This window comes from Triticum urartu, chromosome 1A (assembly GCF_056163025.1).
Source record: "Triticum urartu cultivar PI428250 chromosome 1A, HENAU_Tu73, whole genome shotgun sequence".
In the NCBI taxonomy this organism is placed as follows: Eukaryota; Viridiplantae; Streptophyta; class Magnoliopsida; order Poales; family Poaceae; genus Triticum; species Triticum urartu.
The window spans coordinates 543775585-543846098 of NC_141873.1; the positions used below are offsets into that span (position 1 = coordinate 543775585).

General features: G+C 48.1%; 4 protein-coding genes and 1 pseudogene across 8 annotated transcripts; 2 read left to right on the forward strand and 3 right to left on the reverse strand.

Annotated features, from left to right (window-relative positions):
- Positions 1-12543: 12543 nt before the first annotated feature.
- On the forward strand, positions 12544-14488 carry LOC125538115 (BTB/POZ and MATH domain-containing protein 1-like; annotated as a pseudogene).
- Positions 14489-18615: 4127 nt separating this feature from the next.
- LOC125527713 (uncharacterized) lies at positions 18616-26125 on the reverse strand. The gene is made up of 13 exons (XM_087539024.1): positions 25878-26125; positions 25803-25826; positions 25638-25710; positions 25294-25367; positions 24814-25191; positions 24061-24417; positions 23842-23979; positions 21401-21766; positions 21068-21172; positions 19833-20051; positions 19571-19769; positions 18804-18820; positions 18616-18738 (listed from the first exon to the last, which is right to left on the reverse strand). The coding sequence occupies exons 1-13, from the start codon at positions 25980-25982 to the stop codon at positions 18616-18618; spliced, it is 2178 nt and encodes a 725-aa protein (XP_087395150.1). The 5' UTR covers positions 25983-26125.
- A 10419-nt stretch (positions 26126-36544) lies between these two features.
- Positions 36545-37006, reverse strand: LOC147992438 (uncharacterized). The gene has a single exon (XM_087540502.1). It carries the CDS (start codon positions 37004-37006, stop codon positions 36545-36547), a length of 462 nt encoding a protein of 153 aa, XP_087396628.1.
- A 5329-nt stretch (positions 37007-42335) lies between these two features.
- Positions 42336-46485, forward strand: LOC125527691 (uncharacterized). Its single transcript, XM_048692213.2, has 6 exons — positions 42336-42633; positions 42732-42804; positions 42923-42996; positions 43099-43476; positions 44073-44910; positions 45611-46485. The coding sequence occupies exons 1-6, from the start codon at positions 42475-42477 to the stop codon at positions 46267-46269; spliced, it is 2181 nt and encodes a 726-aa protein (XP_048548170.1). The 5' UTR covers positions 42336-42474; the 3' UTR covers positions 46270-46485.
- A 5097-nt stretch (positions 46486-51582) lies between these two features.
- LOC125527663 (uncharacterized) lies at positions 51583-60559 on the reverse strand. 5 transcript variants are annotated; one of them, XM_087530304.1, is made up of 7 exons: positions 60231-60284; positions 60060-60132; positions 59915-59973; positions 59730-59802; positions 59250-59627; positions 57722-58582; positions 51583-52773 (listed from the first exon to the last, which is right to left on the reverse strand). In XM_087530304.1, exons 4-7 carry the CDS (start codon positions 59799-59801, stop codon positions 52036-52038), a joined length of 2049 nt encoding a protein of 682 aa, XP_087386430.1. In that variant the 5' UTR covers position 59802; positions 59915-59973; positions 60060-60132; positions 60231-60284; the 3' UTR covers positions 51583-52035. The 5 variants fall into 5 exon arrangements, with proteins under 5 accessions (XP_087386430.1, XP_048548138.2, XP_087386439.1 ...); XM_048692203.2 differs by lacking the exon at positions 59915-59973 and having other exon boundaries at positions 52078-52244; positions 52336-52773; positions 59730-59803; positions 60231-60559; XM_048692181.2 differs by lacking the exon at positions 59915-59973 and having other exon boundaries at positions 59730-59803; positions 60231-60559.
- Positions 60560-70514: the final 9955 nt, after the last annotated feature.

Below are 70514 nucleotides of genomic sequence, written 5' to 3' on the forward strand. Positions count from 1 at the left end.
AAACAATAAAGGGGAGAAAACATAGTTGGCTTACACTCGCCACGTCAATCAAGTAAATAAATAACATTACATCATCCAAACACTCATGGCCCGACTATGGCACCAAAATAAAAGATAACCCAACATGAGACAATGGTCCCGTTCACCCCCAACTGGGCACCACTACTGATCATCGGGAAAGGAAACATAGTAACATTGAGAGTCTTCGTCAAACTCCCACTTGAGCTCATACGCGTCTCCTGGAGCGGAATCATCAGGACCTGCATCTGGTGTAATAGTAATCTGTGAGCCACAGGGACTCAGCAATCTCGCACCCTCACGATCAAGACTATTTAAGCTTATAGGTAAGGCAAGGTAAATATATGTGGAGCTGCAGCAAGCGACTAGCATATATGGTGGCTAACTTATTCGCAAAAGAGAGCGAGAAGAGGAGGCAAAGCGCGAACGAGAAACTAGAGAGCAACCTGCGCAAACATTACTCCAACACCGTGTCCACTTACCGGACTCCGCCGAGAAGAGGCCATCACGGTAACACACTCAGTTGATTCATTTTAATTAAATTAAGGTTCAACTTATCTACAACCGGACATTAACAAATTCCCATCTGCCCATAACCGCGGGCACGGCTTTCGAAAGTTCAAAACCCTGCAGGGAAGTCCCAACTTAGCCCGTGACAAGCTCTCACGGTCAACGAAGGAGTAGACCTCCTCTCAAGACGTTCCGATCAGACTCGGTATCTCGGTTCTTCAAGACACTTCGACAGGTTAAAACAAGACCAGCAACACCGCCCGAATGTGCCGACAAATCCCGATAGGAGCTGCACATATCTCGTTCTCAGGGCACACTCAGATGAGACTAGCTACGAGTAAAACCAACCCTCAAGTTTCCCCGAGGTGGCCCCGCAGGCAGCTCAGTTCGAACCAACACTCAGAGGAGCACTGGCCCGGGGGGTTAAAATAAGATGACCCTTGGGCTCCGGTAACCCAAGGGAAAAGAGGATAGGTGGCGAATGGTAAAACCAAGGTTGGGCATTGCTGGAAAAGCTTTAATCAAGGTGAACTATCAAGGGGTTCCCATTATAACCCAACCGTGTAAGGAACGCAAAAATTCGGGAACATAACACCGATATGACGGAAACTAGGGCGGCAAGAGTGGAACAAAACACTAGGCGAGAGGCCGAGCCTTCCACCCTTTATCAAGTATATAGATGCATTAAGATAACATAGCAATATAATGATATCACAGCAAGTAAATAAATGTTCCAACAAGGAACGGCCTCCAATCTTCACCTGCAACTAGCAACGCTATAAGAGGGGCTGAGCAAAGCGGTAACATAGCCAATCAACGGTTTCCTAGGACATGGTGGGTTAGAGGTTTGACATGGCAATTTGGGAGGCTTGAAAACAAGTGGTAGGCATCGTAGCAATGGCATAGCAAAAGAGCGAGCAAACTAGCATAGCAAAGATAGTAGTGATTTCGAGGGTATGATCATCTTGCCTGCACAGTTGGCAGAGTTGACTGGATCCTCGAAAGCAAACTCAACGGGCTCCTCGTTAGCGAACTCGTCTCCCGGCTGTACCCAAACAAGACAAACAAGCAACAAGGATACAGTCAACCACGTGCAAGACCAAGCAATATGATGAAATGATGATATGCTATGCGGAATGCGATGCGGGATGCAAAATGCAAGATATGACAGGAAATGCATGAACCTGGACTCAACTTGGAAATCCAAGTGTGCCACTGGAAAGATGAGATGAAATCGCTTGAAAACGATATAAAGAACGCCGAAATCGGAGTTACGGTTTGGAAATGGCAAGCGATTCAAATATGGCACCATTCTGCGATTTATAGCAAGTAGGCATCTAAATGCAATGAGATGAACACGCTACTGCACCCAAACATGACAACAATATACATGGAAGGGATGCATACAAGATGCTTAACAAAAGTCTAGCACTGAGCTACGGCCAATTCATCCATTAACAGGTTCAAACAAGCATGGCAAAAATGCATATGGCAAACAGATCTCAGACTTAGTGAAATTAACACTTGCGTGGAATTTCAGATCAGGTAGCACTCTTTGGAGCCACAAAACTACATGTTACAGGACCTGAACATGGCAAAGTAAAGCATGGCATGGAGCTACTCAAAGAGCTTAACAAAAGTACCTTAGTGACCTTGAGCCAAAAGGGATCAGAAAATACAATTGCCAGTATGTGAACATAGCAAAAACATAATCGGTTTTCAGACTTAGTGAAAAACTGACACATGCTGAAATATAACTCAAGTAGGCATGTTTACGAGCTCGATGCACTAACTACAGAGCAAGTCATGGCAATACAAGCATACACGCATAAAGAAGGCACAAAATGCAAGCTAGGCATGGCAAGAACAATAGCATAGCATGCACGGATCAACTACAACATCACCGGCAAAATTGCAAACAAGTTGACAATCTGCCCAGATTCACAAAGTAGCAAAAGTAGAGCTCGATTGACTCAAGCTAGGGTTCTCCATAATTGCAAACAAAGACATGGATGGGTAGAGCACTACAATAATAACAAAACATCCTTACTGATCATCCTCAAAAGAGGCACGGATCACTAGAAAACAACAAGAACATATGGCATCATGAGCTAAACAGATCAAGGACTTAGTGGAATTGCTAAGTCCCTGAAAACAGAATTAGCAAGTGCACCACTTTGCAAGCTTGCACTAGTCACCACACACATCACAAAAATACATGGGTTGCACCTCTGGAAAGATGACAAAACCCTTAACAAAACACATGTAGAGCATCAGGGCATATCAAGCACATATTAATCATGGCAAAAATGACAAAAACCTAAACGGATTAGCAGATCTGACAATCAACTCAAGTAGCCCTCTTCTAACAGCATTTCGGGCATCAATATGAGCTCAAATGAAAATGATGCAATGGAATGAAATGATGTACTCTCTGAGATGAACATTTTGATATGCTATATGCATGAATCGGAGCTACGGATGCAAAGTTACGGAGCCACGAATATGAGCACTTGGACTGAAAATCTCCGGGACTTAGAGAAAAAAAACGACCTAGGGTTTCCAGATCTGGATCGGGCGAAACACTGTAGCGGCGGCGCGGGCACTGTTCACCGGAGACGGGCAGGGCGGCGGCCGGAGGGGAGTTGGCCGGGGCCGGCGATGGCGATGGCGGTGGCGGCGCCGGATCGGGCCGGCCGCGGTGGTGGCGGCGACGATCTCGCGGCGGGGCGGCGACGACCGTGGTGGCCGGGCGGCGAAGGCGCGGCAGGGCGGCGTTTCGGGGCACCGGCCGGCGTCGGGGAAGAAGGGCGAAGGCGGCGCGGGGTCGGCTGGGAGGCGCGGCGGCGGCGGATGGGCTCGCGGGGGCCCCGAGCGGGCCTCGCGGGCCTCGGGCGGCGGCAGGCCGTGGGCGCCACGTGGCGGCTTCAGAGTGGGGCGGCGGCTATGTCCGGCCGGGTCGGACAATGTCCGGCGCGCGGAGATGATTTTTAGGGTTTCGGAGGTAGGAGGAGATCCGAAAATCGGGGGGGGGGGGTTTAAATAGGCATAGAGGGAGCTAGGAGAGTCCAAATGAGGTGCGGTTTTCGACCACGCGATCGTGATCAAACGCTCTAGATGATGGAGCAGGTTTAGGTGGGTTTTGGCCAAATTGGAGGGGTGTTGGGCTGCAACACACACGAGGCCTTTTCGGTCCCTCGGTTAACCGTTGGAGTATCAAACGAAGTCCAAATGATACGAAACTTGACAGGCGGTCTACCGGTAGTAAACCAAGGCCGCTTGACAAGTCTCGGTCCAATTCAGAAATGTTTAATCCCCACACACGAAAGAAAGGTAGAAATGACCACCTGAGGAGAACGAAGCGCCGGAATGCAAAACGGACAACGGGGAAAAAGCTCGAATGCATGAGATGAACACGTATGCAAATGCAATGCACATGATGACATGATATGAGATGCATGACAACGACAACAACACCCGGAGACAAAAACCCGAACCCGAGAAAATAAAATAACTTAACGCCGGAAACGGCAAGAGTTGGAGTACAAATTGGGAAATTTACATCCGGGGTGTTACACTTGGCGGCACTCGTTTAGCTGCCGCATGGCCAGATGTGTTTGGGCTCTTGGGGATGAAGAGCTACTGGAGCATGTGATATCGAACCAAAGCGAGGATGCTAGACTCTGGTTATTTTGGCTTTTTGAATCTACAAGTCAGCAGGATATTGCCCGTGTGCTGGTCACCATGTGGGCGATCTGGTGGGCATGGAGGAAGGCAATTCACGAGGATGAGTTCCAGAGTCCACTGTCCACAATGTGTTTCATTAAACGATTCCTAGAAGACCTGGACATTGCTGTTGTTCGTACCACGCGAGTTAACAATGCTATGTGTCCGGTTGCCAGGGCGAAGGAGTGGCTCCCACCGGGAGATAATGCGGACAAACTGAACTGTGATGGTGGAGTTTCATCTCTGGGGGAGAGAGGAGTAGCAGCCGCGGTCTGTCGGGATAGCACGGGCAAGTATCTAGGAGCTTCAGCTGTGGTTTTTGATGGCCTAATTGGTCCTGCGAGTTTGGAGGCGCATGCATGTAGTGAAGCTCTTGCACTAGATCGGGATTTAAATCTTCAAAATCTGGTGATAGCCTCGGACTGCCTTGAGGTGATCTCGAACATCAACAATAATGCATCACCGGTTTATGCTCCGATCATAAAGGAAATTCTTGTAAGTAGGAATAGCTTTCTTACAGTTTCTTTCCGTTTTGAGCGTAGGGATAATAATTTTGAGGCCCACTCGATAGCAAAAGGAGCTGCATCTCTTTCGGTGGGTCACCATGTGTGGCTAGTGAATCTCCCAGACATTGCTTGTATCCCGGAGGTTTTGAACTTTGAATAAAATTCCCTAGTTACTCTAAAAAAACAAGAGAAATAGGTCTGGCCCATTACGAAGGAAAAAAATTCACGCACGAACTGATTCCTTCGCTGGCTCCTTGAATCACGCCCTCATTCGTTTCCGTTCTCCGTCTTCTTTCCCAATTAATTGCCCCCAAATTCCTAAGAGGCGCCCCAATTCCCAAAGTTAATCAATGAATTTCTTTGGTTCCTCGCATCCTGTAAACTGCCCCAAAATTAGAATTTCTTTGGTTCCTCGCTGCCCCAAAGGACCCTGACGGACGTTGGCCAGCCGGTGACACATCCTTGTCCTGGGCCCCTGGGAAGAACGCGAGAGCAGCAACCTACACCATGGCCGTCCATCGACAGAGCCGTGGTCAGTGTCTGAGGGCAAGCGATGCAGACGTGAAGTGTCCAGGCACTATTCAAGCGAAGCAATCAAGCCATTGCTCCTCTGGGTAATTTTTAGATCTCAATTCTTTGATCTTTGCCTGTTTATTTCTGTTATGATGAGTTGACGTAATAATCAAAATTCATGATAAGCCATTGCTGATGTTTAACCTACTTGATTGCTCTATTTTTGTTCAAATTGCAGTCATGTAAATTATGCAGGTTGTGTCCTTGCATGAATTTTTATTATTGGATGGATGGAGCATAGAATTTCTTCTAATTTACTCCAAAACCAAGATTTTGGAATTCAGGTGCTCTCTCCTTTTTTTTTGTCATAATGTTCCAAAAAAGCAATTATCATCGGTTGTGAGAAAAATAAAGGATCTAAGTTGTAAATCAATTAGTTGAATTTGGAAACGGTGCTAAGTCCTTCACTGGAAAAAAATGAGTATATTATAAGGGCCCATTATATGAAACTCGCACAAGGGCCTCTAAGATGCTAGGGCCGGCCCTGACTACGATCCTCTCCTCGATCGCCAAGAATGGTTTCAAAGTCTTCGCCATCTTCTTCCTCTTCGGATGACGACGAGTGCTCGAAGATCATCTCTCTCAACCTCTTCATCTTCAAATCAAATGGCTCGGTTCAATTTGACTATACAAAACAAAATGAAAGGAAGTAAAAAAATTCAAAAAACTCACCTAGGCAAACTGTCGAGCACTTGCAAGGCGGTCATGGTGCATCGGCCGGACGGCAATGTTTCAGCCAAACCAGCGGGCGGCGATGCGTGGGTACAACAAAGCATGAGCCGCCAATATTGGGTCAAATTCCTCTGATGATACTCTCTCCGATCCATATGATTGTCGCTGATGTAGTGTAATTTAATGTCTCTGTTAGTTTCATTAATTTTACGGAGAAATAGTAGTTACATATTGATAGATAAGATTTTCAACAACAAAAATATCTCACGCTCTAGTTGCTTTGGTAGGAGCGAGCAAACACAAGTATCAATAGTTTTTTCAGTTATTTGACATGTCTCCGGCATACAGATGTTCTACGCTTTAATTTTTGGGTCTATCTAAGACACATCTAGATGTGACATAATTATGTCACATTAAAACTGATGTCCACTTTGTTTGTGATCTATTTTTTTGTCCTATTTTTTTGTTTCTTGTTGCTGCATTATATATTTATGGGAGTTTAGATGTGACATCTTTAAAAAACATCTAGATGTGAATTAGATAAATAGTTGAATTTTTCATTGTGAACTTTATATTTTTGTATTAAGCAATATTTTCACAACTAACTTCGAACACATTCCTAAGCTAGCTAGACTCACCGATGACAAACATGCATAATTACGTATAAATAGTATATTATCACAATTATGAACAAAGTTTTTTTTTCCCAACTAGGGTTTCTCTACCTCCCGTTGGTGCCGCCGCCGGTCCGCCGTGTCTCCGGTGGCCTTAGGGCCATGGAGACACGGTGGATCCTAGACCTTGCCGGTGGGAGAGCTCCATTTTTACATGTGCCTTTGAGATTTGTTAGGGTTTGTGTCCTACTGAGAAAGGTGAGATGATGATGGCTCCCTAAAGATGGAATAAGGTCCTCCCACTAACCACCGTTCCGGTGATGCGTCTAACATCGTTGGTAGGAGTGTGGAGGTGTGTCTTCGAGGGATCTGTCATAGGTGGATTTGCTCGGATCTGTTCGTCGTTCATCTACGTTCACGTGTATTCAAGCTGGATCCTTCCGATCCATGCTACTCTTCATCGGCGACGGTTGTGCGCTGGTCCTATGAGGCCTTAGCACGACGACTTTCCGACGTCTACTACAACAAGGTTTGTCAGCTCCGGTAAGAGAGAGGCGATGACGGCGGCACGTCTTCGGCTCGCTTCATTGTTTGTAGTCGTCGCTAGGTGTTCTAAGGATCCGGATGTAATTTTTATTATTTTTGGTGTTCGTTATACTCCCACCATTAAAGATGAATAGATTGGATGTTTTTTGAAGAAAAAAAATGAGCGATGAATTTTCCTAGCCATAGTTAGCACATCATTGATACTTTCACCCGCAGAAAAAAAGCACGCTGATACCTTCCTGAGATATACTATTTCTTTGTTATTTTCCAAAAATATGTGTGTCTTTCTGAGGAAGAAAAGAAAAATTGTAGACACAAAAACAAATAAACTACGTTGCCTGCAAACCCGAAAAAAAGGGGTAAATTCTGTTGGAGCCTTGAGACAAAAGTTGCTCTGGTAGATATTTTTTCAGATTTGCTAAAGCTCATCTAGATGTGCTTTAGATATCGCACATCTAAGTCTATAACCGTACGATGTAAACGCGCTAAGATTCGTGTTTTCGCTCGGTCGGGCCGCTCCGCCGCGCGCGAACCAGTTTTTCCTGCGGGTGTGGGCTGCCATCCCGCGTGTGGGCTTTTCTCGTGGTTGTCTGGGGTCACGGACTACTCTATGGGCCTCCGTTTTCTTTTTCCGATGGGAAGGAGAGGGGGCGAGCTGCTCGCGTTATAATTTCGTCCGGAGAGTTCCTTTCGTCAGTCCACTCGCTCCCTATTCAAGAAGGGCCCTATTGGATTTTGAAAAAAAAAGGGCGCTGTTGCAAGCGACGACAAATCCAGTCCATTTTTTTATTCTTTTTCCTTTTTCGTTTGTTTATCCATGGGTTCAATGCATGCACGCACCTAAATGCGTAGATTGATGTTACTACTGTTAGGGCGTTTGTGTATTTTTTTGGTAGAGGGGGGATGGGGACTTCTTTTCTTTTTGTTTTCCCCATCAGTATGTGTGGCAGATTTTGACCAGTTTGTTCAGCGAGGATTTAATGGCGGTACACAACTGGGATTTTTTTTTTGTTTTCATAGTTGTCTGAGTTGCAAGTTAGCCCCTCGACTCGTCAATTTTTGTTTTTGTAGTTTTGCTCGAGTTGCATGTCAACTATCAGCACGCAACTGGAATTTTATTTTTGTAGGTTTTCATAGTTGTCCGAGTTGCAAGTTAGCCCCTTGACTCGTCGGGATTTTGTTTTTGTAGTTTTGCTCGAGTTGCATGTCAACACTTGATCTGCGACTGGCTTTTCCTTGGGCTGTTTTTTTGTAGTCGTTCTAGTTACAAGTTAATCCTCTAACTCGCAACTGTGTTTTCTCAACTAGATTTTTCGTAGGGTTGTCGAGTTTGCATGTCAACACTTGACCCGCAACCGTGTTTTTCCTTGGACGGTTTTTTTGTAGTTGCCCTAGTTGCAAATTAATCATCTAACTCGCAACTGTGGTTTCCCATAGACCTTGTAGTTGCACCCCCGACGGGGGGCCCGATCCAGTTGCATGTCAAATATCCAGCACGCAAATGGGATGTTTTCTGTAGGTTTTCGTAGTTGTCTGAGTTGCAAGTCAGGCCCTCGACTCGTTAGGATTTTGTTGTTATGTAGTTTTTCTCGAGTTACATGTCAACACTTGGCCCGCAACTGGGCTTTTCCTTGGGCGGTTTTTTGTAGTCGTCCTAGTTGCAAGTTCATCCTCTAACTCGCAACTGTGTTTCCTCAACTAGGTTTTTCATAGGCTTTTCGAGTTTGCATGTCAACACTTGACCCGCAACTGGGCTTTTTCCTTGGGCGTTTTTTTGTAGTTGTCCTAGTTGCAAGTTAATCCTCTAACTCGCAACTCTTGTTTCCCATAGACCTTGTAGTTGCACCCCCGACGGGGCCCCGACCCAGTTGCATGTCAACTATCGGCACACAACTGGGATTTTTTGTAGGTTTTTCGTAGTTGTCCGAGTTGTAAGTCAGCCCCTCGACTCGCCGGGATTTTGTTTTTGTAGTTTTGCTCGAGTTGCATGTCAACACTCGACCCGCAACTAGCTTTTCCTTGGGCGGTTTTTGGTAGTCGTCCTAATTGCAAGTTAATCCTCTAACTCGCAACTGTGTTTCCTCAACTAGGTTTTTCGTAGGCTTGTCGAGTTTGCATGCCAACACTTGACCCGCAACCGAGCTTTTCCTTGGGCGGTTTTTTTTGTAGTCGTCCTAGTTGCAAGTTAATCCTCTAACTTGCAACCATGTTTCCTCAACTAGGTTTTCCATAGGGTTGTCGAGTTTGCATGCCAACACTTGACCCGCAACCGGGCTTTTCCTTGAGCAGTTTTTTTGTAGTCCTCCTAGTTGCAAGTTAATCCTCTAACTCACAACCGTGTTTCCTCAACTAGGTTTTTCGTAGGCTTATCGAGTTGCATGCCAACACTTGACCCGCAACTGGGCTTTTCCTTGGACGGTTTTTTTGTAGTTGTCCTAGTTGCAAGTTAATCCTCTAACTCGCAACTCTTGTTTCCCATAGACCTTATAGTTACACCCCGACGGGGCCCCGACCCAGTTGCATGTCAACTATCGACACGCAACTGGGATTTTTTTGTAGGTTTTCGTAGTTATCCGAGTTGCAAGCCAGCCCCTCGACTCATCGGGATTTTGTTTTTATAGTTTTGCTCGAGTTGCATGTCAACACTTGACCCGCAACTGGCTTTTCCTTGGGCGGTTTTTTGTAGTCGTCCTAGTTGCAAGTTAATCGTCTAACTCGCAACTGTGTTTTCTCAACTAGGTTTTTCGTAGGCTTGTCGAGTTTGCATATCAACACTTGACCCGCAACTGGGCTTTTCCTTGGGCGCGTTTTTCGTAGTCGTCCTAGTTGCAGGTTAATCCTCTAACTTGCAACCGTGTTTCCTCAACTAGGTTTTTCGTAGGCTTGTCGAGTTTGCATGCCAACACTTGACCCGCAACCGGGCTTTTCCTTGGGCAGTTTTTTTTAAAGTCCTCCTAATTGCAAGTTAATCCTCTAACTCGCAACCGTGTTTCCTCTACTAGGTTTTTCGTAGGCTTGTCGAGTTGCATGCCAACACTTGACCCGCAACTGGGCTTTTCCTTGGGCGTTTTTTTGTAGTCCTCGTAGTTGCAAGTTAATCCTCTAACTCGCAACTGTGGTTTCCCATAGACCTTCTAGATGCCCCCTCCCCCCCAACCCCGACGGGGGGCCCGACCCAGCTGCATGACAACTATCGACACACAACTGGTTTTTTGTAGGTTTTGGTAGTTGTCCGAGTTGCAAGTCAGCCCCTCAACTCGTCGGGATTTTGTTTTTGTAGTTTTGCTCGAGTTGCATGTCAACACTTGACCCGCAACTGGCTTTTCCTTGGGCGGTTTTTTGTAGTCGTCCTAGTTGCAAGTTAATCCTCTAACTCGCAATTGTGTTTCCTCAACTAGGTTTTTCGTAGGCTTGTCGAGTTTGCATGTCAACACTTGACCCGCAACTGGGCTTTTCCTTGGGTGGTTTTTTTTTGTAGTCGTCCTAGTTGCAAGTTAATCCTCTAACTCGCAACCATGTTTCCTCAACTAAGTTTTTCGTAGGCTTGTCGAGTTGCATGCCAACACTTGACCCGCAACCGGGCTTTTCCTTGGGCGGTTTTTTTGTAGTCCTCCTAGTTGCAAGTTAATCTTCTAACTCGCAACTATAGTTTTCCATAGACCTTCTAGTTGCACCCCCGATGGGGGGCCCGAACCAGCTGCATGCCAACTATCGACACGCAACTGGGATTTTTTTTGTAGGTTTTCGTAGTTGTCTGAGTTGCAAGTTAGCCCCTCGACTCATCAAGATTTTGTTTTTTGTAGTTTTGCTCGAGTTGCATGTCAACACTTGACCCGCAACTGGCTTTTCCTTAGGCGGTTTTTGTAGTCGCCCGAGTTGCAAGTCAATCCTCTACTCGCAACCGTGGTTTCCCATAGACCTTGTAGTTGCGCTATAGACGGAAGCCCCGACCCAGTTGCATGCCAACTATATATCGGCACGCAACTGCAGTTTCACATAGACGTTGTAGTTTTGCTCGAGTTTACATGTCAACACTTCACCCACAACTGGCTTTTCGTTAGGTGGTTTTTGTAGTCGCCCGAGTTGCAAGTCAATCCTCTACTCGCAACCGTGGTTTTCCATAGACCTTGTAGTTGTGCCCCAGACGGGGGCTCCGACCCAGTTGCATGCCAACTATCGGCACGCAACTGTGGTTTCCCATAGACCGACCTTGTAGTTGCACCGCCGACGGGGTCCCCGACCCAGTGCATGTCAACTATCGGCACGCAACTGGGATTTTTTTTAGGTGTTCGTAATTGTCCGAGTTGCAAGTCAGCCCCTTGACTCGTCGGGATTGTTTGTAGTTTTCCTTGAGTTGCATATCAACACTTGACCTGTAACTGGACTTTTCCTTAGGCGCTTTTTAGTAGCCGCCCTAGTTGCACTTCAAATGCTCTACTTGCAACTGTGGTTTTTCATAAGTTTGTAGTTGCCCCTGGAGGGGAGGCCCGGTAGAGTTCTTTCATTTCTTTGTTCGATTGGATCCATGACGACAGAGAGACAGCTCGTTTCCTTCATTTGCCAGCAAAATCTCATCTTCTTTTCAATTCTCGTCCATTACATGCAGTTCCCTGCTTGGTTCGAATTAATTAAGGAGCTCGATCGCTGCCCAGCATGTGCCGCCGCCGTTCCGATGTGCTGCTCCTGCTTAATTGGGTCGCCACCCACCGTTAAGATCAATGTGCTGCTCCTGGTTGGTTGGGTCGCCAGCCACCGTTAAGATCGATGAGCAGTAACTTGTGTTCGACCTCTAATTCGAGTACGGTCGTCGTCGTCGTCCTTCTTTCCAGGGCGGACGGCGGCTGCTCGTCAAAAACCTGGTACAAACTGGTGTCCAAGTCCGAGACGAGACGATTCATGCATATGGCCTATGGCCCCTCCATCCGTCGTGTACGCATATGCCGATCAAGCTCCCCGCCCGATCGGCCGCTCAGTAGCTGCACATGCCCAGATCTAAAGCCCAGTTGTGTCCACCTTTTTGTTTTCCGGGCCTGCCCAATTGTTTGGACAACAGAAAACGAAGCCCAGTTGTCAACCTGAAACAAGCAACGAGCCCAAAAGAACGACAAACGATAACGACAACCGCGGGGAGGAGTACGCCCGCTATATCATGACGATGACGTCAGTTTTTAGATGTGTAATACTTAAGGCACATCTAGATGTGCCCTAGATAGACCCATATTTTTTTTAAGAAAGCTCTACCGATCTTATTTATCGGATCTTCGTCACCGCAGTCGTAACAACAGCGTATTATATCGAAATGTCATCTCTCACCCACCTGCTAGCTTAGGTTAGGTTTTTGAGCCCGCCAGGTCGATCGAACGCAACCAAATCAAAGCATGTCCGCCGCCGGCGTTTCCCGTTTGTCGCGGTCGGCCACCAGCGTCGTCGCCAAAGCGGTGAGCGGCTTCCACCTGCTGCGCATCGACGGCTACTCGCAGGCCAAGACGGTCCTCCCCGGCGAGAAGATCTCCTCCATGGGCTTCACCGTCGGCAGCGAGTCCTGGCGCATGGACTACTACCCCAACGGCCGAGACGCCTCCGCGAGATCCAACCACGCCTCTGTCTACATCCAGCTCACCGACGACCGCACCCGGCGCCCCGTCCAGGCGTGGTACAAGTTCAGCCTGCTGGACCACGCCGGCAACACCGCGTACGAGCTCCCGGCCGAGACCGGCTCCTTCACCGGCATCCCCGAACCCGAAGTCGACGACCATTACTACCACCCCTTTTACTCCACCCGCCCGCGCATGCGCGCCTTCAGGAGCCCTGCCGCTGCCGGCGACGAAGAAGGCCCGGGATGCGGCCACGAGGAGTTCATTGGGAGGGAAGAGCTGGAGCATCTGATCCGCGACGACTTCCTCGTGGTCCGGTGCGACGTCGGCCTTAGGGAGATGACGTGCTCGCGTCTGGCAGCGGACGAGATCGACAACTGGGAAGATGATGAAGGTGATGAGGCGGAGGAGGGGTACTTCGGGGCTCCAACTTATTATCGTCCCCATCCCGGACGGGGTCGACGCCGTCGTCAGCCGGACGACGCCGAGTACGTCAAGTGGTGTTTGGCCCAGCGGCCAATATGCATGAGCGGTGACAAGCATGAATTACAACAATAACGTTTTAGGCCGTGATTCCTTCCTTTCCTTACTCCCGTAGTTGATCTTAATAATTCTGTGGGCTATGGCCATCTGATCGCGGCAGCTAGCGCCTAGCGCAATAGTTATCCTACTATACTTTGTATATCGCGCGTGAGAATGCTCCTGATATATTCATGGATGGAAACCAACAATATATACGCCGCCATTTATGCAAAGTCTTTGTCTTCTAGGTTAGCTTCAGTTCAATCAGGGTCTCTCGTCTGTACTGGCCTGTGCAGATCTAGCCCCGACGGCAAGGATTCGTCCGCGGCCGGCAGCGGCTGGGTCTCCGTCTACCTGCAGATCCGGGCTAGCCGCGCCAACGACAACGGCTACACTACTGTCATGGCACGATTCAGCATCTGCTTATCTGCCAAGACAGGCGAGAGGTGCCATCCTACAGCAGACAGTGGGGCCAGATCCGCGCCTTTGCTCCCGGGGACGAACGGGGATACAGCCGCTTCATCGAGGCTGGCGCCTTGCACGGCTACCTGGGAGACCAGGATCGATTCAGAGTCAGAGTCAGGTGCAATTAATATCCTCCTCTACGGCATTTGCGCCGAACCCGCTCTCGCCCCGCGGCCCGTCATCGTGGCACCGTCCGACCTGCACCGGCAGCCCCTTGCCCTCTTGAGGAGCGGACGGGGAGGGGACGTGGCGTTCTCGATGCTCGCCGCTCGGTCCCCGGTCTTCATGGCGGAGCTCTTCGGCCCAATGCAAGCGGAGAACGGTCCTGTAGTGCGGGTAGACGACATGGAGCCGAGTGTCTTCGAGGCCATGCTCGAGTGCATCTACAGCTAGCGACTCGCTGCCGGAGATCAATGGCGGCGAGACGCTGGAGATGGCCCAACATCTCCTCGTGGCGGCCGATAGGTTTGATCTCCAAAGTTTGAAGTCGATCTGCAAGGACATGTTGTGTGGCAACATTGACACGCGCACGACAGCGACCACCCTAACGCTGGCCGAGCAGCATGGTTGTGGCGGGCTGAAGGACGCATGCATATTGTACCTCTCGGCGCGGGCACCTGGAGGCTGTCATGGTGAGCGACGGTTTTCCACACCTGACAGAGAGCTGCCCCGCCCTCCACATGGACATCGTCGACCAGGCCAAGTCCATGTCTCACGTTCTCAAGATTATCGGCTACTCTAAAACCAAAACGCTCGGCGGCTACCACAATTGCCTCACATCCACAGTGTTCGTCGTAGGAGGCCGACGCTGGTGCGTGGAGTACTACCCTGACGGCCACAATTCGAAACACGCGGGCTGGATATCCATCTTTGTCGGGCTTGATAGCTCCGACGCCGCTCCAGCCACCGCCACCAAAGCGCGGTATGGAATCAGTTTGCTCGCCCTCGACGGAAGCCCGGTGGCATTGTGCAGAATCGCTAGCAAGTAACTATGCAAGTTCTCCAGACGCAAAACACAGGGCGGCAAGCTCGTGAAGAGGAAAGGTCCTGGAGGAATCGGGCCACCTTAATGAGGATGGTTTCAGTATCAGATGTGATATCGCCATGGCAAAGTAGCTAGAGAGGTGTTGAGTGGAGAGTGTGGAGACCAGGAAAGTATCAGCAAACAGTACAATCTTGTGTGATGCCTGGTTTGCTGAATAAGAGTGAGTTCCAGCGCTCAATAATTAAGCACTGGTAATGTGAGCGTGGTGATCCAGTTGAAATTAATCAATGAAGTAACCAATACCAGGTACATTTATAGGGCATACAACTAGTCTCGTGTGTCTTTCGAAATTGCTTCATATGCGACCTTCTATGTCAGATTTCCGTCCAATACTGTCATGCATAATCATATTTCCTTCTCACGTTGGACCAGGGTCACGGCTCAGTGTCGATGTCGTACATGTATCGGATGAGAAATCGTCATAAGTATAGCACTTTTAATGTTTAATATATGTGTACTTATGGTATTATACACCCATTGCATATGGAATACATAAACATGAGAGACTGAATTTTCTAATCATTATCAAAAAAAAAAAAAACTGCTGCGTAGTGAAAAGTCTCTTAGTTCTCACCAAGTCATTCCGAAAGGGTTGGTAATTGGGTTTTATCTCTAGTTAAGACAAAATATTTGGACTGCAGCTACTACACAATAACAAATGGATAGTCATGTCACACAATTCCCCTATTCAGGAGCTTTAAATAGCCAGTAAGCACTTGTTTCTAATTTCAAGATCCTCCATCCCCAATTCCCCTATTCAGGAGCTTTAAATGGAGTCCTTTGCCTGGTGCAAATAAGGGCCATCTCATTCACTTGATACGCACAGTCATCAAGGACAGATGTTGTAGTGGACTCATAAGGACAGATGTTGTAGTCAGCCAAGGTGCGGCGGCATCCAGCAACTTCCCATTGTAGATGAGGCGCTGCACATGTGGGGCAAGTCCGATTTTGAAATGAATCTTCTCCTTTGGACTGTATATGGTGGTATCTGGAAGCTATGGCTCATCAAAGGGTTGTGCAACTAGCATGGGATGAACACTTCTCCAATGTGATTTTTGCTACAGATTGCCAGTCACTTGCGAATAGGATTAATGCCAACACCCTTGACTGTTCCATCATCGGTACTGTGGTAAATGATATCAAGATTGCTTCGAGGATCTTTGGCTCTGTGGTGTTTTAAGTATGTTTGTCGACAAGTTAATGTAGCCACTCATTTTTTTAGCTAAGTCTTGTAAGAATTTACCTAGTCTTGTTGTTTTCCATTCTGCTCCAGAATGTATCCGGGAGACTTTTGTAACTTTGTTTTAAGTAATCAATAAATCCGACATTTCTCTCCCACAAAAAAAAAACGTATGAAGCATTTTTTTCATGTCGAAATGGAGTACTCCCGATCCTGCAATAACATCCAATTAACTTGCAACAATGAAAAACACATCAGATAGCGAACACAAGACTTATGTATCAAAAACAAATCGAGACAAACATATAAGACCGAACTGTACAGCCAAGGCGAGAGGAGGTGACCGGGGAGTAATGGGATTGCGAGTTCGCTGGTCATGGCGTCGCCGGTTGGATCCATCCGATGGGACGGCGCACCGGCATGGTGGGTCTCTGGGGCACAAGAACGGGGGCTGGTACATGGTAGAGAAGTGAGGGAGCGAGGGCATTGGCTAGTTGCCGGCACGGGAGCACAACGAGGAGGAGCGACAGAGTGGGTTTAGCCGTTTGGGCCAAGTGAGATTTACATGGAAAGAGTTATAGCATCTCTAGCATATTCTGCAACCGCGTGTCCCACAAAACGCGTATAAGGGCTCCCGTAAATTATTTTTATGATGCGGCGAGCGCTCCAGCCGAATAGATCCCGCAAATGTTTTGCAGGATGCGTTTGCGGGATCTGTTCGGCCGGAGTGCTCGCCGCACCGTAATTTCACAATAATTTCAACTGAATGGAATTTAAAATAAATTCAACATACAAATATATAAATGGTCAAGCAACTCACAGTACAATAGTAGTCATCATTACAACAAATGTTCAAATTCAAATAATTATTACAAAACCAAATTGTTCAAAACTCACACGAATAGAAATGGATACAAATGGGGATCTATCTCGCCCCATAGGGCTGCCACCAATGCTCCATAAGATCATGCTGAAGTTGGTTGTGCGAATCACGGTCCTCGATCTTTCGGTAGGTCTCAAGAAATGCAGTGATCTCATCTGCATCCATGGCCGGCTTTGCACGGCTACCAACATTGTCATAGTTGTACTCCAAGTCCAAATCCCTCTCATTCTCGACGATCATATTGTGTACAATTACACAAGCAATCATGATGTTTCGAAGGAATTTTTTATCCCAGAAGCAAGCAGGACCTCAAACATTGGCAAACCGAGCTTGCAACACACCAAATGCCCTCTCAATATCCTTTCGAAAAGCTTCTTGTGCTTCCGCAAAATTTTATGCTTCTTGATTTCGGGGTCATTAATGGTCTTCACAAATGTTGAGCACGAGTCGGCATGAGTTTCACCCGAACATACCTCGCGTGAAGCAAAGTCGCGTCGCGCTGCCCTTTCTTCTCCCGCCGGCCGAGGAGGAGTCGCCCCTTTCTTCTCCACACCGCCCGACGGCGTCGCCCCTTTCTTCTCCCCTCGGCTGAAGCAGTGCCGCGCCACCCTCTTCCCCCGACGCGCGCCGCTCAGAATTGCCGGAACCAACCGGATCCGCAAGGAACGAGCCCGCGTGCCGAGCTCCCGGGCGGATTCATGGCGCCGGTAGCAGCGACGAGCCACGGGCGCAAATGGTCGGTGGAGTGGATGCGGCGGGGGCGGCGGAGCTTTCGGGCGGCGCGGGGTAGCCGGGGGCAGCACCAAGGGGCGGGGATTTGCGGCGGCGGCGGAGAGTGAAAGCGGGAAACAGAAGCGGGCGAAAATGGTTCGCGCCAACGGAAAGGGGAGGCTGTAAAATCGGATGGATTCCCGCACATGTGAAGAAAATAGGCTCGCGGATGCGGGATCCCATAATAAAAAGTTTAAGGCGGCCGGATTTGGAGGATCTGTTCTCACCTAGGATATGGGATGGATCTTGCAAACCGGTGGTTATTTTAGCAGCCGGTTTGCAGGATGCTAGAGATGCCCTTATGGCAGAGGATTTGGCGTGAATGGTGGGATGCACCCTAGGCCACAAGATTTAAATTGAATCCACGGTACGCGACTGGTCTGACGGATGGTTTCCATCAGACGTCTGGTACAAAGTGTTTCTGTTCACAGATACTCATGAATCATGCATGATATCATATCAAACCATTCAAGTCGTCGTGGTTAGGTTATAATATAACTGAAGAAAAAAGCTTTATTAACCATGTGAGTCTATTCGTTTTGTTTTTTGTTGGCGTCGGAATTTTTTTTAGGGAAATGACTGATTTGCCCTCGACTAAACCACCAGTGTTACATGCATCTATCTACACCTGCATACATGCTGAGCTTACCGTAGTAGCAATTTAGTTGGTGCAAATTAATAATGGCCATCTCATTCACGTGATACGCGTGATCAACTCAGAATTACCAGTTCCTTACGTGCAGACACCACGTCCCAGGCGACATACATAAGATCTGTGGGCAGGGACGCGGGCATCAACAAGCTGAACCCTGGCCTCGGATCACTTGCTCGCATTCCTCACGGCCCTGTCAATATCAGCCCCTTGGAAAAGCAACACAAGGGTATCACTTTCACCACTATACATCACATGCGGTACTCAACCAAGGTGCATGCGGGCGTCCTCCATCAACTTACCACCATAGATGAGGCGCGCCCTTTCACGGTGGTGTCTCAAAAGCCAAAAATCAAAAACTGCATCGACTCGACAGTCTTCTTTCTCTTGACAAACATCTGCTTTGCTTCATCTGGACCCCTCCTGCTTATGGGGAGGTGCACCTTGCCTTCAATCTTAGCCTTCACATTGCAAATTGTATCTAATTCGATGAAATCGAGTGGTATGTGACTCCGCGGATTCTAACCTGAAACCGCTTCTCATCTGTCGAACAAAAGCACAAAACATTAATGTCTTAGACAAATGGCTCTCATACAGCAGCAACAATTCCAACAGGCAATTGTGATACATGTTAGCCGCAACCACTCAATAGGTTCGGGTGATACAATTTGTGTTGAGCGGGCAAGTAAGGCATCTTGTTCAGATCAGAACAGCTAGGATATCAGTGATAAACATAAACATCAGGACTATATTTGGCCTATGTTGTCAATCCTTCATAGATGCAGAACAAAAAAAAATTGTTGAGAAAATCAAGTATCTTAGACAATGTTGATAGAGAATGTGATAAAGACACATTGTCAAAGAATCCTACAGATTGGTCCTTTTTCCTTTTAGATATGAATTAACCATGAACAAGTTTGATATTCTTCATCTAACCAGTCCTAACATCTGATAATCTGTAAATTAGATGACTCACTGGCCAGAAACAAGTATGTGGCGGCAATGCTAAGTGCTAACAGGAGCAGGAAGATTTTCAGGCATCGCAATCATAGAAGGTTGATCATGATCACAATTCTCATGAAACCCTAAATCAACTCGGTTCTAGAAAAGATATCACTGGAAAATTGTTTAGCAGCATAGTGACCAAAAATATCAACCTGGTCAACATTCTCTACCGACTATGTATGGTAAGGCAGGTCAATATACAAATACCACGGAAAGAAAACAAGGTCTAGTATGAGCTGGCCATATACTTCAAAATGAAATGCTTAATTTTTACACAGGCAAACTTACGTTTAGGAATCTCAGGCTGCCCAACTTTGAGCTTCTGGATGTCACCCTCAAGAACCGGTATCTTATTTATGGAAGCAGAAGCTTCTGTTTGCAATTTGAGCTTCTGGATGTCACCCTCAAGAACCGGTATCTTATTTATGGAAGCAGAAGCTTCTGTTTGCAATTTGAGCTTCTGGATGTCACCCTCAAGAACCGGTATCTAATTTATGGAAGCAGAAGCTTCTGTTTGCAATTTGAGCTTCTGGATGTCACCCTCAAGAACCGGTATCTTATTTATGGAAGCAGAAGCTTCTGCTTGCAATCTGCCAAACTCATCATCTTTCTTTTGGGTTGCCACTTGCAGCTCCTCTATGCTCTGTTGAAGCTTCTGTGCTACTTCAGTGTTATCCTTATTCGCTCGCTTTAACTTTCTTAGCTCTGGTATTATTTCTGCTGTAGCGTGCTCATGATCAATAGAGCTTCCAACTTCCTCCTGTTTAACCTAAACATTTCAAAAAGACAAGAAAGGATGCAAAACAATGATTAAGAAAATCAATACTATGCACAAGCTGGACTGTATGCTTTTGAGATAATTAAGTACCTTCAGTTCTGAGTTTAATCAGTAGTTTATACAAGGACATGAAGATTTAATCAGTAATTTTTCAAGGCAAATAGCCATCAGCTACTTTCCTTTGTACTTTGCCCAGGCTCCACACATGGGCTAGCTCTGCCACTTATAGTGGATTCTACTAGAGATTGAGACCAACACGAGATTGAGACCAACGCGTGTACTGTGATCTAGAATACCATCCCTTAAATTCATCTTTGGCCAGCAAAGTGTCCGACAATTTGTAAATTACAGTAGATGAGTTACTGGCCAGAAACAAGCATGGGACAATGTCATGTGCTGAACGTGAGCAGGAAGATTTTTCAGGTGTTATAATCATAGAAGGCTGATCATGACCACAATTCTTGTGTACAAGGTCAATTTATCAGTGAGTGTGTCAGTAATGTTGGATTCACTCGGATGACAAAAGGAGAAAGAAACGGACATCTTATAGCAAGGAACATGAATACTTAGGTCAACTCAGTTTCTAGAAATGATGGCACCGCAAAATCAATTAGCATCAAACTAACCAACTTTATTATTGGTTTGTGCTTTCAGAAACAAACGACTCATGTGTGAGCCTATCAAGAATCAGGATGCTTATACCTTTTGTGTAAAAAAAGTTATACAAGTGCGCACAGGAAATATGATTCTTGACCAATAAAGGAAATTAGACTATTTGCCTATGCGTATAAGTAAAAACATATGATCATACATCAAAAGGTGGTCCATTAAATTGTGAGTAGCGAATTTGGATCAAAATTTCATTTAATTATGGTTACACTTGATCTAGGAGGTTTACATATAAACATGATATATATGTATGCATGGCAAGACAAGGTCACTAAACATACAATATGGAAAAGAAACCAGAGTTTAGCATAGGCAGGCCAAATACTTGAAATACTTACTGGCATAGAAGAGGCACATTTGCATTTCAGAGTCTCAGGTCGCCCATTTTTAAGTTTTTGTATTTCATCGTTTTTCTCCTTAACCAAGGAATGCATTTCCTGTAGCTTACCCTCGAGAGTCAGCACCATTTTTCCTGTACTAGCAGCTTCTTCTCGGAATCCATAATTCCTAGCATTCCTATTTTGTACTTCTACTTTGAGCATATCTACAAGGAGCCCCGCATCTACTCGCAATTTGCCAATCTTTTTATCTTTATTTCGGACTGCCTTTTGCAGCTCCCCTACATTCTGCTGAAGTTTTTGTACTGCTTTGTTAGCTTGTGCTGCCTCCACTTCTTTTATCTTAAGGGGCCCAGCTTCTGCTCGCAATCTGCCAATCTCATCATCATTATATCGGACTGCCACTTGCAGCTCCTCTACAGTCCGCTGAAGCTTTTGTGCTGCTTCGTTAGCTTGTTCTGCCTCCACTTCCTTTAACTTAAGGAGCCCTGCGTTTTCCTTGTCCATTCTCAGCAGTTTGTTCAAAAGAAAATCCTCCACTGCAAATGGTGCGGAAATTTCCTTATCCTTGTTTGAGCTAAGTGTCTCGTAAGCTTGCTTCAGTTTTCTTAGGTCTGCTCTTAAATCTCCTGCGATGGCCTCATGATCCGCATTCTCTTGAATATTCTCCACACAATTTCCAGCTTCCTTTGATTGTATCTAGCATTAAAGACACACGAGATGGATACAACAAAATGATTAAGAAAATCAGTGACATGCACAAGCTGGATTGGAAGCTTTTCAGCTATGGAGCTGACGTTGAAGGCAAAGAGTTATGACGTACATGTATATACAAGACACAGAGGGGGAGGGGTGAATAAGGTTGATTTGACAAGCCATCCAAATTAATCCATGGATTGGAAATGGAAAAACTAAAATGCTACCTAACAAATACATCCAAGATCACCTACTATACATAATGTGGACTGTACTAGAGATTGAGACGAACAGTGTCGGTGCACAAAAGTAGGGGTCCTTTTGGTACCCCTTTACTTGTGCGTGGGCAGTTGCAGCCCCACCTGCGGCCACGCTTGGCGGGGAAGAGGAAGCAAGACGCAATATTACCAGAGCAGCACCAAGACCAGAAGCATGAGGAGCGGAAGGGCGAGGTGAACTCCCCCGGCAAGGCCCTTGCCGGGACGGCTTTCACGGCCCCGGCAAGAGCCTTGCCGGGGGGGCTTGCCCAAACACCAACGAAGCCGCCACCCTTGGGCTTGAGAGTTCCGATACCATCGACAACATTGGAACCAAAGCTCGGGAGGCTAGATGAGAACGAGAAGACGAAGATCCCCGGCAAGATTCTTGCCGAGGACGCCCACGAGACCCCCGGCAAGACCCTTGCCGGGGACGCCTACAATGCCACGGCAAGACCCTTGCCGAGGATGTCTATAGGGCCGCAGCCAGGCCCACTTCAAGGCTCCACCGCCGTCCCAGCGCAGCTGCCAGCCCGTCAACTAGGCAGGCACCTGCGTGGCGGCATGCATCTTCCAGGCCAAATCAGCAAACACCTGCGTGGTGGCATGCAGATCTTCGTGAAGACTGTGCCACCGCACCAGCTCAGCAGCCTGCCAGCCAGCGTGGCGCTGCATGCCCCGTCGGCCTGGACGCGTGTCAAAGCGAGGCGAAGCGGTGACAGGTGGGACGAGCTTTCTTGTCGTCCCCGATAAAGCGAGGAGGGCACGTCGGTAGCGCATTAAATACGTTTGTCCTACGGTGCCAAAGGATAGACTCAACTACTGTATAACTTTACACCTCCTGTGTGCCACTGTGACAGCCCATTTTTCTATAAAAGGAGGCCCGCGGCGTACTAAGGATTCGGACTTTTTGGACCCGGCACGCTCTGTAGCTAGTCCAAGAACACCAGATAAACACAAACTAGCAAGAGTAGGGTATTACGCATCGCTTGCGGCCCAAACCTGGATAAACCCCCTGCGTTGATCTTCTCAACCCGCTCTTTCCACAGCCCCGCGCCCGCCAACCGTAGCAGAAGGGATTCCACGTGATCCCATAGGTGTCGTTTCCCCCGACATCTTTGGCGCGCCAGGTAGGGGGCGCAAGCTGTGAAAATCCGGTTTTGAAGCCGACGCATCGACTCCCTCATGGGGATGACTCGCGAGAAGAAGGCAACGACGATCGGCCACGCTCTGGTGCCGTCCACAGCCGCAACAACCATTCGCGCGGCCGCAGAAAGCTAAGTCACGCAAAATTTTGAGTAATTTCGTTTACATAAATCTGTCTTCCTCAAAGGATCTCGTTCCTTGTATGGGAAACCTGCACGCAATGGAACCCTACCGCTATTAGTAACGCCCTTGCTCTGTTTCGAGCCCGCTCAACAGTTCAAGAGGCCGCGCTGAGAGCGGCAAGGTGGCCTACCCGCTATTAGCAACGCCCTTGTCTTGTCTCGAGTCCGCTCGACAGTTCAAGAGGACGCGCTGAGAGCGGCGAGGTGGTTTGCTCGGCAGCAAGCGCCCACCCCGGCAGGCTGCTAGGGATCCGTCCTCAAAGCACCCCAGCATGGGTTTACGCGCCGGCACCCTTATCCAACTATGCGTAGGGTGTGTACATACAAAGATAGATCCAACAGGAAGATAGCATGCTTCGTTTTAAAAGTACTGCAGAGTATATATTACATCAAATAAGTTGCTGCGGTTCTAACTTAAGGTAAATCTGTCTTGGTCATGAACTCACAGCGGCGATAAGAAACAGGGTGCCTAGTCCCGGCGCTGGCCCTCCACCCTCTTGATCCCGTCGACACAGTCGATGATGGGCTTGATACGCTCTTTGAGCGCCGCGAGGTCCGCCTCCTCCGGCAAGCTCTCCAGCGCGTCAGCAAAGTCAACGGTGGGGTTCCAGAACGCCACCTTGGTGAGCACCTTGGTCAAGGCACCCCGGCAAATCTTCCGAGCCTCATTAGCCAGATAAGTCGCCCGATTGGAGCGAAGCTAATCTAGGGCGTCGAGGATGCGTTCGAAGAACAAGGTCAGCCTGGCGTTGGGGCTTATGCTCCTGTCCTCGGAGAGCCTGACATTCGGCATGCCCATGGTGGCTAGCTGGGCGGTGAGCTTCCTCGCGACGTCGAGGAGGCGGCTGACCCAGAGCTCCACGCTAGCCACATAGTCCTCGTGGTTGGCGGCGTCATTCTTCCTCTGCTGCCTCTCGTCCGCCAGGGCCTGGTTCACGGTCTCCTCGCGGGCCTTGGCCTCCGAAAGCGTCCCCTCCAGGCCATCTAGCTTCAGCTTCAGGTCATTGATGGAGTCGTTGGCCTTGGAGAGTAGCTCGGCCTTGCCGAGGACCGAGGCCTGTACTAGAGACTGAGACAAACATGTGTATTGTGATTTAGAATATCATCCCTTAAATTCATCTTTGGCCAGAAAAATGTCAACAATCTATAAATTAGATGAGTCACTGGCTAGAAAAGAAACAAGTACGGGGCAATGTGAAGTGCTGAACAGACACATGAAGATTTGAGGTGTTATAATCATAGACGATTGTGTGCTGTTTCAGTAGCAGTCTCATGAAACCAAAAATCAACTCGGTTCTAGAAAAGATATCACTGGAAAATTGTTTAGCAGTATATTAACCAAAATGTCAACCTGGTGAACATTCTCTACTGACTATGTATGGTACGCCAGGTCACTGCACAAATAGTGCCGAAAGAAAAAAGGTCTAGTATGACCCGACCATATACTTCAAAATGAAATGCTTACAGTTGATAAGGAGGCCAACTTGCGTTTAAGAGTCTTAGATTCCCCAACTTTGAGCTTCTGGATGTCATTCTCCTTATCCGAGGAGTGCATTTCATTTAGCTCACCCTCAAGAACCAGTATCTTATTTGTGGATGCAGAAGCTTCTGCTTGCAATCTTCCAATCTCATCATCCTTCTTACGGGCTGCCACTTGCAGCTCCTCTATGTTTTGTTGAAGCTTCTGCACTGCTTCAGTGGCTTCCTTATCCTTGTTCCAGCATATGGTCTCATAGGTTCGCTTTAACTTTCTTAGATCTGATATTAAATCTCCGGAATTGTGGTCATGATCTGCAGTGTTTTCATTAAGCTCTACACAAGTTCCATCTTCCTTCAGTTGTGCCTAAACATTACAAAAAAGAAAAAGTAAGGACACAAAACAATGATTAAGAAAAAACAGCGACATTCACAAGCTGGACCGAATGCTTTTGGGATAATTAAGTACCAGCAGTTCTGAGTTTTCAGTGTGCAAAAGAGCTTCACAAGTTCTTGAATCCTCCAAATCACTCTCTAGCAGTTCTGCATTGGAGAGAAGGCATCAATAATGACATCAGTAGCAACATTAGGTGCCTTCTTCTACAGGTTATCGTCACCCCAAAGATATAAAACGGCACATCTAATCTTAATAGTCTCTTCTCCATCTAGCCGCGGCAGCGCCGAATGACCAACAGAACTGACATTTAGCAGGCACAGCATTGCAGCTCTTGTAAATCAACACAAATAGCTCCGCTAAATTTAGGCCGAAATATCTATGGACAGAAACGAAAGAGGGGCACAGTGTTTTCTGACCGGCGAGCTTGGGATTATCTCCAGGGAGCAGCTCCCTGCAGGCAGCCTCCCACCTGCTCCTGCTCAGCTCCGCCTTCCGGGATGAGAACACAAGCCGTCAATCAGGCGCAGGAGAAAACCCTAAGCGTAAGAGGACAGGAGCGGTCCGATGAATCAGATTCAGACCTGGTGGAGTCGGGAGTGGTTGATCTTGTCGCGGGCGTCCCAGAACTCGTGCTGGGTCCTGTTGCGCGCCTAAAGCCGCGCGCGGCCGGCGGCGAGTGCCTCGACCCGGTCGTAGATGCGCTGCCACTCGGCCCGCCCGCCGTCCCCCGGCCCCGCGGCGCCGCCAGAGCCGCAGCTCATCGATTCGGACGGCGTGGGTGTTGATTTTTCTCAATCTCGTGTGCGGCAATGCTCTCTGAAGACGGTGGTTAAACCCTGAGCAGCTCACGCCATTGGAGGAAGAGGACGGTGGACTCGTGGAGACTGGAGAGGTGAGGTGAGGCCGCGAGACATTTGGGGAGAAGACCGGACAGTCAGGAGCTGGCTCTTCACTTTTTTAGTCCTTTTCTTTTTGACATCTCGTGTTTATTTTTGGCCCTGGTACCAAAATGGACAAAAATAAACCAAAGGCAAAATAAATTAAAATAATAAACTCTCGGCCAAAGTATTTCACAGAAATAACTCTGTCGGGTAGCTCCCAATGTGTAGGCGCTTTGCGCTGTGTCGTAGCGTCGTATGCACAACATTCCTTAGCAACGTGGTGTTGTGGGGTCAGGTCATGCCCCAACCCGCGCTTAAGTAACGTCGTTCACGTAGGCGCTATACTATGGAGCGTAGAGCATAGCACCTAAGACGGCGCTATGTTCCTGTAATGGTTAGGCCACGAGGGTCGACCCACATCCCAACCCAACCTCATTTTTTCCCATGCGCACAAACGGAGAGGGAAGACTAGCGGCTAGGGTTCATGTCCCCCTCCCAAATCTTCTCCTAAATCGGCCAAATCTGAAGGAATCAGCTTGAGATTTGTTTCTGAAAACATCCCCTAAGGTATTCTTCCCGGGTCCCTTTCTTTTCACCCGAAAATTCCATCATATTTTGTCCTCTTTGTGCAAGTTTCGGTGAAACCCTAAGTCCTATTGGATTTTGAAATTGTTATGGAACAATGACATGATTGTTCGATCTGTGGCATTAGCATTGGTATAGTATTTATTGGGGAAAATTAGGAGGTTAATTTTGCTTAGAACCGAATGTACTATGGTAGTTGGTTTTGTTCAAATTAGAAACACGTGTAGAATTATGTCTATTTGTTTTAATATTTGTTCATATTAGGAAATATGTGTAGAAACCATGTCTCAAATATGTTCCACATGCTCACATAGTGCAATTTCTTATGGATTTCTATGAGATGCTCACATAGTGCAATGTCTTATCGTTTCAAAAATGTAGGATGGTGTCGCTTCTCGATGATTACTATGATGTTGAACACCAGGCCTATTTGATGGTGGAGAAGAAGATGATAATAATAGTACTCTTGGACTTGTATGTTTTCAATTTTGTATTGTTTCAAATGTGTAGGATATGTCGTAATACTCTGCAGAAGCTTGGACCCGTGAAGATTCAGTCTCACGGGGCCTCCTCGAGTGACATATGTCGTACGATGAGCAGTACACACCGTACATCAAGACTCTAGGACTCCTCCCATTCATCCAGCTTGTGAGCTGGTCGACTCCAAACCTGAACGCTGCGGCAATCACCGCGCCGCGCTTGTGGACCGGTGGGGGCCGAAGACGCACACTTTCCACCTCCGGACATGGGAGATGACCGTGACACTTCATTATGTTTCGATGATCCTTAGACTTCCTGTCGAGGGGAAGTCCTTGTGTATGAGCACATATTTTGATGGGTGACACAGATGGAGGCCCTTATTGGTATGGCTCCTGTGAAGGGTGAAGACAAGAGTAAAGAGAGAGTCCCAGCCGGCGCTACTTACATGTGGATCGTATAGAACTTTGCGCATTACCCTGTCCCAGCTATTGATGATGTGATTATGCTCGTGTACATGTTGTATGTTATCTCTAGGACTATATTTTCCAATGACAGTGACAGGACTGCTCAATGAATCTGGCTCAAGGTGTTGACTGTCTTGGACAACAAATTTAGCTGGGGTTCGGCGACACTGACCTACTTGTACTGACAGGTAGTCAATTATTCATTTTAAGTTTTTTTGTACATTACCGCTGCAAACATGTCTTTCTTTTGCGAAAAGGATCGGATCTATTATAAAGATTTACCGGAAGTACAATGTACCTCAAACAAAATAAAAATTATATCAAGGTTCATGGACCACCAAGCGACCATTGTCACCGCGAGAACGAGCCGCTGACGTGCCGTTGTCGCCGCTCCCATACCGAAGGTGACCTGACCTTGTCGATGAGAACCGGCAAGTCTTCGTGCACGTGCTCCTAAGAACCAGCGCCACGGAGCCGCAATAGTCGCCATTGAATTCTTGAATCGATGTGAAGAATCTTACACCAAATATCGCTATTGCGTACGCACGGCAAGAAACCCTAACCTCGCCACTCCAAGGAGTCGGCACGAATCTACGCCGGAGCTTCATTTAATCCGTCCCAACGGACGAACTTGAGAAGGATCGGAGCCCGGAGGACTGATTAGAAGATGGAGCGCCACCATCCGGCCAAACGTCGCTGCTATGAGGACTAAAACCCTATCTATCTACTAGTGGAAGCCAAGACACCAGGATTCTCTTCCCCACCACCGACCGTTGGAGCCGCAGGTGGAGACCACTGCGAACATGTCCTTAACTGAACCTTGTTTCCATTTATGTGCAGATGGACGACGCTTGTCGTAGGCCCTTAGCCACCATCTGAATTGGTGGCCTCGGTATGGAGTTAGGAACGTTTGCCAGTTGGACGTCCGAAAGAGGTATCGTACAAGGATTGAATCGATCGTAACAACCCTTTAAGGCTCCTCGCTTGAGGTCACAAGTGAGACGATGGATTGATAATGAATGTATGTGTACGATCAATGGATCGCATCGATTTAGAGCATCTCCATTTGTTGGCACTCCCAGGAGGCATTGCTTTCGCCGCTTGGGGGCTGCCGGCGAATTTTTTTGCTTGGGGGCGCAAATTTTTTCACTTGTTGCGCCCTTAGGAGCAGTGTTGAGGCTCAAGTAGGCAGCGGCATTTCGTCGAGTAGGTCACAGACGACGCCGTGGGCACGCTCCGGTGCATACAGGGCCTGCTCGCGGCGCAGTCCCTCCGTTTGGAGAGGTCATGGGAGGAGGCGAGGTCGTGCTCCATATACTCGAAGACGAGGTAGATGCTGGCGGAGGAGCGGGAGGTGACGAGGCCGTGGATGCCGATCACGTCCGCGCTGCCCCACGACATGCTGCTGGAGGTCTTCAGGGGGGCCGCCGGTGCGCGGCGGTGTGCCGCCGCTGGCGCTGCGTCGTGTCCCGCGCGCCCAGCCTCCCCGCCCCGCCACTTCGGCTTCTTCCGCAACCACGGCCCGTCCGCGCTGCCGCCGTTCGTCCTCGCCGCGGGCGTCGCGCTCGCGCCCCATCAACGGCGTCGGGTGTGCGCTCTCTGCCTACTGTGCCGCTGCGGGCATCCCCGCCGATTGCATCTCGCTGCAGCAGCTCATCCTCGTCGACTGACGCGGCCACCGCCTCCTCCTACGCGAGCTCTGTGGGAGGAGCAAGAACCAACCAGGGGGAGGAGCAAGAAACAGGGCGAGCACGGCGGCGAGGCTGAGGCTGCCGGGCAGCCGGGCGGCTGGGCGTGGGTGGCCAGGCGAGCACGGCGGCGTCCATCCTGGTGCTGGGTCAACGTCGGGCAGAGATGAGCGTACAGGCGAGCGTTGCAGCTAATAAAAAGGGAGGAGAGAGCAGAGAGACGCTGGCAGGTGGGCCAGCGCCTGCAAATGGCGAGATTAAGCCCTTCAGGTGCCCCCAGCTTTCTGGGTTTGCCTTGAGGAAGCCGGCTCAGTTTTTGGTCGAATCCGGCGAAAATTAAGAGGCTGGGGGTGCGAGTGGGAGGAATTTACTTGCCGGCCGTGAAAAAGTGCCCTGAGGAGGATTCTTGGGGGACTAGTGGAGATGCTTTTAGTGGCAGAGGCAGACCGCAGGCAGCAAGGCTATGGTCGAGGCCCGTCCATCGGCCTCGACCGGTTTGCATTGCGTTGCATGGTCCACACATCAATCGAGAGCTAGCTTGCTTGCTTGTTGCACTGTCAGCCAAGCCAGCGTTGGATTGACGACTATTGCATTTCATTTCAAGCATCCATCTCCAGTCCTCTCCACTCCACCCCACCATTTAATCGTGAGTGAATTCCGGTTTTTACCCCCTATTTTGAAAAATTTGACAGCATTTACCCCATCTAACGTGAATTTATCCGTTTTACCCTATTTAGCGAAATTGTTGTCACAATTTACCCTGTTTAATTTTTTTGTGTGTGTTATCATCAGCGGATCCCAATTATCTGGTCCAGCTAGCACGTCAGATTGACGGTTTTCTCCCTGCTGAACGTGTCCTTGTAGCTTCTCCCGACCGGTCCGGCCTTATATGAGCTCACCAGATCAGGTCGCTCATATCCAATACACAACGCTCGAGTTGGGCCGCACCATGTTGGCCTCCATTATTCATTGCACACATCACTCGTATTAATTCCTTTCAATCACACACACAATCCTGCCCCAAACCACTGCCTCCTTTGCTAGGATGGGGCAGGATGACGTAGCCGACGAACGGCAGGCAATGGGTGGCAGCCGGTATATGACATGTCTTCTCCACTCCCATATGCATGACCGCATTCCCAGTTTCTCACCCTTGGTAGTTAGGTTTGAAGAAGTATTCTGATGAGATGACTGAACTTGATTAGCATGACATGTTACCATTGAATAAATTACAGGAGAAATTGTTAATGATATAATCTGAAATCATGTATGTTTTTCTTCAGTATTATCATATACAACCTTAAGTATGGATGATTCTATGGATCAGATTAAAGTGATGTAAATATATGCATGACTTTGTGGATCAGATTAAAGTGGTGTAAATATACTGATATAATATGAAATCATGTATTTTCGAGCGAGCCTGGCGGGAGCGTGCAGCGGAAGCTTGGACGGGCGATACATCAATTGGGGGTGAGCAACACAAGCGAGAAGTGACTGGAGGCGAGTGGCTGACTCGAGCGCTGTGTGTTGGACACAACATGAGCGGCCTTCATCGGGCCGGGCCGGTCAGGAGAAGCTGCGCGGCCCGGTTCAGCGGTGAGAAAAATAGCCAGGAAAAACTACTGATGTGGCATGCCAGCTGGACCAGACAATTGTGACACACAAATCAGAACGCTCACAAAATTTTAAACGGAGTAAATTATGGCAACAGTTTTGCTAAATGAGGTAAAACGGATGAAAACTCGCTAAATGGAGTAATTAGTGTCAAAAATGTCAAAATAAGGGGTAAAAGCCGGAATTCACTCTAAAAAATCGTCGATTGCGAGCGAGCCCAGGATTTACTCCTACCTAGCTGTTGGCATTTCAAGGATTTACTCTGAACTGAATCAAACCGAGCATATCTTTCCTGATGCCGATGGTGACGAACCGCGCCATAGGTCTGATGAAATTCACCTGCGACAGTCGCATGTCACTCGGCCCGCCCGCCGCCCCCCGCCGCCGCGCCGCCGCCACAGCCGCAACTCATCGATTCGGACGGCGTGGGTGTTGATTTTCTCAATCTCGTGCGCTATAATGCTCTCTGAAGATGCTAGTGAAACCCTGAGCAGCTCACGCCATTGGAGGAAGAGGACGGTGGACTCGTGGAGACCGGAGAGGCGAGAGTGAGACCGTGAGACATTTGGGTACAAGACAGGTCGTCCCTCTTTGCAGCTCCTTCAATTTTAGTCCTTTTTTATTTGACATCTCGTTTTTTACTTTTGATCCTGGTACCTAAAAGTATAGAAAAGAAATACTGATTGGGTATGCCTCTTTGAATATTACTGTTTTATTAGTAATTTCACCTATATTGACCTTCAATAGAAAAAAAAACTAGGAATTTATTTTTACTTCATATGATGCAATAAAATAAACTTGTTTTCCTGACTCACTTGTGTTTTAAGTTTTATTAAATGAAAATATTATTTGGCGAACGTCTGCCACGAGGCTGCCCACCTGCCTTTTACTTCTTTAGCTAAGTAAATATGCAAGTCCATCCGGAGACAGAGGTGGAGCCCACAATCTCCCCCTCAACCCTGTCGGAGAGCCTTGATGTCGATGGATGATGATCCCGATTTTGCCGTGCAGCTCCTGGAAGCGTACACGGCCAAGAGCCTTCGTCGGGATGTCAGTCTTCTACTCACTAGTCCTGATGAACTCCATGTCCACACACCATGCCCTTCTCGACATAGTTACCGTGCCTTTCTCGATGTGCTTGTTGCGGTCGTGAATCGCTTGTTTTTTGCAGAGGGAAAATGCCAATTTATTCTCAACAAAGATGAGTGCGGGGCAGTGTCTTGGTTCAGCATCTTGCCGAGAAGACTAGCTAGCTACCGTGATGTGTTCTCCATCTCGCACGAAGAAGTGGCGACAACCTTCTACCTCATCGATTGCCAGGTGATGAGACTGCTCCCGAGGAAGAACAACACGTAGAGTTGCACTTGTGGAGTCCACGTCACCAGCGTGGTCGGAGTTGCTGTAGCCGACCAGGTTCTCGTCGTCGCCACGGTGATACACACATCTATGTGTGATTGTGTCCACGATGTACCGAAGCAGTTGACGGCTGCAAGATGACCACTAGTGGTCTGCATGCACCTGCTCAGGAACCCTAGGGTGAATGAGATGTCCGTCTGGGTGTGCACGTGATACCCTAGGCTGCCGATGACGATTCGATAGAAAGTAGCGCCCACCAGCTTCTCCTTGCTCTCCTCGATGAGCTTCCACCGTGCCTCCATCGGGGAGTGCACGGCATGGCAATCTACCATGCCTGCTCGTCCAAACATCTTGGCAGCAAGGCCGCTTGAATGATCGTCGTGCGACCATGCTCCTAGTTCTCGTCCAACTCGAGGTATACTGGAGCAGCCCAGGTTGCTCATTCTGAAGAGCGCTTGATCCCCTCTTCAAGCAGAGCATCTCGACGTGCTCGACACCAGCGATGACGAGGTCCTCGACGTAGATGTCGACGATGAGCAGTGTCTCCCTGGTTCCATGTGTGTACACGCCGTGCTCGGGGGCGCTACAAGTGCAGGCGAGTGAGGCCAAGCTTGCATCTAGCTTGGCGTTCCACGCCCTCATTGTTTGTTGGAAACCGTAGAAGGCCTTGTGAAGCTTGTACATGCCCTGCTCGCATCCTTCGGCAATGAAGCTAGGTGGTTGGGAGACGTAGACCTCCTCCTCATGGTCACCGTTGAGGAACGTTTTACTTGATGTCCATGTGGTGGACCTCCCAGCCTCGATGTGCCGCTAGGGCAAGGATCAATTGACGGACTCGAGTCTTGCCACGGGTGTGAAGGCTTCCTCGAAGGCCACCCCTGCCCGGTGCACATACCCTTTTGCGATGAGTCGGACCTTGTGCTTGACGATGGCACAGTACTGGTCCTTCTTTACCTTGAACACTCACTTGAACCCAATAGCTCGATGTACTATAGGCAGCATGATGAGTATCCATGTAGCGTTGTCGTTGATTAATGATAGCTCGTCCAGTATTGCGCGGCGTCAGCAGTCCTCACTCTCCGCCACGGCGAACGAGGTCTTCTCCTCGCCGGCCATCGGATAAACACCTCATCGGCGTTGAGGCTCTCCGCCAATTGTGGTGGCTCCGTGAGAAGGTCAACGTGCATCGGTATCAGTGTGGGGGTGCCAACACTATCATCGGCGTTGATCATGTCTGACCGCGTTGTCGGTGGAGTTGCAAATTGAACCGACACGATCTCGCTTGGGGTGTCCGGGGTCAATGAGCGCGGGGCTGCTGTGCCTGCGATGCTCGGAGCCACTGGACATGGGGCCGCAGTGCTCGGGGTGGTTGTACCTAGGGTCGTTGAGCTCGGTGTCGTTTTGCCCAGAGTCGCTATCGTCCTCGGGGTTGCTGCTCAAACACCAACACTTGTGCACACCGTGTACTGTACGGTGAATGAGTTGCTCGATGGACCTCTCCCGGCGCCTCCCAGCTCCAACGCGCCTCTTAGTCAATGACAACGTCGCGGGAGATGTGCACGCATTTCGTGACAGGGTCCTATATCGTGTACACCTTGGAACCCGTCTCGTAGCCAGACAATAGCATCAAGGTGCTCCTATCGTCGAGCTTTTTCAGCTGTGATGACCGATGCAAGCGAAGACGCGAAGGAAGCGCGCGTCGGGCTTCCTCCCGTGCCACGCCTCATACGGTGTCATGCCGTTGTTGCTCCATGTCCAGTTTTATTATTGAGAGCATGACATTTTATTATTAATGACATGACATTTTCATTATAAAGAGGATGAAAATTTTAATGTTGAGAGGATTCCTTTTTTTATTGCATGGCATTTCTTTGGGCTTATCCAGCTAAAATGTTTATCTAGAGGAATGCTGTTATGTAAAGTATCACAATTTTTTAAATTATTTTCAAAGCATGGCATTTTTATAAATTTGTGTATATATTTATATAGAGGACAGGGCCGTTTCCAGGAATTCGGGGCCCCGGTGCGAAACACAGAATGGGGCCCTAAAATTTGGGTGCATAGTTGTTATTTCATGCACAATTTGTCCGTTTTACAAACCTAAAATGTAATATAAGTGGCTTCAAGCACTACACGAATTGTAGTTTTACAAAGATAATAAAACAAAACAAGATCAATCCTTGAATTTTAAATGATCGACTATCTTGGAAATCTTGGATGCGTGACAACATGAGCAAACAACAAAACGATGGATGAGCCAATGTGTATGTACACAAAAGATGATAACAATAATTATTATATGTATTAAGAAAAAGAATAAGAACGGAGGGAGGCTCCCCTCTGTCTTATTCTTATAACAATAATAATACTTATAATTATAAGTATTCGATATAGTGTTTACAAGATGAACAGATGTGAAAAAATTATAATTATTCAATATATTGTTTGCCAAAATGGATATGTATCCTAATTAATATAATTATTCAACAGGAAAAAGTAACATAAATTAGATAGGATTTTTAAAAATGAATTAGATAGGGTATTGGCTTAGGTACACCTAATTGATGAAGTAATGGATTAGTCGGTGTTATACACTGGCTCTCCACCAATGGCTGCTTTCTGGTTGGCGCCTCTAGCCGTGAATGAGAAAAGACGCCTACACGCGAAACAAGAGCTCTTGTTTCTCCCGAAAAAATAGAGAGAAAGGAAAAACAGCTCTCCCGGAATTTGTTTTGTTTTTCCCCTTCTCGATTGAGGGGGCTCACGGGGGGTTGTGTACTTGTGTGCCTCGAGCGATCGAACAAGAGAACCTCCAGCGACCAGCCCGAGAAGGCCCCAAACTGGAAGCTTCAGCGACCAGGCCTACAAGGCCGAAAGGAAAAGGCTCAAAATAGTGACTGTACAGCAATATGCGCCCAGAACTGGGGGCCTATAGGATTTGGGGGCCCTGTGCGGTCGCACAGCCCGCACAGGCCTGTGGACGGCCCTGATAGAGGATGACAATTTTAAAGTTTAGCATGAAAAAAAATTCTAGACCACCCAACATTTTTTGTTTTAAAGTTCTAGTGTAGCAATTTTATAAACAAAAAAACACTTGAACAACCAGAAACGGTCGTTGGGAGCTCCTCCCCCTGGCGAACGAATCGTCAGACGGGAGGCTTCAGATGGGTGTGAGCGTTTGGGGTGAGATGAGTGGTATTTACAGGCTTTCGATCGAGAGAGCTTGGCAGTGTTGCTTGCATGGTGACCACGCTGAGCTGAGCACAAGTGTAGTCTACACTGTGTAGACGTGGCTAGCTAGTGCGGAGCAAGCGTGCAACGCAGATTGGCTGAATTCATACAGGGAGTGTTTGGTTGCCGTTGTGAATAGTTCCTGCATCGCATACACTTCTCAACCTAGTCTGATTGAGCAAAATCAGACCCTAATACACCATCTGCTAGTTGTTTGGTTGCCTGTATCTAGTATCCGTGCATTAGGTAATACGCAAATGCACTTTGTTTGGTTGGCTGCATTGACCCAAGCGGCACATGAATACGGCGTTTGGTTGCATACGGCGTACATGTTGTGCTTACCTTGTACCCTAGTTGGTGAGCTTACCCATACCTAGCACACCAACGCCACAACACAGCAATGACGATGAACTGGACGAAGATGATGAAGTTCTTCAGTTTCAGCCCAAACTGACGATCCACCTTAACACCTTCAACCTTGCGACTGTCAACACTGCTGCCGTGCTTTTGCACCCACTCGGAGTAATCTTTTTCTGCTGCCTGCCTAGTCTTGAACCCTCTATGGGTGCTGTTGCTATACGATGCCACTTGTGCACTGGCTTCTTCCCATTAACTATAAACCTCTGGGACCTTACCGATGAACACGGCATACCACTTGCCCAGCCAATGCACAAGAGCAAGAGTTGAAGCAGCAAATCAATGGAGCACACAAGTAAAGCAAAGTAGCACACAAACAACAATGGAGCAAAAGAGAAGTAAAGAATGCATGATCATACGGCATAGCAAGTTCTTCCTAGCACTATCTTGGTGTTAACCTACCACCACATCCAAAAGAGGGTGTCGTCCTACCACCGCAAGTTCACCATCAGCGTGAGGGGTTAGTATATACCACCTCACCAAAATATACAGACCATCAAATAGTTTTCGAGCCCTAGCTACACAAAATGTATGTCGTCATCGTCATCGTCGTCGCCACCGCCATCGCCGTCGGGGATCATGCACGCTCACAGGCAGCACTACTCTAGTAGTAGTGCTTGCCTAGCCAGCTCCTGAGCCACAACACCCTCCGAGCGTCGGCCATGGCAACGAACCCAACACCCTGGGCCTTGTTGCCAAGCAGGTGGCTGAGAGCTGCCATGAGAGCCTCGTCGCTGAAGCCACCCTGGGTCATGACAGCGCCATACAGGTCAGGGTGGACGTCGAGGGGCTTGCACTCCCTGATGGCTGTTGCCACCTCCTTCACCGCCTCAGTCATGCTGCAAAAGATATTGATCTCCTCCTCCATCAGGCCTCCTCTCTTCCTCTTCCTATCATGGACTGGGTCAAATGGCTTGTCGAAGGGCTTCGCAGTGGGCTTGTTAGGGCCATCAAGGACCTCGACGTCCGGGGTCCCAGGGAAGTCTGGCATGGGAGAACCAAGAGGCTCCCCTGAGCCCATGGCATGCTTCCCAGGTGCCAGCCCGAAGGAGAAGATGTGCTGCATCTGGCTGTAGTTCTGGATGGTGTGTTGAGGAACTCAGCGTCCCTTGGGTGGTCCTAAGAATGAAACACAAGTGTTGTTAGTTGCGATTAGGAGTAGGCAATGGTGGACAGTATGAAAAGGAAGAGGGTTGTGAGCTAACCGCGACATGGCTGGCGTAGTGCTCTGGCTTCAGAACTATGGAGCAAGTGTTCTCATCCCATGAGGCGCCACTAAGGTCTCTCAGCTTGGACACTTGGATCCATCGACTTCTCCACTTCCTCAGGTGGTTGTACACCTGGGTGGCAGACACCTCTTGCCCACAGAACTCGAACACCTGCTTCACAACGGTGTTCAAGTGCACCTCCTTGAAGCCCTTGTCAGTCCTAACTCACTAGAGATGAGCTCACACATCTTGTTCAGCACGAACGTGGACATGAACGGCTGCCACTTCATGTTGTTCGACTTACCATCCTTCTTTGCCTTTGCTGCTGCTAGCTTGATTGCAGCGGCAGCAGCAGCAGGAGGAGTTGGCTCAACGAGCACTACTGAGACATAGAGGGAATTAGACGCGAACACCTCTGAATCAGGTGCCATCTCGGACATAGGCCACGAGTCCTCGACAAACGATGGAGCAAACTGTCTGTCGGACAGGACAAGGGCCTGACTAAGATCTTGCGTCTGCGTGGTCATGTCCTACAATCGTAGCACGCATTGACAGTAAGCATAGCACACAACATACCGGACAATCCATGAAAGTAGAAGCATACATGTACATGGTTCATCACTATCATGATTCAACACAAGCATAAGGTTCAACTTCAAACTCTACTACTAATCTAGCCTACCACATGCTTGAATATCTAGCCCTACCATAAATTGCAACCGCACCATAGCAATCAATCTTATCAGTTCACAGATCAGACCACTAATAAACCAAGCATTTAGATCAAACCCTAGCTGCAGCTGAAATCTAGCTAGAAGGAGCAGAGAGAAAGGGGGATTGAACTCACAGAGGCCATGGCTGCAGCTTGAGGACGAGGGAGGACGGTCGTGGAAGATCAACGCCGGCCGGTGAAGGAGCGCCGACGCCATGGACCACCGGCCGATGAAGATGCGCCGCTTACCTGCTCGTCGGTGCCGATGCGCGTCGGCAGGAAAGCTCGAACGGAGGGAGAATGGTGGCGGGAGTTGGGGCGGTAAGGAAGGGGTTAAATAGGGGTGGACTCGGCGGGAGGTGAGCCAAAATCCTCCCGCCGATTTTTCGATGACGCGGGCGAGCTCGCGCCATCTCCCCTGCTCGCACGAGGGGAGAAGCATGTCACCCTCCCCTGCCTCGCCCGAGCCAGGCTCGCGAGCTACCGTCGATTCGGCCGTTTCCCCTGGGTCTGGCCTGGACGTGCTTTGAGTTCCGTGCGATGCGGGCCACACAATAAACGCAGGCAACCAAACGGGTGACTTTCTTCCGTGCAGGTCAGGTTGGGCCTAATGCGGACAACCAAACACGCCCATAGGTGCCATCTTGTCGGGAGCACATCGCGTTTATGGAAGACAGGATGATGAGCAGAAATGGTCCACGCACTGCGCCACTACGCCACTCGATGCAAAACTGAAAGGGGATAATATATAGTGGAAAGTTTTAGTCGCGCTGAAAGCAACTCCAACTAGCATAACAATGCCGCGCGCACTAGATAGCTCTCTGCAGCACCGCAAGTGTCGAAAAATGCAGGTTAGGTAGAGATTTGTTAATTAAGCATCATGAAAAGGTTCCGTTGCTTTGCTACTAGTTAGTCCGGTCGCTTTGCAAGCCAAGCAAACATAAAACATCTGTTGTAATAAAGAGATGAATGTAAGAGTTAGAAATGTAAGTGGTTGGTGATAGAAGGTTCAGGCCTGCATGTCTGGCTCGGTGTATCTTCAGAACACTGGATCAGACGTTTGCCTCTACACATATGGATAGCTTCCATTTGCAGAGTCTATTATGCCACGATTAAGAGTAAAGTATTTGGACAACCATAGTGTTCTTTCTCAGCAAAAAATAAAAATAAAAATAAAAATAGACGTGCCACAAACGCTCCAGAATGATCAGCACTTTCCCAGGTCATCTTGTTCAGGGTTCAGCTAAGCGCGTCACACAAGGTTGTACTTTTTGCTAGTATGTTTCATTTTTTCTGAAAATGAGAATAACCCCCGGTCTTTGCATATCTATCTAATTATCTATGTGTTCATGGCCCCTAATATCGTGGCTCCTAATGAACGAGATCTGGCTCGGCCTAATGAATGATCTGGCTCGGCCATCTTCCTTTGTGTGGTCGCAGGATGCATGGATCCTGATGCAGCCTTCTGCTTAGAGCATCTTACAGGCGAGGACATCAAATCTGGCCTCACAAACATCCGTGGACGCGTCTTGGCGCTCCGCGGGCACACTGACCGGACACTTTTTATTTAAATGCGTTCACACCCATATATCTTAAATTTGGTCCCTCATATTTATGCAACACATGCAACATATAAAAAAACCTACCTAGATCAATGTAACACCACCAGATCTACCAAAATATGCAGTTTCCATCGAACAGTACTTAACACATAAGATAAAACACTAAATTAAACGGGGAACGGTGGAGGAAATCACTATTTCCTCGCCGGCCTGTTCCCTTGCGGTTAGCGGTGCTGCTTTCGCCGTCGGTGTAGGCGTCGGCCGCCGGAGGGTCGTTGTCGTCGGAGCTTGATTCGTCATTAACGTCGTCCGACAGGTCCATCTGCACACCGGCTAGACTCCAGAGGAAGTGCTCCTGCTCCTCGGCGTGCCTTCTCGCCTTCGTTGTCACCTGCGTCGCCGCCTCGTGCTCTGACACCTTGATGACAAGCCGGAGTGCTTTAGCGTTCTTCCGCCCGAGCCGCCACGCATCTGACTCCGCATTTTCAGGGAGTGGCGGAGGACAGACATGATGAGCGCGCATGTCCTTGGGATCAACCGATGCACGCGCGATTGCCCGACGCCTCACCAACGCGTCGCTCGCCACCAGCCTCTCCCCCATGCGTTGCCGCCCGCGCCTCCAACTCGGGCGTCCTCGACCGAGCCGACGTCGGCGAGGCCACAAGCACCCGACGGTGCCCATGGACGCCTTTCGAAGGTAGCTGAGATGTCATCGGGGAGGGGGGGGGAGGGGGTGTGGGGGGTACCTAAACTGGGACGGAGCGGGCGGCGCTGCCATCGGTGCTGCATGCCAGATGGGAGGGCCCGACAACATCGCCCGCACTGCGACGGTGGGCGAAGGGGGATGGCGCGTCGCTCTGCGAGCCGCCACCGCTGTTGCCGCCCTGAGCGGCGCAAATGCGATGCGGAGAGTGACCGCATCGACGTCGCTCTCATAGCCACAGGAGCTGGAGCTGATACGATCATCTGTCGTGGGGCAGATCGGGAAAGGAGGTGATGGATTGGGAAGAGGAGTGAACAGAGAGTGGAATTGACTGAGCGGACTGCAGTCTAGGGTTCATCGAAGGGGGTATTTGTGGGTTCGGTGATGAGCCGGGCTGACATGGCGAAAGCGTCCGGACATGCCCGGGCCGTCTCATATCCGCCCTACATTTAAGCTGGATATGAGGGGTGTCGGACGGCCTGGCGTTTGAGGCCGATTTGAGGCGCCTGGATGGGTCGTTCTTTTTTTGACCGATCAGTGACCGGTCGGTTCACCTGGATGTTTGGGGACGGTTTGAGGTGCCTGACTATAGATGCTTTTAGTCTCTCTTGTGAGGGTTGCCCCGCCTGTCTCGTAGGACTGAGATATGAGTGTTGGGCCTTATTTTATTTTTTTGCAGGAAAACTTTCGTTCTATTGCTCTTCAATTATGGGTGTTGGGTCTTGTTTTGTGTTGCTGAGAAAGCTAGCCTGAGGATGCATGCTCTGCGGAGTCGGTCTGTAAACTGCTCTGAGCAATGCTTAATTGCTTAAATCCAATCTTTGAGCATGACTTTTTTTAGCTTATGAATGTTAGTGTCGATTTCACAAGTGGCATGATTTTAAATTTGAAACTCAAGTGAGTCAGGAGAACAAGTTTATTGGAATGCACCATAGGAAAAACAATTTTTTTACAAGAGTTTTGAGTGGGAACTAAATTTTGTAAGGCATGCAGTAAGATTTAATTCGTATTTTTTTATAAGAAGAGTCAATCTTATGAATCAAATGGCCAATATAAGAGAAATTACGTATGTACTAAAATTTGAAGAGGCATACTAATCAGTATTTTCTACCCCATCCGTTTTTAAATATAAGTTTTTTTAGAGATTTCTATGCGAACCACGTACAAATATATAAACACATATTTTAGAGTGGAGATTCACTCATTTTGCTTCTTCGTACGTAGGAGTAGTTCATATTGAAATTTGTAGAAAGCCTTACATTTAGGAATGAAAGGGAGTATACTTTCAGGTATCGGGGCACAAAAGTAGTGGGGAGGTGTAGAAGGGTTACGAGAAGCCCTGTTTTCCTCTCGTCCCTGGCGGCTCCCCTCCGCCGGCGACCTTGGTCGTCGGTGGTGAGGGGGGTCGCCAGATCCATGCGTGTGGATCGTTTTTACTCCCTCGCAGTCTAGGTTTTTAGATTGTTCATCGTCTTAGCTTCGGAGGCGACAATGACAGCGCTGAATAAAGATTTTTCGGATCCTTCCCTGACGTGGCCATCAGTCTTATGGTTGGGGATGGATTTGGAAACTAGTCTGTTCAAGTAAGGATGGCGTGGCGGCGGCGGCATCCTCGTGGTGGACCAGTGTCCTTGGGCTCCGTCGTTGCGACGACGTTTGCTCCAGCGTCGGCGTGGAGCTTGGGAGGTAGTCCAGGAGCGGATACAGATTGTAGTCTGCATCGACGACATCTGGAAGACGGAGCATGTGCTGGGCTTGTGGTTCGTGGATGGCAGGTATGGTTTCCTCCTTTGGCGTTTTAGTCGTGGTGTGGTGCCAGATCTGAAGTTCGATGGCGTGTCCGGGGTGTTGCCCAGGTCTGATTCGTTCAACGGCAAGGGCTTCACTTTTGGTGAGCCACCTTGGAGATCCGCAAAGCTGCATATCAGCGACGGAGCCGCGTCGAGCTCGGGTGAGGAGGTGATTCGTCATTCTCTGCTTTGGTGGCTGTTGTGGTGGTGCCGGAGGCAGGTGACGGACGTTGGTGTCAAGCTCAGAGATGTTCTTTTATTTTTTCAGTTTTGTCATGTCGGTCTTTACGTTACCTGTACTTTGTTCTTTATGATATAAAATAAGACACGTATTATCATGAAAAAAAGCGCAAAAGTAGAAACGAGATGTCAAAAATAAAAAAGAATAAAAGTGAAGAGCCAAGTGACTGGCCTGTTTTCTCCCCAAATGTCTCGCGGCCTCCACGAGTCCACTGCCATCTTCCTGCAACGGCAATGAGCTGCTCAGGGTAATTAGCATCTTCAGAGAGCATTGCAGAACACGAGATTGAGAAAATCAACACCCACGCGATCCGAATCGATGAGTTGCGGCTGTGGCGGTGGCGCGGCGGCGGGGGTCGGCGGGCTGGCCGAGTGGCAGCGCATCTACGACCGGGTCGAGGCGCTCGCCGCCGGCCGCGCGCGGCTGGAGGCGCGCAACAGGATCCAGCACGAGTTCTGGGACGCCCGCCTCCACCAGGTGTGATTCATCGGACCGTTCCTGTCCTCTTCCTCTTAGGGTTTTCTCTTGGGCTTCCCTGCGCCTGATTGATGGCTTACATGTTCTCATCCCGGAAGGCGGAGCTGAGCAGAAGCAGGTGGGAGGCGGCCTGCAGGGAGCTGCTCCCTTCCGATGATCCCAAGCTCGCCGGTCAGGAAACATTGTGCCCCTCTTTCGTTTTAGATCTTTGGGATGATGATAACCTGTAGAAGAAGGCACCTAATGTTGCTACTGATGTCATTGTTGCTGCCTTCTCTGTCCAATGCAGAACTGCTAGAGAGTGATTTGGAGGATTCAAGAACTTGTGAAGCTCTTTTGGACACCGAAAACTCAGAACTGCTGGTACTTAATTATCCCAAAAGCATTCGGTCCAGCTTGTGAATATCACTGTTTTTCTTAATCATTGTTTTGTGTCCTTGCTTTTTCTTTTTTTGTAATGTTTAGGTACAACTGAGGGAAGATGGAGCTTGTGTAGAGCTTAATGAAAACACTGCAGATCACGAGCACACTTCTGGAGATTTAATATCAGAGGTAAGAAAGTTAAAGCGAACCTATGCGACCATATGCTGGAACAAGGATAAGGAAGCCACTGAAGCAGTGCAGAAGCTTCAACAGAAGATAGAGGAGCTGCAAGTGGCAGCCTGTAAGAAGGATGATGAGATTGGAATATTGCAAGCAGAAGCTTCTGCTTGTATAAATAAGTTAATGCTTCTAAAGGGTAAACTAGATGAAATGCGATCTTTGGATAAGGACATTGACATCCAAAAGCTCAAAGTTGGGCAACATGAGACTCTTGAAAGCAAGTTTGCCTCCTTGCCAAATGTAAGCATTTCCTTTTGAAGTATATGGCCGGCTCATACTAGACCGTGTTTTCTTTCTGCAGTATTTGTTTAGTGACCTGCCTGACCATACACAATCAGTAGAGAATGTTGACCAGGTTGATATTTTTGGTTATTATATCGGTAAACAATTTTCCAGTAATATATTTTCTAGAACCGAGTTGATCTACAGTTTCATGAGAATATACTACTACTGAAGCTAGCACCCCAAAATCTTCATGTGCCTGCTTAACACTTAACATTGCCCCATACTTGTTTCTGGCCAGTGAGTTATCTAATTTACAGATTGTAGACACTTTGCTGGCCAAAGATTAATTTAAGGGATGGTATTCTAAATCATGATACGCCTGTTGGTCTCAGTCTCTAGTAGAGTCCACCTTGTGTATAGTAAGTGATCTTGGATTTATTTGTTAGGTAGCCATTTTAGTTTTTGAATTCACAAACCGTGGATTAATTTGGAGTTGCCAAAGCAACCTTATTCACCCCGCCCCCCCCCCCCCCCCCCCCCTCCATGTCTTGTATATACTTGCTGTTTTCAACATGTGTTGTATCCGTACTCATGTGTCTTTATAATTCTAGATACAATCCAAGGAAGCTGGAAATATTGTAGATATTATTCAAAAGAATGCGGATCATGGGGCCATCACGGCGGAGCTCAGAAAACTGAAGCAAGCTTATGAGACCCTGAGCTCAAACAAGGATAAGGAAATTTCTAAATTACTTGAAATGAAGGATTTTCTTTTGAACCAACTGATGAGAATGGACAAGGACAATGCTGAGCTCCTTCAGAAAAAGGAAGTGGAGGCAGCACAAGCTAACGAAGCAGCACAAAAGCTTCAGCAGAATGTAGAGGAGCTGCAAGTGTCAGTCCGATATAAGGATGATGAGATTGGCAGATCGCGAGCAGAAGCAGGGCCCCTAAAGATAAAGGAAGTGGAGGTGGCACAAGCTAATGAAGCAGCACAAAAGCTTCAGCAGAATGTAGAGGAGCTGCAAGTGTCAGTCCGATATAAGGATGATGAGATTGGCAGATTGCGAGCAGAAGCAGGGCCCCTAAAGATGAAGGAAGTGGAGGTGGCACAAGCTAACAAAGCAGCACAAAAGCTTCAGCAGAATGTAGAGGAGCTGCAAGCAGCAGTCCGAAATAAAGATGACGAGATTGGGAAATTGCGAGCAGAAGTGGAGTACCTTCAGCAGAATGTAGAGGAACTGCAAGTGGCAGTTCGAAATAAGGATAATAAGATTGGCAGATTGCAAGCAGAAGTGAGGATCCTTAACATAAAACAAGTGGAGCCAGCACAAAAGCTTCAGCAGAATGTAGATGTGCTGCAAATAGAAGTGCGAAATAAGGATGACGAGAATTGTAGATTGCCAGCAGAAGCTGCTAATGCAGAAAAAAAGGTACCGGCTCTTGAGGGTAAGCTACTGGAAATGCATTCCTTGGTTAAGGAGAAAAACGATGAAATACGAAGACTGAAAAATTGGCAACCTGAGAGTCTGAAATGCAAATGTGTTTCTTCTATAGCAGTTGTAAGTATATCATTCCAAGTATTTGGCATGCTCATGCTAAAGTCTGATTTCTTTTCCATATTGTATGTTTAGTGACCTTGTCTTGCCATGCATCCTTGATCAAGTGTAACCATAATTAAATGAAATTTTGATCCAAATTCACTAACAATTTCATTGACCATATGTTGATGTGTGATCATAGTTTTTTATGATAGGCATAGGCAAATTGTCTAATTTTCCTTTATTGGTCAAGAATCATATTTCCCCGTGCTCCGCTGTATAACTTTTTTACTCAGAAGGTATAAGCATCATGATTCTTGCTAGGTTCACACATGAGCCTTGTGTTACTGAAAGCACAAACTAATGGTAAACTTGGTTAGTTTGCTGCTAATCGATTTTGCAGTGCCATCTTTTATAGAAACTGAGTAGACCTAAGTAATCATGTTCCTTAAAATAAGATGTCCGTTTCTTTCTCCTTTTGTCATCCAAGTGAATCCAACTGGTGAATAACCCAAGAATTGTGGTACCAATCATCCGATTATTACACCTGAAAATCTTCCCTGCTCCTCTTTGGCACATAACATTGTCTCGTACTTGTTTGTGGCCAGTAACACATAGCACTGAGCCAAAAACAGCCGAGGCCTCTGCATCAACAAAAGCCTTGGCTGTTGTGGTGGCTGCTTCAGCATCTCCACCCGTCACAAGCTCCAAGCCAGGGGCGGGGATCGACATCGATCTGACCCCTCCCCGGCTTGTCGACGACAGGGAGGCCAGCCCGCCCTTCCCTCCGGGATTCGGGCCGGTGGCCCGATTCAAGGACACAACTACCACCGCTCCGACAGCAACCTTGGCGGTGGTGGTTGCGAAGGAGGACGGCAACCCTGACCAGAGCATCGCTGGTACTACTGATGATGCGGGTGGGCTTGACATTGACACTGCCCCCATGCCCCCTGCAGCAACAACAACCAAGACCAAGAGCAGCATGCTGAAGGGCAAGCCAAGACCAAAGGAGCAGAGCAAGGCTGATAAGGAAGGTACAGAGCTGGACTCGATCCTAGGGAAGAGGATGGAGCGCAACAGGCCAGAGTCTAATGTAGGTCTAGGTGAAAATGAGGAGATGAACAGAGACATGTATAAGAAAATGAGAGGGTCTGTTAGTGGAGAGGCTGAGAGCAACATAGGTGTGTTAGGTGGTAAGGAAGCTACCGGTATAGGGGCTACTGGGGAACTGATGGGCGCAAAGGATGACGCCCGTCAGGAGGAATGACGATACTTAGCTGGAACTGCTGGGGATTGGGCCAGCCCGGGACAGTTCGTGAACTGGTGTGCCTAGTGTGCACTCATGGCCCCTCTGAAACATGGCAGATGGAGGCTAGGCCTCAAGCAATGTATCACCCATGATGGGGGTAGGAAAGGGTGCTGGCATCCCCCTATTTTGTGACAATAGCATTGACATAAAGTTGCTCTCATATGGTTCGAGGTATATTGATGTTCATATCCGTGACGATCCCCATGGCCCTGGATGGCGGGGCACCTTTGTGTCTGGCGAACCCAAGTCACATGAGAGACATCACATGTGGATTCTGCTCAAGAGAATTAAACGAAACTCTGCTGAACTGTGGATGATGATCGGGGATTTCAACGAGACTATGTGGCAAGGGTTGCATTTCTCTGCTGCAAAACGGTCTGAAACGTATAACAGGGAATTTCAGAAAGTGTCTATCTTGGTGTAACCTGTACGTTCTCGGCTACCAAGGGCCGGGTTGGACGTATGAAAATAAACAAGCAGGGCGGGACAAGGTGCATGCAAGGCTTGACAGATGTGTGGCTACTCCGGAATGGAATGACGTGTTTCTGCACGCTCATGTTCAGCATGTTTTTTTTTTTTGAATTGTTTGGATTGCTTACCACATGTTTCATATGGTCATGTTCAGCATGTTGTTATCTCAAGATCAGACCACTTTCCTCTCCTACTGTCAAATGGGAGGGAACGCTCTCGAAAGAACACGGATACCTCGTTCAGGTACGAATTGATGTGGGAAAGAGTGGGGTCACTGGGACCTGCAGTTCAGGCGATATGAGACGGCGAGGGTACGGCACAAAACCTGTCCAAGGTTGCACTAAAGTTGAAAAAGTTCAGAAGTCGTTGGCAGCTTGGCCTAAAAAAGATTTCAGTTCAGTGTCATGGAACATAAAAAAGAAGAGACAGAAGCTTAGAAAACTTATGCAGTCGCAGAGGTCCAGTGCTAATGATGAGCAAATTAAAAGGGTGTCCGGTGAGTTGGATGAACTTCTGATTCGGGAGATGATGTGGCTACAACGGTCGCGCGCCATTGGCTGAGAGAAGGGGACCAAAACATGAAATATTTCCACCGTTTGCCAATGAACGCATATGTTACCAACATTTCAATCCATCACAAACAATTTACTCCCTTCGTTCGGAATTATTTGTCACAGAAATGGATGTATCTACAATACGTCTAGATACATCCATTTCTGTGACAAGTAATTCCGAACGGAGGGAGTAGTTTTGTAAAGCGTTTGCCAATGAACACATGTGTTACCAACATTTCAATCGTGCGCGTTACAACAACAAATCGCACACACAGCTTTAGACTTTGTCGTGTGCCCCGTATGACACATGATCTTCATCCAATAACCGTTCCCGATGGATAGGCCGTCGCACATGTTTCATTTTCTAGCACATGAGATTATTTTTCTACCGTTTGCGATGTCTGCATCACACACAGTTTGGTCGAATGATGTGGGATAGATGCATTCTCTTAGGCCCAATCTGCAGTAGTGACACACACCATTCCACACACACACACACTCTCTCTCTCTCTCTCACACACACACACACCGAGAGGGAGGGGAGGGGGGAGGGAGAGAGAGTTAAATTTTTTACGAAAAAGAGACAAAGGATGGGAGATCACTGAACACGTGATGAAAATCCTGAGGAGGATGGCGAGGAAACCCTTGATAAGGGCAAGAGACAAAGGGCCGCAAAGACATTTGATGATGATTTTCTCGTGTACCCCGTGAATGATACTCCCACTGCTATCTCAGAGGCGTATGCCTCTCCAGAAGTTGACCACTGGAGAGATGCGGTCCATAGCGAGATGGATTCCATTATGGCTAACGGGACATGGGAGATCACTGAACGTCCCTATGGTTGCAAACTGTTAGGATGTAAGTAGGTGTTCAAAAAGAAGTTTAGGCCCGATGGTATGATTGAAAAATACAAGGCTAGGCTTGTGGCTAAGGGTTATGTCCAGAAAGAAGAAGATTTCTTCGATACTTATTCACTTGTGGCCAGACTCACCACCATTCGAGTGTTACTCTCGTTGGTGCCTTGCATGGCCTTCTCATCCACCAGATGAATGTTAAGACGGCTTTTCTGAACGGAGAGCTAGACGAGGAAATCTATATGCGACAACCAGATGGCTTTGTGATAGATGGTCAGGAAGCAAAGGTGTGTAAGTTGCTAAAATCTTTATATGGCCTGAGACAAGCATGTAACCAATGGCATGAGAAGTTTAATACAACTCTCACATCTGTTGGCTTCGTTGCTAATGAAGCTGACAAATGTGTGTACTATCGCTATGGTGGGGGCGAAGGAGTTATATTGTGCTTGTATGTTGATGACATACTGATATTTGGAACCAACCTCAAAGTGATTGAGGAGGTTAAGTCGTTTTCATCTCAGAAATTTGAGATGAAGGACCTTGGTGTGACTGATGTTATCTTGAACATCAAGCTACTGAGAGATGATGAGGGTGGGATTACACTTCTGCAATCCCATTATGTTGAGAAGGTGTTGAATCGTTTTGAATATTTGAACTGCAAACCATCTCAAACACCATATGATCCTAGTGTGTGGATTTGAAAGTTCGAAGGCACAACTAATGATCAATTGAGATACTCTCAAATTATAGGTTCACTCATGTATCTAGCAAGTGGAACAAGGCCTGACACCGCGTTTGCTATGAGCAAACTGAGCCGGTTGTTTCCAAACCGGGTGATGTACATTGGCACGCTATTGAAAAAGTTATGTGCTATCTAGAAGGTAATATGAGCTATGGACTTCACTATACCAGATACATGTCGGTACTTGAAGGGTATAGTGATGCAAATTGGGTCTGTGATGCTGATGAGATGAAGGCCACAACTTGGTATATGTTTACGCTTGGAGGTGGTGTTGTTTCGTGGAAGTCTTGCAAGCAAACGATCTTAACGAGATCGATAATGAAAGTAGAATTAACAGTATTGGACACATCTGGTGTCGAAGCAGAATGGCTTCGAGATCTGTTGATGGACTTGTTAGTGGTCGAGAAGTCGGTTTTGGCTATCCTTATGAACCGTGACAATCAGACAGTCATTTCCAAGGTAAAGAGTTCAAAGGACAACATGAAGTCCAACAAACATATAAGAATCAGATTAGAAGTTGTTAGACGTTTGAGAAACTCAGGAGTGATAGCATTGGATTATATCCAAATAGCTAAGAATCCGACAAATCCTTTTACTAAAGGGTTATGGCGTGCTGTGATACATAATGCATCGAGGGAGATGGGTATGAGACCCACATGAGTTGCCATGGCGGTAACCCAACCTATGTGATCGGAGATTCCGTGAAGTAGGACTTGGAAAAACAAGTCAGTGATGAACTGAGGAGAGTAACTTTACTAACTCACTCTGTTGGAGATGCAATACTCTAGGAAACTATATTTTCGGTTGGTGAGTGCGGCGCTTCTGCTCCTGAGCTCATCTGCACCTCCGACGAAAAAAAATCTAAACAAATACTACAAAAATTCAAAAAAAATCCAATTTTTTTGTGTGGTAGAGAATTTTATGCGTGAGGTGAGCTGCAAATTTCAACTCATTTGGACATCTGAGCAACTCATAGCAAAAAAGACAAATTCAGGGTTTGTAAAAAAGTTTAGTGTTCACACACTGTTCTGACCTGGTTTTTTTTTGTTGAGAGCTGCTCAGATGTCCAAATAAGTTGAAATTTGGAGTGAACCTCACACATACAATTATCTATCACAAAAAATTGGATATTTTTGAATTTTTTTAGTATTTGTTTTGATTTTTTTCTGACCGGGTGCAGATGAGCCTAGACACCAAATTGGATTTTCGGTAGGTTGACTACTATCTTAATGTGTTCCAAAGCTTACACAAGCAAGATGCTATCCTACAGAGTGATCTTTGAAGGAACACACCTATATGAGCCCAACTGCTGGTCATAGTCTATGAAATTGGGGTGATCTCTAGCAAACACATGAATAGTCTAGGAGTGTGGCTAATATGCTCTACCCGAGAGGTCAGCCTTTGGCAGTCTAGTACTATTAAGACATGTGGTGAAACCTCTTTACACCAAACTGACAATTCAAGACATAGTCCATTGTTTAGTTGTGAAGGAGTATAGTTACTTGCTCTAGGTGGAGTTCAATCTTAACAAGTCTCCACTGAAATACTGGTATATCAAAACAATGTTGGGAACAAAGGATAAAATGAGCTACACATATGAGGCCTCTGCCAACCCAAGCTTGAGAAGAGAAGTTGCGGGAATGAGCCGAGACGAGCTCACACCTATGCCTTATTTTTGCCGGTCAGGAACAAAGAGTTTTTGACAGCCGGGCCACGATTTGAGACGTCGGATCATGGGTTGTCACCAACTCGAACATGGGTCCAGCCCACGTCTCTCCACGCGATCGCGCCTACACATATGAGGCGTCTGCCAACCCTAGCCGCTGCGTGAAATAGTTTGCATCTGCCGCCTGTGATCCCATTCTGTCCACCGCGTACACGGTCAACGAGAGAGCAGGCCTCTAAAACCCCGTCTCTCTGGATGCTGTACGGGAGAGGAGCATTAGGTTTTTGGGGAGCGTCTCTACGCGACTGCTCGCCGATGTTCACCTGCTTCCTCTACTTCGTCCACCTCCGCTGCATCGTCAACATGTCCTCCGACGCCGAGAGAGCCACCGCCGAGAAGGTTGCTGCTGACCAGAAGGCGGCCAAGGAGGCTGCCGCCACCGCTGCTACTACGGCCAACTGGAGGGTATAACACGGTCATCCCACTCCAGTTTCTTTCTATCTTAGCAGTACTAGCCATGTGCATAGATGTTTCTACTATATGTGTAGTACATGCTTATTTAGTTAGCAATCAATATGTCGTTATTTCCTGGATTAAGTTAATTGAAAATTTGACTTTTTCCTCAAAAATAAGTGCTCGTGTCTATGTAATAATACTGTCAGTGTCTTCCTGTTTGTTTGTCTGTACTTTCTTTTGGACTGCTCCTTTCGTGTATGCATAATATATAATCCGACTAATATGTGTATGAATATCGGCCTATGTGAACTGCTGTAGTGGTATAATTTATGTTTTTTTTCTTTTTATATTTATTGTCTGTGCATCCCTTGCAGCAGCAGGCCCAGGAGAACAGCATCGCTGCTTCGCACAAACCTGGTCTTCAATGCCTCAAATTTTCCTGTAAAAAATTCAAACAGCAAACCTTTACATGTATTGAGAGCCAGCCCCACGTGATAGAGCAAAACACAAATATTTTACCACATCAAGGATTCAGCAATATGATGCTTTATATATAAAGCAGGGAAAACCCTTTATCGTCAAGGACTCAGCAATAAGATAATCAACCAAACTTGCTAGTACAGTTTAACTATGGTTGCATTTGCATGCATACTGAGCTTACCATATATATTCGCAATTGGGTTTAGTTGATGCAAATAAAGGCCATCTCATTCACGTGATGCGCGCAATCAACAATCTACTAGTTGGTCCGAGCCACATACTCATATGTCCCCTATTAATAAGTACGGCGAAATCAACAAAAGTTTAGTCCCCTGTTACGTGCAGACAACACGTCCCAGCCTCCCAGGTGACATACACAATACTTGTGGGCATCGGAACTCTGAAACTCTGAACTGTAGAAGCAGGGAAGCGGACATCAACAAGCTGAACCGTGGCTTCGGCTTCGGATCACTTGCTCGCATTCTTCACGGCCTTGTCAACCTAGAGTTTCCTTTTCTTTTTTATTCGGGGATTGTCAACATTTGGTTTCAAGCTCAACACAACATGAAGGATAGACTCTGGTCGTATGCGGTAGTCAGCAAAGGTGCGGTGGTCCTCCACCTGCTTCCCAGCAAGGAGGAGGCGCTGCTCATCTGGAGCAACTCCGATTTCATTGGCTATCATCTCCTTTAGACTACGTATGGTGGTGCCTGAAAAGTGATGATCAATCCAAAAATTCATCGTCTTGCTGCCAGTTAACGTCCGCACAAAGATCTGGGCTTTGGCTTCACGGGGTCTCACCAAAACATGAAGGATAGACCCATGCTGTATGTAGTAGTCAGCAAAGGTGCGGTCGTCCTCCACCTGCCTCCCAGCATGGATGAGGCGCTGCTCATCTGGGGCAACTCCGATTTCATTGGCTATCTTCTCCTTTAGACTGTATATGGTAGTGTCTGAAAAGTGATCATCAATCAATAACCGAGTTGTTCTGCCAGTCGGTGTCTTCACAAAGATTAGGTTCGGATATCGGACTTCAAATTGGGCCCCCTCCTGGATGTGCAGACCCTTCAGGGCACAGCTGTCCGCCAGCGTCTTACTGCCATACTCTATTACGGCATCGTCTATAAACAAGACCTCCGCCTTCAACTTAGCCTTCACATTGTAAATCAGGTCTGATTCCGCAACCTCAAGAGAGTGGCACCTGCTCATGCCGTTGTGTACCCTGACACTGATCTTCATCTGTTGAACGAAAGCACAAAACATCAACATCTGTTGAACGAAAGCACAAAAAATTAACATCATAGAGAAAAGATCTCATACAACAGCAACAATTCCAACAGATACCAAATTATTGTCATTTTCGAAATGGGAAGGATTCCAGCATTCATTAAGAAGAAAAGTGTTGCTCGGTTAATTAGGGAAAACCGAGCGAAGACTAGATTGCACAGTTAATTATGGAAAACCGGGCAAAAACCATCACAACCATTGAGCGGCACACAAAAGATACCCACGCACACTACTCCAAAGATGGCCTCGCCGAGACAGCATGCAGGCGTCATCGTCATCACTCCCCTAGAAGGAGTCATCGCCATACCTAAACCCTGAGCAAACGACTCCCGCTCGCCGTAGGCGATCATTGACTCAACCCACGCTGTAGAGGTCGTGTGGAGTTGTATGAAAGTCCGCGCCAGAACTCAGCCACCTGCGATCCGACAAAGCAGCTCCAACTCTGACGGAAAACTATGTAGGAGAACTAGGCACGTCTTGCGCCGCAGAAAATCACCGAACGAACCACCTCCTGCCCGTCATCGTACGCCACCGGGACCCGCCGCCGCAGCTTCGACTTCACAGCGACAAACCAGCCGAGGCAATCCCGCGGACATGCCGAGAAGAGTCGACTACCTCAACCAATGTCACATCTCCGACATCGCTCACCCATCATTTATTGTTGCCACAAAAGTATCGATGCCAACACCAACGCCATCCACTTGTCCCTCTTGTCAGTCCCTCTTGCCAATGCCCAGCTCCAAGAACGAAGCCATCGAGAGGGGAAAGGACGCCAATGCGCCGTCATCATCCAATTGCAAATGATCTAGGGTTTCCCCCGGAGATGAATCCATCCGCTAGGGGTGTGGCAGCAATGCAGCGATGCCTCCAAGAAGGTCTACGACGACGGCAGCCGCCACCGAGACAGGGTCTTCACCCAAGCGCCCAAACACCCAACCTACACCGTCGTCGGCAAGTCCACCAAGCACCACCACTGAACAGCTCGCAGTCGAAGAAGCCCACCGCTGAAGCAGCCAACCGCAACTTGCGGAGGCCGCCAATGGCCACCTACGAGCACCAGCCGACTAATCCGTCTACCGCCGACCGTAAGCTAAGCCACGGGACGCAACATGAACCACCAAGCCTTGCCAAGCACCACGCCGGCAAGAGACAAGAGAAGTGCAGCCCGAGGCCAGGAACCTCCTCGGTTCCCAACCGCAGGCAAGCTCCATATACGCACACGCACCACACACGCCCACCAGACGACCTCCAGGCGACAGATCCGCGCCGCCCGGTGCCTTGCGGACCCGCATCACATCATCAAGAATGCCGGCGTCCATGGCCACCCGACGCCCTTGCGCCGCACCAGTCCGCTACCGAGCCTAGGCGGCAGCTCCTTGACGCCCTTGCCCGGAGCCAAGCTAGCCCCACCTCAGCGCTAGCCACCACACGCGGCCCCCACTGGAGTGTGCCTCCACGCCGGTGCACGTATCCACGACGGCGCCACACCGGTGCCTAGACAGGGCAATTCCGCGCAGCGCGCGCATCCGGTACGGTGTCGTGCCAAGGCACCCCCGTGCCTCTCTGGAGCCTTTGCCTCCCCGCCCTCACACCTCAGCGCCGCCCGAAGCTCGGCCCTCCGTGCCTCCACAGTCATGCGCCCTCATGCCTCCATGCCGTTTAAGGGAGGCTGTAGCTGACCAGATCCCGTTGCCGCCGGCCACTGCCGAGCTTTGCTCGGTGGCGTGAGCCGAAGATGGCAAGGGGGAGGGGGATGGAATGGGGGTGGCGGCGGCGGGAGCTAGGTCTCCGCCCGAGCTGCTCCAGGGAGCGATGCGGGGACAGGAAAAAATGTGGCGAGCCTTTGTACAAATTTCTCTGAGATACCAAATTTTAAAGCACAAAACATTATAATTTCGTAGACAAAAGGCTCTCAAATCAATAGGTTCCACAATGATACCATTTAGTGTTGCAAATGTCAGTAAGACATCTTGTTCAGACCAGAACGACTAGGAAACTGGTGATAAATATAAACATCATGACTATAGTTGGCATATGTTGTCAGTCCATCATAGATGTATAACAATTTTGTTTTTAGAGATTGTGATAAAGACACATTGTATGAGAATCCTACAGATTAGTCCTTTTTTCCTTTTAGATTACCGAAAAATGGTTTCCCCCCGCTTTGTATACAAAGCAACCAACCAAGACAACCAACGATAGGTGCTGGGGTGGAAGCTGCATAGTCACGCCCAAAAGAAAAGAAAGAGAAAATACAAGAGAAACAAATGCCGACAACGGCGGATCGACAAAAAAACGAAGAAGCCTCGTGGCCGCTGCATCCACCGGAGATCGCCCACCAAGCTCCGAGCCTCTGAAGTACCGGTACCAATCAACACCTCCAAGAGGGGACGCGACGATGACGACGCTACTGCCAAGGGTTTCCCCCAGTACGCGGTGAGGAGAGAGAAAGGGTAGCCCCGACGCCCTCCAGGAAGGTCCGGCGGCACCCTCATGCGCCACCACGTCGGTGTCGGCCAAGCTAACAGGGATTTCTCCGGATCCCAACCTTCACCTCAGGCACTCCGGAGCTCGCCACCAAACCGACCCCCACCCTGCGCCAACCCGGTCACGAAGCTTCCCACGCTGTCTTCCCACGGCACCGTGAAGCAAGGCCTGCACAATGAAGAAGAGGAGCCGGGACTAGGGAAGCAGCATCGTCGGCACGCGGGAGGACCCTACCTCCACCGTCTTCGACGGTAGCTGACCGGACGCAATAGCAGGAACATACCAGGCCCGTGGCCGCACAGGCCCGGCCGGGATCTTCGAGACCCGTAAAGTTCTCGCCTTCGCGCTGCAGCCGGCACGCCGTCGGCGCCGCCGCCCCTGTCCAAGCCGCACCACTGCCTCACCACACAGAAGACAACGAAGCCACGCCGGGGACCGACCCGCTAAGACCCAGATGGGGCCCGCAAGGCCCAGATCTGAGCTGGGGACACACCGCCGGCCACCCCGCGCCACCAAGCCACCCCGCCGCCAAGGAGCAGCGCCGCCACCACGTCCGCCGCCGGCCACCCCGCCGGGTCACCGGACCGCCGCCATGCCGAGCGACACCGCCGCCGCCCCCCTGCCCCGGGCCAGGAGGACGCACGTGCGGGGAGAGGAGATCCTGCCGCCGCCGGCACACCCCGGGTCTGAGCCGAGGGCGCCCACCGCCGACGGCAGGGGAGAGGATGAGGGGGCGAAGCCGAGAGCAGAGGCGCGGGGGCCGCCCCGGCCGCCTCCCGGGGAGGCGGCGCGAGGGCGAAAGGAGGGGCGGGGAAGGAAGGGCGGGTGAAGGGGGGCCGGATCCGGGCCGCGCGCCGGCGAGGGCGGCCGGATCCCGCCGGAGACGGGCAGGGGAAGGCGGCGGCGGCGAGGGTTTCGGGGGGGGGGAGCGGGTGGCTCTCAGAGTTCGGTCTCGAACGTTTTTGGCGGCGAGGGCGGGAGCGAGACTCTTTTCTCTCCCTTTGGCGCGATGGTTCCGGCCTACAACCGTCCTCGCGAGGCGCTGGTTCGATTCCCTTTTTCCTTTTAGATATGAATCAAACATGAAAAGGTTTGATATTCTTCATCCATCCAGTCCTAAGATCTAACAAATCCTATGAGATCAGTCACATATGAAGACAAGTGGTACTACTATATAAAAGCGAGCCAAGGGGGGATGGGAGGTTGAATAGGGATGAGCTGACAACCCTTCTAAATTAATCCACACACACTGTACATACAAAAACTGAGGGCAGGCCTGGCGCAGTGGTGAAGTCCTCCCCACTTGTGCCAAGAGGTCCTGGGTTCGAACCAGCCTCTCTGCATTGCACTTTGGAGGGGTAAGACTAGGTTCTTATAATCCCTCCCCAGACCCCACCTTGTGTGGGAGCTTCTATGCACTGGGTCTGTCCTTTTTACTGTACATACAAAAACTAAAATGCTACCTAAAAAATACATTCAAGATCACCCGCTATACATTGCGTGTAGTGGCGGAGCCAAAGCCCGGCGGCTGACGGGCTCTACATGAACCTTCCTTAGCTTATACAAGAATACGAAGATTTAATCAGTAGCTTTTCTAGGCAAATAGCCATCAGCTACTTCCCTTTGTACTTTGCGCAAGCTCAACGCACGGGCTAGCTCCACCACTGATAGGGTGGACACTACTAGAGATTAAGACCAACAGGTGTATTGTGATCGAAAATATCATCCCATAAATTCATCTTTGGCCAGCAAAGTGTCGACAATTTGTAAATTACATGAGTTACAATGTTATGTGCTGAACAGGAGCAGAAATATTTTCAGGTGTAATAATCGGCTGATCCGGACCACAATTCTCGTGTACAGGGTTATTCATCAGTGTGTATGTACGCAAAGTTGGATTCACTTGGATGACAAAAGGAGAAAGAAACGGGCATCTTATTGTAAGGAACATTTATACTTAGATCTACTCAGTTTCTACAAAAGATGGCACTGCAAAATCGATTAGCAGCAAACTAACCAATTTACCACTAGTTTGTGCTTTCAGTAACACAAGACTCATGTGTGAGCCTATCAAGAATAATGATGCTTATACCTTCTGAGTAAACAAGTTATACAGCAGCGCACGGCGAAATATGATTCTTGAACAATAAGGGAAAATTAGACTATTTGCCTATGCCTATCAGTAAAAAAAACTATGATCACATATCAACAGGTGGTCAATTAAATTGTTAGTGACTTTGGATTAAAATTGCATTTAATTATAGTTACACTTGATCAAGGATGTTTACATATAAACATGACATTGTACATTGACTATATGTATGCATGGCAAGACAAGGTCACTAAACACACATATGGAAAAGAAACCAGAGTTTAGTATGAGCAGGCCAAATACTTGGAATGATATACTTACAACTGGTATAGAAGAAGCACATTTGCATTTCAGACTCTCAGGTTGCCAAATTTTCAGTTTTTGTATTTCATCGTCCTTCTCCTTAACCAAGGACTGCATTTCCAGTAGCTTACCCTCAAGAGTCAGTACCATTTTTAATGCATTAGCAGCTTCTGCTCGCAATCTACAGTTTTCATCATCCTTATTTCGTACTTCTACTTGCAGCACATCTACATTCTGCTGAAACTTTTTTACTGCCTCCACTTCTTTTATGTTAAGGATCCCCGCTTCTGCTTGCAATCTGCCAATCTCAATATCCTTATTTCGGACTGCCACTTGCAGTTCCTCTACATTTTGCTGAAGCTTTTGTGCTGACTCCACTTGTTTTATCTTAAGGTGCCCCACTTCTGCTCCCAATTTGCCAATCTCATCATCTTTATTTCTGACTGCCACTTGCACCTCCTCTACATTCTGCTGAAGCATTTGCACAGCTTTGTTAGCTTGTGCTGCCTCCACTTCCTTTATCTTAAGGGGCCCCGCTTCTGCTCGCAATCTGCCAATCTCGTCAGCCTTATATCGGACTGCCACTTGCAGCTCCTCTACAATCTGTTGAAGCTTTTGTGCTGCTTCGTTAGCTTGTGCTGCCTCCACTTCCTTTATCTTGAGGAGCCCTGCGCTGTCCTTGTCCATTCTCAGCAGTTTGTTCAAAAGAAAATCCTCCACTGCAAGTGCTGCAGAAATTTCCTTATCCTTGTTTGAGCTAAGGGTCTCATAAGCTTGCTTCAGTTTTCTTAGCTCTGCTCTTAAATCTCCTGCGATGGCCCCATGATCTGCATTCTCTTGAATAATCTCTACACTATTTCCAGCTTCCTTGGATTGTATCTAGCATTATTAAGATACAGGAGTATGGATACAGCACAATGATTAAGAAAATTAGCGACATGCACAAACTGGACCGAAAGCTTTTCAGCTATGGAATTGATGTTGGAGACAAGAGGTACAACTACAAGTATATACAAGACACGGAAGGGGAGGGGGGTGAATAAGGTTGAGTTGACAACCCATCCAAATTAATCCACGTATTGTAAATAAAAATACAAGAATGCTACAGAACAATGAATCCAAGATCATCTGCTCTACATAGGGTGAACTAGAGATTGAGACCAACAAGTGTATTGTAATTTAGAATATCATCCCTTAAGTTCATCTTTGGCCAGCAAACTGCTGACAATCTGTAAATTAGATGGCTCACTGGCCAGGAACAATTATGGGGCAATGTTAAGTGCTGAACAAGCGAACGAAGGTTTCATGTGTTAAAATCATAGAAGGTTGATCTTGACAACAATTCTTGTGAAACTCTAGATCTACTCGGTTCTAGAAAAGATATCATGGAAAATTATTTAGCAGCGCATTAATCATAATATCAACCTGGTCAACATTCACTACTGACTATGTATGGTAACTTTGGAGGCAGGTCAATAAGAAATACCACGGAAAGGAAACAAGGTATAGTATGAGCCAGAAATATACTCCAAAATGAAATGCTTACAGTTGATAAGAAGGCAAGCTTGTGTTTATGAGTCACAGGTTGCCCAACTTTGAGGCTCTGGATGTCATTCGCCTTATCCAAGGAGTGCATCTCATTTAGCTTGTCCTCAAGAACCAGTGTCTTATTTGTGGATGCAGGAGCTTCTGCCTGCAATCTTCCAATCTCATCATCCTTCTTACAGGCTGCCACGTGCAGCTCCTCTAACTTCTGTTGAAACTTCTGCACTGCTTCAGTAGCTTCCTTATCCTTATTCGAGCATATGGACTCATAGACCTGCTTTAACTTTCTTCGCTCTGATATTAAATCTCCGGAATTGTGCTCATGATCCGCAGTGTTTTCATTAAGCAGTACACAAGTTCCAACTTCCTTCAGCTGTACCTAAACATTACAAAAAGACAAGCACGGATGCAAATCCATGATCAAGAAAATCAGTGGCATTCACAAGCTGAACCAAATGCTTTTGGGATAATTAATAAGTACCAGCAGTTCTGAGTTTTCGGTGTCCAAGAGAGCTTCACAAGTTCTTGAATCCTCCAAATCACTCTCTAGCATTTCTGCATTGGACAGAGCAGGCAGCAACAGTGGCATCAGTAGCAACATTAGGTGCCTCATTGTACAGGTTATCTTCATCGAAAAGATATAAAATGGAAATGCTATTCAGTTAATCTTAATAACCCTAAGGTCTTGTCCATCTGGCTGCGGCGAAGCGGAATGACCAACAAAACTGACATTTAGCAGGCACATCATGAAAACTCTCATAAATCAACAAAAAAAAGGTATGCCAAATTTAGGGGCACAATGTTTTCTGACCGGCGAGCTTGGGATCATCGGAAGGGAGCAGCTCCCTGCAGGCCGCCTCCCACCTGCTTCTGCTCAGCTCCGCCTTCCAGGATGAGAACATGTAAGCCATCAATCAGGCGCAGGGAAGCCCAAGAGAAAACCCTAAGAGGAAGAGGACAGGAACGGTCCGATGAATCACACCTGGTGGAGGCGGGCGTCCCAGAACTCGTGCTGGATCCTGTTGCGCGCCTCCAGCCGCGCGCGGCCGGCGGCGAGCGCCTCGACCCGGTCGTAGATGCGCTGCCACTCGGCCCGCCCGCCGTCCCCCGCGTCGTCGCCGCCGCCGCCGCTGCTCATCGATTCGGACGGCGTGGGTGCTGATTTTTCTCAATCTCGTGTGTTGCAATGCTCTCGGAGAAGATGCTACGGAGTTAAACGCTGAGCAGCTCATCGCCATTGGAGGAAGACGGCGGTGGACTCGTGGAGACTGGAGAGGTGAGGCCGCGAGACATTTGGGGAGAAGACAAGTCAGTCACTTCGTGGCTCCTTCACTTTTTTGTCCTTTTATTATTTTTGACATCTCGTTTTTAATTTTGATCCTGGTACCTAATAAAAGTATAGAAAAGAAATACTGATTCAGTATTTCTCTTTGAATTCAGTAATTTCTCCTATTATATTGGCCATTTTATTCGTAAGCATTGCCTAATCTGGGTCTCTATACGACTGTGGACGCGCCCACGGACAACGGCCGAGGCAGATCTCAAGTTTTGCCAATTACAATCACAAACCTTATTTTCGAGAAACCAAATACATGCAAACACATGCACATTGATCATTTTGGTCAAACATAGTTCAATGCACAAAAATACAAGTTGTTCGTACTTAAAATTTTTAGTGTGAATGAAGCATCCGTGTTGGGCCTTCGGGTTAAGGTTTAGTCCCATCGTGCCGTGCGAGAAGCAACACGATCGACTTAAATAACCGTCGTTGTACAAAAGTGGGCGCATCCAGGCCGTCGATGCACCCCACTTTTCTTTTGAAGTTAAATCATTTTGTCATTTACCCTTTGTTTCTCATGTCCTACCCAAAGCGATCATATTTGGGACGAATGTGAGCAAATTGTCGCGGGCCCTAACGGTCAGTCTGACATGGCGGACGCATCCGGATGTCTTCATATCCATTATTCATTTATCCGTCTCATATTTGGGCTAAATATGGGGAGTGCCAGTCAGTCCGAACGTTTGGGCTGGTTGTGGGAAGCCCGATTGGGTGCTACTTTTTCGCCAGGTCAGTGACCTAGCAGTCCGCCATGGCGTTTGCAGCGGATATGGGGTCTGTTTGTAGATGCTCTAAGATTGACTCCTATAAAAAAACTATAAATTGATTTTTACCACATTCTTTAGAAAACTTAGTACCCGCTCAAAACTCTTGTAAAAAAATATTTTTTCTATGATGCAATCTTTTTTCTAAAATACGTACAAGCATGTGTATCATATATTCATAGAAGGAGTAGTCAAGATGGCCGATGCAACGCCTTTCGATACCCACACCCACCACGACTACACTAGCACACACTCGCCTTGACCAAACTCAAGCCATGAATGGCAAAGAGGTTGAACACAGAGCACATAGGTTGTGTCACAACCGTAACGAACACCTCAAAGCACGACAAAAACACAAAACCAAACTAGATCAACGCACCCTCCACTCATGGCATCTAGGAGAGAGGCAAGTGGACACCAGGAGCTAGCCTGGCTCGAGGAAGACATCGTAAATGAGGCGTCGTTGATAGAGTACATAGCGCCCCGGATGCTCATGCCCGCGGCAACACCGAATACATGACAACCCGACGTCCCAAGGCTCACTGATGTGGCAAATCACACCAGCTACTCCTTTGGAAGACACTCTAAGCACCCAGACAACGCCTCCAAGAAGGGGATGGCGTCGTGGCATCGCCGCTGCCTGGCCGACGAACCGAGCCTCGGGGTTCCCCCGGTGCTAGAACGGGGGATGGACAAGGCCATGGCAACACCATAACATCATATGAATTTCTCCTCGGTCATGTCTGTCGCGTCTCTGAAGCAAAGTAAACTGGGAAGGGGGAAAGCAAAATTGTCATCTTGGGCCATCACCATGAAGAGGGGAAGTCGCATCCGCCGTTGGGTTGTCTATGATGCAATCAAATAAACTTGTTCTATTGACTGACTTCAGTTTAAAGTTTTAAAAGCATGCCACTTGTGAAATCGACACTGACATGCATACTTTCAAAAAAGGAAGTCATGCTCAACTGCTTGGATTTAAGCTTAGTTTTTCTCAGAGGTGTTGCATTTGTGGTAGAATCAATGCCGCGTCGGAATAAGATGACTCTTCTTCTTCCCCACCCTAGTGATGCTTCAATTAGCAACGCCGGGAAGCAAGTAGCCCCTGTGTCTCGTCAGACTTTGGTTTTGACGATGTTAGGTTGTGGTGGCTGGTGCTTGGTGTCTTCTCGGACGACAGCGTCAGCTGGTCCAGAGTATGCGGATGTCTTGGAGTGTGGTGTGCAGATGGCGGCTTGCGGCGGCGCTCTTCTTCTCCGATCACGTTGGATGAAGACGACATTGTCAAGATCTGGCAGACTTGGGGATGATCCCTGACCGACGTGTCACAAAGACTCGGTTCCGTCGCCTTTGACTGACCGTTTAATCAGTTCACAAAATAGTGTGGTCTACAATGGAGTTCTTCCATATCTGGATGTGGAGGCTACTGGCGTTTTTCTCCGGCGGTGCCATGGTGGTGGCGGTGATCGACGACGGGTGATGATTAGGTTGGGCATATGGATCTCCCAAAGTAAAGTTGTAATTTTTTTGAGCCCTTTGTGCAAATCTCCAAGACACTAGGCACTTTGTTTGTCTCATGGAGTGGCCACATATGTACTCATTGTAATTTGTCTGTTTAATGGACAATGTGGTAATTCCTCTCTCTCAAGAGAAAGCTTGGATTTAAGCAATTCAGCATTGGTTAGAGCAGTTTACATTGCAACTACGCAGTGCATCCTCAAACCAGCTTTCCCTGCCACATGAAACAAGGCCCAACTCATAACTTACTCCTACAAGAGAGACTAAGATCACAATTTGTTACGCCCTCGATGCGGCTATATCTCCCACGTGTCGAAGCACGACGTCTTAGAGGCATAACCGCATTGAAAGCAATGTCACAAATGAGGTAATCTTCACACAATCCATGTAATATAATTAAAGGGAAAAGGATACATAGCTGGCTTACAATCGCCACTTCACACAAATACATGAATAAAGCATTACATCATCCAAATACAATCAAGGCCCGACTACGGAACCAAAATAAAAGAAGACTACCCAAAATGCTACACAGATCCCCGATCGTCCCGACTGGGCTCCACTACTGATCAACTGGAAACGGAAAACAACACAACGAACAAAGTCTTCATCGAGCTCCTCCATGAGCTTGGTTGCGTCATCTGCACGGTTCAACGACACCTGCAAGTTGGTTTGGAAGTATCTGTGAGTCACGGGGACTCAGCAATCTCCCACCCTCGCGATCAAGACTATTTAAGCTTATGGGTAAGGTAAAAGGTATCAGGTGGAGCTGCAGCAAGCGACTAGCATATATGGTGGCTAACATACGCAAAAGAGAGCGAGAGGAGAAGGCAAAGCACGGTCGAGAATCTATGATCAAGAAGTGATCCTAGAACAACCTACGTCAAGCATAACTCCAACACCGTATTCACTTCCCGGACTCCGCCGGAAAGAGACCATCACAGTTACACACGTGGTTGATGCATTTTAATTAAGGTCAACTTCAGGTTTTCTACAACCGGACATTAACAAATTCCCATCTGCCCATAACCGCGGGCACGGCTTTGGAAAGTTCATAACCCTGCAGGGGAGTCCCAACTTAGCCCATGACAAGCTCTCACGGTCAATGAAGGATATACCTTCTCCCGAGACATTCCGATCAGACTCGGCATCCTGGTTCTACAAGACACTTCGACAAGTTAAAACAAATCCAGCAACACCGCCCGAATGTGCCGACAAATCCTGATAGGAGCTGCACATATCTCGTTCTCAGGGCACACTCAGATTGTCCAAGGTACGGGTAGGCCAGCCCAGAGTTGCCTCTGGTGGCCACCGGCAGCTGACAGGTTGGACCAACACTCAGAGGAGCACTGGCCCGGGGGGTTTAAAATAATGATGACCCTTGAGTCTGCAGAACCCAAGGGAAAGAAAAGGCTAGGTGGCGAATGGTAAAACCAATGTTGGGCATTGCTGGAAGAGTTTTACTCAAGGCAAACTGTCAAGGGGTTCCCATTATTACCCAACCGCGTAAGGAACGCAAAATCCGGGAACATAACACCGATATGACGGAAACTAGGGCGGCAAGAGTGGAACAAAACACCAGGCATAAGTCCAAGCCTTCCACCCTTTACCAAGTATATAGATGCATTAATTAAATAAGATATATTGTGTTATCCCAACAAGGAACAACATCTCCATGTTCCAACAAGGAACAAACTTCAATCTTCACCTGCAACTAACAACGCTATAAGAGGGGCTGAGCAAAGCGGTAACATAGCCAAACAATGGTTTGCTAGGACAAGGTGGGTTAGAGGCTTGGTTCAATAATATGGGAGGCATGATAAGCAAGTGGTAGGTATCGCAACATAGGCATAGCAAAAGAGCGAGCAACCAACAAGCAAAGATAGAAGTGATTTCGAGGGTATGGTCATCTTGCCGGAAATCCCGCAAGGAAGAAGAACGAGTCCATGAAGAAGACCAACGGATGTAGACGAACGGGTCCTCACAAACGCGATGTTATCGGAACCAACCCGAAGAAGCAACACCGGAAAGAAGCACACAACATAGTAAACAACTATCACACGATCATGGCATGATGCACAACAAGTATGATGCATGTCCGGTTTAAAGAGGCATGGCATGGCAAAATGCACAAGCAATCCTACAACTTAAGTGGAGCTCAATATGCAACGAGTTGCATATTGACGGAACACCACATCAATTATTTAGTTCACTCTCGGTTAGGTACTCAACAAATTTAAATGTTGTTAAACATGGCAAGAGGGTGAAGCAAAGTAAACTACCTATCTAGTCAAGTTTAAATGAGGCCGGAAGTAACGAACAACAATTCCGGTAAAACCCCATGAGCATATTATAGATTTGGTACTGTTCTTCCCTAAGCCATATTTTAGAGTTGTTAAACATTCAAGATGATGCCACCATGTTAAACTAGGCAAAATTCTACCCCATTTACATATAAAGTTTATTAAAACCCGAGTTACGGTTATTTAGTTAGGAATTAAAGCATTTTAGCATGGCATAGGAGCAAACTAAAGCAAACATCATTTTAAGCATTTTAAACATGGATGGAAATGGCATATAATTAACCTACACATAATTCTAAGCATTTTTCATATATAAAGGTTTTACATATGATGCATGGTCTGAGAGTTATTATATGCATGAAGTATAGGGTCCAATCTGTAAAACAGTAAATCTTTGGATAATTGGACAAATCACAGAACCAGGAAAAAGAACATATACGGGCCGAATCTGCTAGCCCAACAGCGGGGGAAAGGAAAAAAACAACATGAGGCGCTGGGGCTTCTCACCCATGGGCTTTGGCCCGGTGGGTGGAGGAGGAAGCTGGCAGGCTGGGCTTGGTGCGGCAGTGCTGGGCCTGCTGGATCTGGGAGCCTAGCTCGATCGGTCAACGGGCGAGGGGTCGGGCGAGCTGCTCTTCTTGTCCTGGAAGCAGAGGACGCCGGCGGCGGGAGCGATGACGGCGAACTTGGCGCGCGAAGAACTCAGGCGGGCGCAGGAGGTCTCCGGCGAGGTCAGCAGGGCGAGGACGACAGCGAGGAACTTGGCGTGGCTGTGGAGCCTCAGGCGACGGACGGGCGACAAGGATGTCGTCCATGGCGACGGGAACCTGCGGGGTTCTCTATAGGCGCTCGGGCGATGAGGAGGTCAGGGCGCCGGCGGACGGTGTGGTGGGGCTTGCTCCGGTGATAAAACGAGGTGGAAGCAGGGTCGGGCGACGCTCGGGACTGCTGCTGCTTCGGTGGCCGGCGGCCATGGCTCCCTGCGAGGAACAACGGGACGGGGAGAGCGATTCAGAGAGAGAGAGAGCAGCGGGGAAGGAGGAGAAGGAGGGCATGGCCTGGTGATGCAGTCCGGTTGCCTGCTCCGGCGAGGAGCTGTAGGCGCGGGCGACGAGGAGGAGGCAGGAGCCTCGGGTGCTCTCGGACGAGGGCGACGATGAGGCCAATCCATGGCGAAGCAGAGGTGCGGGGACGAGGAGGACAGCCTTGTGCGTTCCCTCGGGGCACGCGGGCCAAGCTCGGGATGGCCATGGCGCTGGAACTTGTAGGATCGAAGTATGTCTAGAGGGGGGGGGGTGATTAGACTACTTTACCAAATAAAAACTTAACCTTTTCCCAATTTTAGTTCTTGGCAGATTTTAGCTATTTTAGGATAAGTCAAGCAATCATCACACAATTCAAGCAAGCATGCAAAGAGTATATTGGCAGCGGAAAGTAAGGCATGCAACTTGCAAGAATGTAAAGGGAAGGGTTTGGAGAATTCAAACGCTATTGGAGACATGGATGTTTTTCCCGTGGTTCGGATAGGTGGTGCTATCCTACATCCACGTTGATGGAGACTTCAACCCACGAAGGGTAACGGTTGCGCGAGTCCACACAGGGCTCCACCCAAGGGCAACGGTTGCGCGAGTCCACACAGGGCTCCACCCACGAAGGGTCCACGAAGAAGCAACCACCCACAAAGGGTCCACGAAGAAGCAACCTTGTCTATCCCACCATGGCCATCGCCCACGAAGGACTTGCCTCACTAGCGGTAGATCTTCACGAAGTAGGCGATCTCCTTGCCCTTACAAACTCCTTGGTTCAACTCCACAATCTTGTCGGAGGCTCCCAAGTGACACCTAGCCAATCTAGGAGACACCACTCTCCAAGAAGTAACAAATGGTGTGTAGGTAATGAACTCCTTGCTCTTGTGCTTCAAATGATAGTCTCCCCAACACTCAACTCTCTCTCATAGGATTTGGATGTGGTGGAAAGAAGATTTGAGTGGAAGGCAACTTGGGAAGGCTAGAGATCAAGATTCATATGGTAGGAATGGAATGTCTTGATCTCAACACATGAGTAGGTGGTTTTCTCTCAGAACATATGAGTAGGAATGGTGTGTGTGTTCTGATGGCTCTCTCATCGAATGAGAAGGAGGTGGAGGGGTATATATAGCCTCCACACAAAATCCAACAGTTACACACAATTTACCAATCTCGGTGGGACCGAATCAGAAAACTCGGTCTGACCGAAGTAGTAAACCTAGTGACCGTTAGGAATTTCGGTGGGACTGACATGCAACTCGGTAGGACCGATTCGGTTAGGGTTTGGGCATAACGTAATCTCGGTGAGACCGATTACACAAACTCGGTGAGACCGAATTTGGTAATTAGCTAACCAGAGAGTTGGTCAGGCAAACTCGGTGGGACCGATTTGCTCTTTCGGTGAGACCGAGTGGAACTCGGTGAGACCGAAAAGTTACAAAGGGGAAACACTGAGTTTACATTGCAATCTCGGTGGGACCGATTCGCTCTTTCGGTGGGACCAAAAAGTTACAAAAGGGAAACAGAGAGTTTGCAACCCCATCTCGGTGGGACCGAGATCCTTATCGGTAGAACCGAATTGCTAGGGTTTGGCAGTGGCTAATGACAAGTGAAACTCGGTGGCGCCGGATAGGAAGAATCGGTAGGACCGAGTTTGGCTTAGATTTTAGGTCATATGTGGATATGGGAAAGTAGTTGAGGGTTTTGGAGCATATCATTAAGCACATGAAGCAAGAGGTTCATTAAGCAACACCTCATCCCTCCTTAATAGTATTGGCTTTTCCTATGGACTCAATGTGATCTTGGATCACTAAAATATAAAATGAAGAGTCTTGAGCTTTTGAGCTTGAGCCAATCCTTTGTCCTTAGCATTTTGAGGGTTCCACTTTCACATCCATGACATGCCAATCATTGAGCTTTCCTGGAATAATCACCTTGGAATAGCATTAGCTCAATGAGCTATATGTTGTTATGAATTACCAAAACCACCTAAGGATAGTTGCACTTTCAATCTCCCCCTTTTTGGTAATTGATGACAACATATAGATCAAAGCTTCAACAAATGATAATAAGCATGAAGTATATCGTCGCTTTGAGAAGTATGTGATAAGTAAGAGCTCCCCCTAAATTTGTGCATATTTAAAATTTGCTTTGGACTGCAAATGCACAAAGAGTTAGAGTCATGGGTTACTCTTCCATGTCACATACATCTTGGTGGAGCGCTCAAAATGATAAGAATGAAATACATGCACTCATCACCAAGAATAGTGAATGATCACAAACGATAGATAGAATGATAATATTTAAGCAAGCATTAAGCAAACATTAAGTGTAGCTTATGATCAAACACATGATCATCGATGTCTCACAAATAATGACGTAGTATCAAGCACTCAAAAGCAGAAAAAAACACCAAATAAAGCAAGAGAGAAAAGCAACACTCTCTCCTCTCGAAGCCTATGATCTATACATCTTCTCCCCCTTTGGCAACAAGTTACCAAAAAGTTCCTAGAAAATGCATAGCACTAGATCGACGCTCAGGCTTGATCTTCAGGTGGTGGTGGAGTCCGGATCACTCCAAGGACGAAGGCTTCTGTAGATGTTGAAGTAGTCGCTGGAGTTTGAGCTGAAGTAGACGCTGGAGCTGAGGCTGTAGCTGGTGCTGAAGTAGTGGCTCTGGTGTCAGCAACTGGCACGGCAGACGACCTCGGGCCTCGTGGCACTCTAGAAAAAGCATGAGTCGTGGTCCTGCCTCTCCTCTCATTCATGTCTTCCTAGAGCTGCTCCACTGCAGACTGAATTTCCGTTACTTTGACATCCAAGTCATAGAACTTCTGTTCCATGATCCTCTCTAGGCTCTGCTGATTCTTAGTGAGGTTGGCCAGACTTTGCTCAATTCTCAGCGTGGATGCAATCAAGTAACCAAGCTGCTCTTGTTTGGTCTTCAAGAAGTAATCAGATGCCTCCGCTTGAGTAGGCATCCTGGCAGCTTTTTCCTTCTTCGCCTTCTCCTTCTTTGCAAATGCTTGGGCAGAAGATGGCTCGTTCTCAGTCATAACAACTTCATTGTCCTCGAAATCTGGACGGATGGGCAGGTGTTCCTTATCCAACAAATATACACCCGTGCCCATCTTGGAGTTGATGAGCTCCTGAATCTGAGGGGCATATCCACAGCTCCTCTTCTGATCTGCCAAAGTCCTTTTGATCGTTTCCACTATGAGGCTCATGACTTTGAATTTTTGAGGCACGTCAAAAACATGAAGCAAATTGATCGCGTGACCTCTGATCATCTTGTGATCTCTAGACTTGGGCAGAAGGGTGTGCCTAAGGATCCAGTTGATCGTAGGCAATCCTGATAGCAGATAATGCACTGAGCCAAACTTGAACGTGTCGAGTGCTTCATTCGGAATCTCCTTGTACATGTTGGACATGGAGTTATGGTCCATCTTCTTCTTGGCATAGATATCCAAGTCATCTGCTTGCTCCTCTGGGGCATTGATTAGCTTCGCCCATTCCTCAACAGTAGAGTGGTACCTTGTACCTTCTGACATCCATGTGATCCTGCCATCCGGATAAAAGTGAGCTATGGAGTAGAACTGCATGATAAGTTCCTCGTTCCACTTTGTGAGCTTCTGCCCAACAAAGTCAGCTACTCCACAAGCTATGAAGCTGTCTTGCACTCCAGGATAGTGCTCCTCATTCTCCTTGATATATGTCCAATCAACCCATCGCATATCACAGACAATGGGCTTCTTATCTAGCAGCACAGTCTCATAGAAATCCTGCTGCTCCTTGGTATGAAACCTGTAGTCCACTGCAGTCCTTCTCCTAGAAGCGTATGGATCTGCTTCTCTCCATTTCCTGAGCCCTGAGTCTCTCCTGAGCTTCATATCCTCAGCCACAGGATGAGCATCGTTGTGGTCTGGGATCTTGGGCTTGAGCTTCCGAAGGACATTCTCTTCCTCATCCTCAGCAACAGTCTCAGGCACTGGGGCCTTGTTCTTCTCAGTGGCTGGGATGCTTCTTGTGTTTCTCTTTGGTGCACTCTTAGGCTTAGATGTAGCCTTAGGTGCTTCCTTGGGCTTGGATGCAGCTCCCCCTGACCTTATGGCATCTCCCATAAGTTTGGCTGCCTTGGGCGTTGGTGCAGCTGCCTCTTCTTCCTCATCCTCTTCTACCATGATGGAGGCCTTCCCAAGCACTCTAGCCATAGCCTTCTTCACTCTTTCTTTCCTTTTCTTGCCCTCAGCTGCAGCTGGCTCTTGGGAAGTGGGCTTCTCAGTTGAGGCTCTAGCCTTTGACATGGGCTGCCTGCCTGCT

Excerpts from the sequence above, each read along its gene's own strand:
- LOC147992438 (XM_087540502.1), bottom strand. The coding sequence starts at position 37,006 with ATGCAGCACATCTTCTCCTTCGGGCTGGCACCTGGGAAGCATGCCATG.
- LOC125527663 (XM_048692181.2), bottom strand. The coding sequence starts at position 60,386 with ATGAGCAGCGGCGGCGGCGGCGACGACGCGGGGGACGGCGGGCGGGCC. Across the intron at positions 59,628-59,729 it reads CCGAAAACTCAGAACTGCTG|GTACAGCTGAAGGAAGTTGG; the intron begins GTACTTATTAAT and ends TGTAATGTTTAG. Across the intron at positions 52,774-57,721 it reads GTGCTTCTTCTATACCAGTT|ATGAAGATCAGTGTCAGGGT; the intron begins GTAAGTATATCA and ends TTCGTTCAACAG.
- LOC125527713 (XM_087539024.1), bottom strand. The coding sequence starts at position 25,982 with ATGAGCTGCGGCTCTGGCGGCGCCGCGGGGCCGGGGGACGGCGGGCGG. Across the intron at positions 24,418-24,813 it reads AGTTGGCCTCCTTATCAACT|TCTCTAGTACAGGCCTCGGT; the intron begins GTAAGCATTTCA and ends TGTTTGTCTCAG. Across the intron at positions 20,052-21,067 it reads AATGTGCCTCTTCTATGCCA|GTTAAACAGGAGGAAGTTGG; the intron begins GTAAGTATTTCA and ends TGAAATGTTTAG.
- LOC125527691 (XM_048692213.2), top strand. The coding sequence starts at position 42,475 with ATGAGTTGCGGCTGTGGCGGTGGCGCGGCGGCGGGGGTCGGCGGGCTG. Across the intron at positions 42,634-42,731 it reads GGGACGCCCGCCTCCACCAG|GCGGAGCTGAGCAGAAGCAG; the intron begins GTGTGATTCATC and ends TCATCCCGGAAG. Across the intron at positions 42,997-43,098 it reads CCGAAAACTCAGAACTGCTG|GTACAACTGAGGGAAGATGG; the intron begins GTACTTAATTAT and ends TGTAATGTTTAG.